The 72,089-nt window shown below is 38.2% G+C and overlaps 1 long non-coding RNA gene across 1 annotated transcript; it reads left to right on the top strand.

The window, feature by feature from the left end:
- Positions 1 to 26,008: 26,008 nt before the first annotated feature.
- Positions 26,009 to 41,596, top strand: LOC105483523 (uncharacterized). The gene is made up of 4 exons (XR_988364.3): positions 26,009 to 26,293; positions 26,870 to 26,949; positions 38,239 to 38,364; positions 39,573 to 41,596. It is a non-coding gene; the product is annotated as an uncharacterized lncRNA (long non-coding RNA).
- Positions 41,597 to 72,089: the final 30,493 nt, after the last annotated feature.

Raw genomic sequence — 72,089 nt, 5'->3', positions numbered from 1 at the left:
ATTAGACATTCAAAGAAGAATTGGTACCAATCTTACTGAAACTATTCTAAAAGATAGAAGAGAGGGAATCCTCCCCTATCATTCTTTGAAGCCAGTATCACTCCAATAGCAAAACCAGGAAAGGACATAATAAAAAAAGAAAACTACAGATCAATATCCCTGATGAACATAGATGCAAAAATCCTCAACAAAATACTAGTGAACTGAATCCAACAGCATATCAAAAAGATAATTCACCATGATCAAGTGAGTTTCATACCGTGGATGCAGGGATGGTTTAACAAATGCAAGACAATAAATGTGATGTCTTACATAAACAGAATTAAAAACAAAAATCACATGATCATCCCAATAGATGCAGAAAAAACATTTGACAAAATCTAGCATCCCTTTATGATTAAAACCCTCAGCAAAATCAGCATAGAAGGGACATACCTCAATGTAATAAAAGCCACCTATGACAGACTTACAGTCAACATTATACTGAATGAGGAAAAGTTGAAAGCATTTCTCCTGAGAACTGGAACAAGACAAGGATGCCCACTTTCACCACTTCTATTCAATATAGTACTGGAAGTCCTAGCCAGAGCAATCAGACAAGAGAGAGAAAGGGCATTCAAATTGGTAAACAGGAAGTCAAATTTTCACTGTTTGCTGATGATATGATCATCAACTTAGAAAACCCTAAAGCTTCATTCAAAAAGCTCCTAAAACTGGTAAATGAATTCAGCAAAGTTTCAGGATACAAAATCAATGTACACAAATCAGTACCTCTGCTATCCACCAACAGTGACCAAGCTGAAAATCAAATCAAGAACTCAACCCCCTTCACAATAGCTGCAAAACAATAAAATAAAATAAAATAAAATACTTAGGAATATACCTAACCAAGGAGGTGAAAAACCTCTACACGGAAAACTACAAACAGTGCTGAAAGAAATCATAGATGACACAAACAAATGAAAACACATCCCATGGTCATGGAAGGGTGGAAACAATATTGTGAAAATGACCATACTTCCAAAAGCAATCTACAAATTCAATGCAATTCCCATCAAAATGCCACCACCGTTCTTCACAGAAGTAGAAAAAAAAATCCTAAAATTCATATGAAACCAAAAAGAGCCTGCATAGCCAAAGCAAGACTAAGCAAAAAGAAAAAATCTGGGGACCTCACATTACCTGGCTTCAAACTATACTATAGCCATGAAAACAGCATGGTACTGATGTAAAAATGGGCACATATACCAATGGAACAGAATAGAGAACCCAGAAATGAAGCCAAATACTTACAGCCAATTGATTTTCAACAAAGCAAACAAAAACATGAAGTGGAGAAAGGACACCCTCTTCAACAATTGGAAAGCCATGTGTAGAAAAGTGAAACTGGATCCTCATCTCTCACCTTATATAAAAATCAACTTAACATGGATCAAAGACTTAAATACAAGACCTGAAACTGTGAAGATTCTAGAACATCAGAAAAACCTTTCTGGATATTGGCGTAGGCAAAGACTTCATGACCAAGAACTGAAAAGCAAATCAACAACAACAACAAAAAGATGAGACTTAATGAAACTAAAAAGCTTCTGCACACCAAAAGAGTTAATCAGCAGAATTAACAGACAAACCACTGATTGGGAGAGTATCTTCACAATCTATACATACAACAAAGGACTAATATCCAGAAGCTACAAAGAACTTAAACAAATCAGCAAGAAATAAAAACAAACAATCCCATCAAAAAGTGGGTTAAGGACATGAATAGAAAATTCTCAAAAGAAGATGTGCAAATGGCCAGCAAGCATATGGAAAAATGATCAACATCACTAATTGTCAAGGAAATGCAAACCAAAACCACAATTAGATACCATCTCACTCCCACAAGAATGGTCACAATTGAAAAAACAAAAAACAAAAAACAGATGTTGGTGTGGATGTGGTGCAAAGGGAACACTTTTACACTGTTGGTGGAAATGTAAACTAGTTCAACCACTATGGAAAACAGTGTGGAGATTCCTTAGAGAACTAAAAGTACATTCTACCGTTTGATCCAGCAATCCCACTACTAGGTATCCACCCAGAGGAAAAGAAGTTATTATATGAAAAAGATACTTGCACACCAATGTTTATAGCAGCACAATTTGCAGCTGCAAAAATATGGAACCAGCCCAAATGCCCATCAATCAATGAGTGGATAAAGAAAATATGGTGTATATGTATATGCCATGGAATACTACTCAGCCATAAAAAGGAATGAAATAATGGCATTCACAGCAACCTTGATGGAATTGGAGAATATTATTCTAAGTGAAATAACTCAGGAATGGGAAAACAAACATCATTATGTTCTCCCTCATATGTGGGAGCTAAGCTATGAGAATGCAAAGGCATAAGAATGATGCGTTGAACTTTGGGGACATGGCAGAAAGGGTGGGGTGTGGCAAGGGAAAAAAGACTACATATTGGGTACAGTGTACAGTGCTTGGGTGATGCGTGCACCAAAATCTCAGAAATCAACACTAAAGAACTTATTCCTGTAACCAAACACCACCTGTTCTCCCAAAACCTATTGAAATAAAAAAATGAAAAAAAGGTAATAATGATCATATTTACTGAGACAGTAAAAACACAAAAGGATGAAAAATAAAAGAAAAAATTAAGATTAGAGATTATAATAGTGTATTACTTGGGATAGGAGTAGATGCTCTAACATATAGACTCCTAAATATATAATTGTTCAAATGTGATCAAAGTGTATTTCTCAATCGTGTAAACCCCTAAGGAGAGATTCTTTATTAGTGGGCAAATCTCCTTCAGCTTCTTATTCGGTGTTTTAGGCTCCATCTATCTTGTAGGGTCACCATCCCTAACACTGCTCATCATGTGAAGCTAGTGAAAGAATAAAGGAGAGTAAAGAAGACGCAACCACTTCTTAACCACCTTGATCTGGTGTCTTGATCCGGATGACATCTATCCATTTCCATTAGTAAGAACAGGTCATATGACCCAACTTGAGTTTGGGAAGTGTGGTTCCCAACTGGGCTACAGTTTCCTGGTAAAAATTTCTACACAGGAAGGAAAAGCACACATTTTGGGGATGACGGCTATCTCAGTCACAGTTAATGTTCTTTGTTTGCAAGTAGCATAAACCTAACAAGAAAACGGAAACAACAAAGTTGCTTTAATGAGGTCATTTAGGGGTAGTTATAGATGCTGAGGGAGAACCTCAGGGATCGGACAACCCTGGGGAACTTCAGATACGAGACCTGGAGAGAGAGAGCCACCATGATTATCATTTGTCTCTGTTTTTCCTGCTTGTTAACTTTATCTTCTTCTGTTGCAGAAAAATGGCTTTGGAACATGGTGGGTTTGGGAGGGTGGCCAACTCCAGTCTTAAAGTTTCCAAGTTTAGTGACTCCACAGGAAAGTGAGAATGTGGTTTTTTGTTTGTTTGTTTGTTTCTCCATTTTGCTATATAAAAATCCCAGAGACAGACTCTGGCCAATTTGACTTATGTGTTCTGCCACTGGACCTATCATTGTGGCTACTCTAAGAAGTCCTCTAATTGCCTAATCCTTTGTTGTACATTCTCCACATCTTAGCTCTGCAGGCACTGATTGGCAGTTCTATACATGATGAGGTTAAGACCCAATGCTCCAAAGAAAGGTAGGAGCTGCTGTTATCAAAAGAATGAACACAGGTTTCCTGGGTCAGAAAAAAGGGTGGCGGGGGGGCAGCAAATATGTGTTGCAAAAATACTGTTTTTACAGATCAAGAATAATAAAGTGAGATCCTGATGTTCTTTAAATCTTTTATTCTAAATATCAATTTCCCTCATGTTTTTCTAATGTCTATAATAGTAACATGACTTTAATTTGATAGTCGCATGAAGAAAAACTTTCGTTTTCTCCATATGTGTGTGAGTTGCCAAGAGCCACATTTCATTTTATTTTGTTTCCCTGAAACTCTTCTAAGGAGTCATAATGTATGGATGAGACAGAAAATTCATTCTTCCAGTTGCACATGGGTCAGAATTAGAATAATTGTGTATTCTAGTTTGCTCAGGATAGTCCTGTTTTATACCTGATATCTCAGAATGTGAGAAATTTTACAAAAGTGTGTCAAGAAATACTTTTCATGATTTAATTAAATTATCACTATTTAACATTGTCTTTTGTCAATTGCTTTTCTTAAAATATAAATCCAAGTAGTTTGGAATAGCAAACTTCGGTGAGAGAGTTTCTGTGGTGAGAAAACAACATTTCCTTAGACTCTTAGACCTTATGCAGTGGTATCCACAGAACAGTTCATGAATTCCTACTCCTGGTACCTTTCGCACAAATGCAAGTGAAATGGCCACAGACAAGGTAATGGGAAATCCTAAATTTCTAGAAATTAAAACGATATTCTACATTAAATAACACATATGTATGTGTGTATATTCTTGACTAGATTCTAGTCTTTCATGTAAACTAACTCTATTCCTCCTTTGAGTCATATGAGAGGATGCTCAGATATTCTACCATATTTGAATGAGCATCTATCGTATAGCAAGTGCTATTTTCCAGTACTGGGAATATAGTCGTAAAAAGAATAGACAACATTCATGTCTTCCTGGAGTGAGAATTTAATGTTGGAGACATAAAAAGCAAATAAACAAGTAAACATAGTGCAATATCAAGTAGAGATAATAGTTATAAGGAAAAATAAACCTATGTCTTTATTATGAATTACCTCTTTTTAAAAGTTAATTGTAACAGATTTTTATTACTTGCAATGAAAAGGAGACTTAACAGTTACACATTCATCTAAAATACTTATCGTTTACCAATTGCCAATTATGTTTTGTGGCTTTCCACTTTACTAGCTGATCTATTCCAGGAGCTCTTAAAAATTTATAAATCACTGAAGGACAATTTCTGAATAGCAACTAGAAGTGAACAAAATAGCAAGAAACACTATATTCATAAAGTACCTTCCTATCACATTTTTCCCTCATCTTGGAAAAACATTTTTTCTCCCATTGCTAATCTAAGCATCTCTTTATAACCCATGCCATCTACTTTTTGGACTTATTTTCAGCTGGAAGACAGAAGCAAAGTATATCCATTAGGTTTCTGCAGCTTCTTCATCGTTGGTTTTATTCATATGACTCAATTAATATGTGGTCACCCACTTGGCTCTTAGGAAAGTATGACCTGGTTTAAGGCCACAATTCCTTCAGGAGAGAGATAGGTAGATTCTGATAATTGGAGGCTTGCTGTTGAATACTTTCCAGCCCTACAAACCAATACTTGTTGTTTATTGAAAATCTGAAATCTGAGATTATGGCAGTACCCCAAGAGACTGTCATTTTTTTTTACTGTTTTGGGGAAATAAGACCTCCAGAACTTCTCTCTCTTCATCAGTTCAGGATCTGGAAAATATACCATTGGAATATATACATGCACACACACATATTTATTTATAAAATTGTAATATATATCATAATATATCATTGGGATATAGATCTATATATAATATGTAGATATCATATGTGATATGTATGATAGAAGTTGTAGGCTCAGTCCACGCTTGACTTGGAACCTTATAATCTTATTTCAGAAAGCCCTAGGGTAAGCGGAAGAACATCATGACACATGTGGATACAACCTTGTGATGTAAACTAGATTAACAGGAGGTGTCAGTGGATTGGAGAAGAATACACAGTGTATAAGGAATACAGAAGCAGGTCAGCTCCTGCTGCTTCAGCTGAAGTCCAGTACCCACGCCACTCACTTGCTATTTAGCCCCAAGTTCTGAATCTCTGCCACCAACTTGACATTTTGCCCCTGGTAATATAAGCAATCCAAAAACCATGGTTTTGAACTCAGTTGCTGGTAATTTGGCTGGCTAGATTTCCTGAAAGCCTTCCAGGTTTTCACCTTCAATCACCTAAATATGCTGGATAAGAAACAAAATAAATCATTTTAAATCCACAGGTAAGCCAAGAAGAAAGTATGTGTCATCTTCAAAGTGCAAAAATGAAGCAGGGGCACCAATCCAGAGTTGAGCCTTTGCTGATACACACTGCGTGACTAGATTCTAGTTGTTTTTATAAACTAACCATATCCCCTCCTTTAAGTAATGTGAGAGGATGTTCAGATATTCTATAGTTTTTGAATGAGCATCTATTGCATAGCAGGTGCTGTTTTGTGTTATCGTATATGTACCTGTCACAATAACCTTAGGGAACAAAGTCAGGGGCCCAGGCAGGGTGAACAGGTGGATTGTAGATCCCTGAATCAAATTCAGACACCACAAATGGCTATTCCTCAGTAGAATTGTGGATGGGAATAAAATATGTCCTGAAAATAGACTTTTTTTTTTCTTGGTTTTGGATAGAGAAAAAAAAAATATCGTGGAACTGAAAGCAAGTCTTGCTGCACATAAACATGTTATTCTTCCTGTTGATGTCTTGAAAAAGAGCCTAATTTTTATTTCACTGAGAAAATAGTTTAACACAGTGGCTGGAGTTTTATCTGATGGATCACAGATTTCCTGGGGGATGGGAGTTCACACCCCAGATACCTTTATCTACCTCACTTCCTCCCCAGCATAATGTAAGTAAGATAATGCCTGGGAAATCCTTCAGGGACCCAGGCTGTCCAAAATATCATAGGTAATTGCAAATTTTGAATCCCTCAATGAAAACTGCTATTTAATTTTAAGTATAAAATATTTGAATGTTTGCATTTAAATCAGAAATAGGAAATCAGATATTGCATTAGACTGCTAGCCCACTAAGTTCCTGAAAAGCCTGGAGGTAGCACACTGTCCACCTATACATTTGGAGCCCTGGCAGTGAGGCAATGTTTCTGGGTCGCACAAGTCCCACTTGGACCCTTGCGCCATCTGCTTCCTGGGCTGCTTTCCAGTACGTGCCTCAACAGAAAGGCTGTCAGTGTGTTACAACCACTATTGGTTCCTGTTCCTCTCTTGACAGGTGTGAGAATGTCTCTATCCCTTCCAGAGCCCCACGGAGTCTTAACTTTTTCTGCTCCTATAACAGAATGCCACAGACTGGGTGATATTTTATAAATAAAATAGATTTGTTTGGTTCATGGTTCTGGAGGTTGGAAAGTCAAAGGTTGAGGGGTCACATATGGTGGAGTGCCTTCTTGCTGTGTTATAACATGGCATAAAGCATCAAATGGTGATGAGAGAGTGCATGAGAGGGTAAGAGCATGCAAGACAGAGAGAAAATGGGGTTAAACTTATCTTTTCATCAGAAGCCCATTCCCTTGATAACTAACCAACTCCCACAATAATGGCATTAATTTATTTTGGAGGGCACAGCCTTCGCAACCTAATCACCTCTTAAAAATCCCACCTATTAACACCATCACAATAGCAATGAAATTTGAACGTGAGTTTTGGAGGGACATTCAAACCCTAGCACATGGCTTCTGAGACCCATCTAGGACTTTTGAATAAAAGGGAAGTTGTCAGGATTAATTTACAAAGGAAGAAAAACAAATGTAAATGTTGAGTTACATTTTGCTTGGTTCTAAATGAGTCCAGTGGCCTTTTCTGGGACTTTTAGGTCAGTGATTTTTAATACTTTATATTATAATAAAAAGAAGGAATTATCTGGAAGAATAGCAGGGAAAAGACAGAAGAAATAGGGGATGGGGGAGGGGTCGAGTGGCAAAGCATCTGCTGCAGTACAAGAAATGGACTTGACATATCTGGGACCTAAGAAAGTGTCTTGACTTCCTTGGCACCTCACTAAGGGTTGCTCTTCCAGAACTTCTCTCTCCTCACCAGGTCAGAGTCTGGAAAAAGTTCTCTCACTTCATTTGTCCTTCACATGACTGATTCTCACTTACTTTTCCTTAATCCGAGAAAAAAATGAAAATGCTTCTAAGAATTGGAATAAGGACTCTTCAAGGGAGAACGACACTGACACATAGATTTTTTAAAATTAGAAAACTATGAAGTCAGTGTTTTTCAATCTTCTTTTCATCTCTCCATTTTTTGTCCTCCACAAGACCCATGTTAGACATTTTCTTCCATGTCACTCCTTCCCCATAAGACGTTTTAATACCACAGGTGTTCTGTACATCTGTTTAAGTTCAATGGCCCAAGAAACCATTGTAATATCTACATTTTTGATCACCCCCCTAGATATAATTTATCCCATGAAGGCATATTGCCTCAGCCAGACTGCATGAGTTAAGTGAATATCTCTGCTTTCAATACCTCATTATTAATGTGAAATAGTAAAGAGAACACTCAATTTATAGTCACTCAATTGATAGAACACTCAATTTACAATCCTGTGGAGGATTAGAGTACCAACTCTATTCTGTACTCTGTTATTTTAGAAAAATTAATTTACTTGAATGTCATTTTTTTTTCACATATAAAATGCGGTTAACCTTAAGGTAATAAGCAAACAAACAAAAGAGATCTTATCTGCTTCCATCACAGAGTTGTGCTGAGAGTGAGGTGATTGGTTCTGAGATAAGTCACCTTATCAAGTCCAAACTCACTACAAACGCCTCTAAGCTCTTTCTTCACAAGACTAGAGTCTTTGTATTATTAACATAGAAAGAACCTCAAGTGTTTGCACAGTAGAAAAAAGAATGTGGCAATGAGCTTTGCAGGTAAGCAAATGACCAGATAAGTTTCTTTAGTGGAGACTTTGTCTAAGCGTAAAGAACTCACACTTTATGGAGCAAAAGGTCACAAAAGGAAATCTTGGAACATTTTCTTCTTAGAAACTCTAAAAACAATATCAAGCATTGCTTGACTTCAGTGAATTATTTGCAGTCAAGGACTGGATGAGGTGATGGAAAATCATTTCTCTAACATTTAATTCATTGCTTTTCTATAAAGAATCTAATTATTAATAGGTAATCCAAGACTTCAATGTAAATGTTGTCAACCTAAAGTAGGAAACTGAAACAAAATTCATATAGAGAGTTTATTTGGTCCAAGGTTGAGTACTGCAGCCCAGGAAACACTAGGAAGTGCTCTGGAGAGCAAAGGAGAGGCTTGAGTTTTTAAAGAAAAAAAGGACGAATCAGGAGGGGAGCAAATTACAAAAGCTGTTTGCCAGGAATTCCCATCGCTTTACAGAAATAACATTGATTGGTGATTGGCTATACATTGTTGAATGATAAGGTGTCAGTTATGGTTTCCAGCATGGGGCATTGTTAGGTTAATGTACAGCTATGGGTGGCGACACTCTGTTTAGAGTCCATATAGGAGGCAGCTTTGAAATGATTACTTAGCTCCAAAGGGGGTGGGACATGAATCACATTTCAATTTCTCTTTGGGCTTGATAATTTAAAGGAGCCTCATCTTCCTCAGGTAAGTTTCTTTTCTTTCTCAATTTTTATTTCTAACCCTAGCTTGTTAAGTCCAACATCTATATGTTAGTTTTATAATTAAATTAAATGCATTTATTTTTCAATCCTTCACAACTCCTAAAATACACAGTTGGTTGAAAAATAATAATATATCTAACATTGATTAAGCACATGGTATATGCCAGGACATTGGCTAGTGTTACAGTCATGGTTTCCAATCCCTCTGGCAACCTGCAGCGTTAATATTACACACCCTATCAGTTACCCATTGAACAACAATCATTTTATTTCCTTTCAATTCTGTGGGTCAGCAATTTGTTCTGAGCTTAGCTGGGCAGTTCTTCTGCTGATCTGGGTTGGGGTTGCTCATGTGACCTCAGTTCATGATTGGGTTGCTTAGGGGCTAGTTTGATCTAGGAGGCCTTTTTTCTGCTCCACATGGTCTCTCTTTCTCCAGTGCATCAGCCTGGGCTGGTTCTGTCAGCTGCAGCATTTCAAGAGGTCAAGCATAGAAGTGGCATTGTAACCAATGCCTGGCCACTTGTTGCCTGAAAACCAAAATTTCAAGGAGCAAGCTTTGGTGAAAGGAAAGTTAGTTTTATTCGAGAAGCCAGCAACTCAGGGGAGCAGTGAGCTAGCAGCGTTCAAACACCGGCTGTCCAACTTTTGCCTCTCAATCGGGGTTTTTTAAAGAAAATTAGGAGAAATGATGATGAAAATATTCTTGGGAAATGTGCGCAGTCTCAGGTGAGCAATTAATCATTGCGTTCTTGGTCAATTTTTGTGGCCTTCTGAAGGTGCTGTCAGCTTGCTCTGATCTGCCCAGTCAGCCCAGTCCCAGAGTTGTTGGTTGGCATATTTTCTTTGATCTCTGTTGAAGGTTCTATTTTCCTGAGGTAGTTTTTAGTGAATATTCAACAAACTCAAGTAAAACAATACTTACATTCAAGTAAGCAAGCTTTCATCTAACATGAAGTTATTACGGTTATATAGCACAACTTCCTGAGACCTAGACTCAGAAATCATGCATCACTTCCACAGCCTTCTACTGGCCAACACACATGGTGAGGCCAGCCCAGATTCGGGGAGTGTGGAAATAGAGTCCACCTCTTCATAGGAGGAGCTGCCAAGAATTTGTGGCCATTTAAAAACTACTACCTACACTATCACTGATGAGCAACCTGGGACTCAGGGATGATGTAAGATGTTCAAGATCTCATAGTCAGCAAAGCAGTAGCAGGGGTGAGCTGGGAACTGAAGATATTTCTGATTCCAAAGTCCACACTGTTTTAACTACATAACATTGCATTCAATTTTACTTTATTTATTTATTTTTTTTTGAGACGGAGTCTCGCTCTGCCGCCCAGGCTGGAGTGCAGTGGCCGGATCTCAGCTCACTGCAAGCTCCGCCTCCCGGGTTCACGCCATTCTCCTGCCTCCGCCTCCCGAGTAGCTGGGACTACAGGCGCCCGCCACCGCGCCCGGCTAGTTTTTTGTATTTTTTAGTAGAGACGGGGTTTCACCGTCTTAGCCAGGATGGTCTCGATCTCCTGACCTCGTGATCCGCCCGTCTCGGCCTCCCAAAGTGCTGGGATTACAGGCTTGAGCCACCGCGCCCGGCCTCAATTTTACTTTATACACATCCGAAGTTCTCAATGCCCTTGTTAGGGGCTGAATTGTGTCCCAACTGTGCTTCCCCTTCCCCAGCCAAACCCATGTGTTGAAATCCAAACCCTCAGTACCTCAGAATGTGACTACCTCTGGAGATAGGGCCTTCAAAGAGGTGATTAAGTGAAAATGAACCATCCGGGTGGGCTCTAATCCAGTATGACCAGCATCCTTGTAAGAAGAGGAGGTTGGGACACAGACAACATGCAGAGGCATGTGAAGACAAAGGGAGAAGATGGCCATCTACAAGCCAAGGAGAGAGGCTTCAGAAGAAACCAACCCTGGAGACACCTTGATCTCAAATTTCTAGGATCTGCAACTGTGAGAAAATAAATTTCAGTTGTTTCAGTCATCAGTGGGTGGTCCTTTGTTTTGGCAGCTCTGGCAAACTAATATGGCCCTACTATTTACCTTGGCTTATTTGATATTCATAATAACTTTACAAGGCTGGTACCATTAATCTTATAAGGCCACAATAGTACTTAACCTTTATAAGTACAAGTTTTATTTCCTTACCCTACATCTTTATTGTGCTGAGTTGAAGACATTGAATGTAAAAAAAAAAAATTAATAGGAGATTTCTCAAAATCTTTATAAGGTTAGGTACTATTGTTGTTTTTTAAATATGATTTGACACACTGAAGAATCTATGTACCTTGCTCAGTAGGGTTGGTTAATGGCGGGGCCCCTTTAGAAACAAGGTCTTGTGACTCTTGACATAATGTCTTCTCTACTAAAACAAGACTTATAGCTCACTTTTAACCTCTAAGCCTTGTCTTAAGGATGTACTTGTTATTTCTGTTTTCTGCAAAAAACTGATAATTTGATAATCGGAACACACACCAACCTGTTTTTTTTTTTTTTTCATTAAAAGTGTCAAGACTGTGCTATTTATTATTATTATTTTTTTACATTCAATATCTTCAACTTAGCACAATCAAAGCATAGGGTAAGGAAATAAAACTAGTACCAATTTTATACACTCAGTAACCCACACAGAAGAAAAAATTCTTACTGCTGAAATTTAAATGAGCTTTTAGTTTTAGAGATAAGTCAGACAATTTTATTTGGGGTGTCAACACTTCTTCCAAGGATGGAACTTCTTCCAAGTGTTGCTTGTATTGAATTATTTTACCATGGAGCAGTAAATAAGGCTAGCTCCAAAGAATAGTGAAACTTTAGGCAGTACTTGGCTCTCTGGTTCTACTCTGAGCTGAGGCTGGGTGGTGGGCCCACTCACGAATGGAAACTGCTGGGGGCGGGGCTGTCACAGAGCCTGCAGCTTTGGTACAGTCATCTCACCTCTTGCAAGCTGTAAAGAGATGCTCTATCTGCAAATTTGAACAGTAGGATGGGGAGTAGTTTCTGAAAAGAGCTTGGTGCTACAGGATTTTTTACTTTGTAGAAGGAGAAGGCAATTGAGCACAGTGAACTTTAGACTTGCACAGACCTGTTATGCTCTCTGTTCTATCACTTCAAAAGTTTTCTACCTTTGAGACTTTGGGCAAATTAATCTCTCTAGTTCTCAGTTGCCTCATCTTCTATAAGGAATACATAATTCATAGAGAATTGTTGTGAGTACTAAATAATTAATTTAACTACCATGTACAGTCCATGGCATTGAGTAGATGCTTATTACACAGTAATTATGAGTAGAAGTAAATTCAGTTGAATTTTACTTTCCATAGGTAGCTTATGTTGCCCTGTGGAGCCAACCGTGATGTTATGTGTTCATTTATTCAACAAATATTCGTGGTTCCACATCTATTTGCTTTCTACTATGCTAGGTGCTGGGAATGAGGGAATACAGCAGACCGGGTATGTGGTTTCGGGAAATGTGAAGTCTATTTCCTAACTACTCAAGATATAGTCTGAGGATCAGCAGCATTGACATCACCAAGAAGCTTGTTAAAAAGTCAGAATCTCAGATTCCGCCCCAGACCTACTGAATTTGATCTGCATTTTAGCAAGTTCCTCCAGGTGATTTGTGAGCATATTGGTGTTTGAGAAGTGTTGCTATACTGAACCTGAAGTCTGTGACATTTTACTTGATTTGGCACCTAAAGGTTTCTTGAAATAGTCTTTCCTTATAGAGGGTTTCAGATCTGAAACATAGAACTGAAAATGTAGAAATAACAAGCTAGAAAGGAAATAGTTTGGTTTTAAGCACCTTAATCTAGCAGAAGGAAATCAAGGAAGACCTATAGGCCAAAGTATTAAAGAGAAAAATTTTAAAAGGGCATACATATTCTAGGGACCATAGTCTCTCTTGTCCCTTGTTTGCTCACTTGTGGAGGATATGGTGCAAGCTTTGACATTACCAACCCCATTTTATCCCCACCATTGCCAGACTTAATGTATTTGTGCGATTTTTGCTGAATGAATGATATAGTTAGAATACTTTTCATGCTGGACATAGGAGGATTGTTTGCTTATTGAATGTGCCCATGCTTAGGTCCTTTTACAAGATTATTTTCAATATGTGAATTAAGTCATAGGAAGAAGGCTCTCATATTTACCAAGAACACAAATCTGAGAGGGTGTGGCAGAGACAACTAGTTGTCCCTTAGTACCTATTTTTGACCTCTTAATTAAAAATGGAATTATTCTTTTTAACAGGACACATAGCTGCCTAGAAGTGAGATTACAATTTCCAGCTTCCTTTGTTTCTGGGTGTGGCCATGTGGCTAAGCTTTAACTCACAGTCTTGAGAAAGGTCACCTTAAATGGACTGCAGATGGCCTTGTTGGCTTTTTCTGGCTTCCTGTTGGCTAGAAAATGAATGTGACAGGTGGAGCTCTGGCCTTCATCTTGGACTATGAGGTGGAAGAGGTGTTTAGGATGATGGAACCTACTCAAAGCAACCAGTGTACCTGATGATAACAGTCGTCACTCTAGTCCTAAAGTACTTTCCTGTGGTCTTCGTCCACATATGATAGAAATACATTTCTATTTTGTTTAAGTCATGGTATTTAAGTGTTGTATCAACCCTAATCCTAGCTAATCCATGCTTGCTTATATATTAAATAATGAAATCAAGATTTAAAATTCTTAATGGGCTGCAATAATGGTCCAAACTGTTGTGAAATAAAATGGAACAAAATGTGGATATCAACATTTTTGTTTAAAAATATTACCCAATAGATTGGGCACAGTGGCTTATGCCTATAATCCCAGCACTTTGGGAGGCCGAGGTGGGCAGATCACCTGAGGTCAGGAGTTCGAGACCAGCCTGGCCAACATGGAGAAACCCAATCTCTACTGAAAATACAAAAAATTTAGCTGGGCGTGGTGGTGGTTGCCTGTAATCCCAGCTACTCTGGAAGCTGAGGGAGGAGAATCATTTGAACCTGGGCAGTGGACGTAGAAGTGAGTCAAGATCACACCACTGCACTTCAGCCTGGGTGACAGAGCAAGACTCCATCTCAAAAAAAAAAAAAAAAAGAAAAGAAAAAAGAATAAAAGAAAAACAAATTACCAAATATAGAATTGAGGAAAACTGGCTAAATAGTGCTTTATACATAAAAGACACACCTGTTGTGGTGGGGCGGGTGTAGGGAGGGAAGGGTTGGCCGACAAATGTCATGTAGTTAAACAGTGTAATGAGGCTGTTTAAAACAAATACTATGTGAGCCTGAGTTGAATTTCCTGAGAGAGGCGAAGACTTTCAGTTCTCTGCATTGGCACAGCACATCTGGAATAGTGTGTTCCTTTCTGAGCTCCAGATTGTTCAGAGGGATAGTGACAAAATAGAGAGTGTCTGAAAAGCAAACAAGATAGCTAAGGGTCTCATATGGTTTGGATATTTGCCCCCCAAATCACTTTTGAAATGTAATCCCCAGTGTTGGAGGTGGGGCCTGCCTGGAGGGGTCTGGGTCATGAGGGCAGATCTCTCATGAATGGCTTGGTGCTGTCCTCACAATAGTGAGTGAGTTCTTGCAGGATCTGGTTGCTTAAAATGTATGGCACCTCCCTTGACCTCAATTCTCACTCTCACTGTATGAGATGCCTGCTTTCCTTTTGCCTTCTGCCAGCAGCTGAGCAGATGCCGGTGTCATGCTTCCTGTACAGCCTGCAGAACTGTGAGCCAATTAAACGTCTTTTCTTTATAACTTACCCAGTGTCAGGTATTCCCTTAGAGCAATGCAAGAATGGCCTACCACAGGGTCTAACAAGCATATCACAGTCAATAGAAGGGACCTTAGAGTATTAGCCTGGAAAGGGGATGATACATTGGAGACATAGTAGTTACCTTAAAATATTCAAAGCATTGTCACATGGAAGATGGAGTAATTGCTTTTTTGCCTTTCAGAGGGCATACTTAAGGACCAAAGGTCCTAGAGACAAAATTCTGCTCTATATAAGAAATAATTTTTCAATAGCTAAAGCTGTCTCCAATGAAAATGTGTGGCTTTGATAAGTTCGATCGTCATCAAATCATCACAAGTGCTCACCTGTATTTGGTGCATTCTATGGGGCAACTGCTTTGATGTGTTACCTCATTTAATCCTCAAACCGTGAGGTAGTCTCTATTTTTATCTCTGTTTTACAAATTTGGAAGTTGAGGCTTGGAAGCATCGAATAGCCTTTTCAACACCATCTGGCTGATGAAAGCCAGAGCCAGGCTTTGATCCTGCTCTGCTTCCCCATGTTGCCCACCCATGGCCATGGTTTGGCGCAGGCTGGATACAAGGGGTTGGGGGTCAGCTTGTAGGCTATAAAACAGATTCCTGAATTAAGTCACATATAGTAAAGTCTTGATTTTTTTATTTTGAAAGCATTGCCTTAACTGTAGTAACAGTAAGGAGACTGTGTGAAACAACAAGGAAAAAAAAACCCACGAGGCTTGTCTAGGACCTGGAGGTAAGAAGGGAAAAGCATGAAACAAGTGGGGAAATGGGTCAGAACACCTACGTTCGAATCTTGACTCTTTTGCTTCCTAACTGTATAGTTTGGAACAGGACATGTAGTCTGTGTGAACCTCAATTTCTTCATGAATAAAATCAACATAACCATACCCAACTTGCAAGATTATTGTGACAGTAAAAGTAAAGTGACTAATTCAGGGTCTGTTCCATGAAAGATGCCCAAAACTGGTAGTTAATTATCACTAACAATTTACTAAGGTATGAGCTGAGGCAGGTATTAGTTGCAGTTTTTGGTTAGAAAAATTCAGATACTGGCATTCCTCCAGCATTTAAGAGAGAGATTGAAGCTCATGCAGGCTGCACAATTTTTATAATGCCTTATATCAGTACTTGTCTGGAAATCTAGAACTTCATTCTTTTGGATGAGACATATATTGTAGGGAATGGGAAATGAAAACCTCCACTTCCCAGGCTCACCCCAAATTACACTTCTAGATGTAATTTAGATTTTGCCTATCAGATGCGCTCATGCAAGACTTGAATTAGTGAAAAAAATAAGGGAGGACAGAGATGTAGAGGCAGTGACATGCAAGCGTTGGGAAAATACAATTAAAAACAAAATCTCCTGCCAACCCAGAAAACCTCTCCTCAAAGGTGGAAGAGAAAGAAAATGATTTTATTACTGAACAAGCATAAACCAGAATGCTATGTGCATTACAGGAAAACCGCTAAAGAGATTGCAAAGACAGAAAGACATCTCATCCTCTCATATCACCAAACAGATACAACCCATTCTAGACATGTTCTCCAGATAAATAATAACTTGTGCTCAAGTGAGAGGACTTGCCAGCAACATTTATCGCAGAGTTGATCATAAATCCACCTGGCAGTTGGAGTAGCCACCTGTGTTTGCTCATTGCCTTTATCAAAAGGAAAAAATAATTTTTTTACATCTTACGACATCTCAGTTTGCAATTTGGAGACAAGTGTCAGCTGAAGATAGGCTCCTAACCTCCTACAGACTGAGAGATAGAGGCACTGTCTTCCTTGAGGATGACATTTCGGAGTTGATTTCCAGGTCCTTGAGGATTTGTTATTGGATTATAAAATTCACAAGAGGCTTGTTTAGCTTTGAGGCAAATGCATTTCAAAGAGGCAAAGAAATTTCAAGTTTTGTAAATGCCCTAAGAAGAGAGAAAAGGAGAAGTTACTTCCCTTGTTCTTGCTCCTCAACTTTTCCAGTGTGTTTGTCTTCACTTAATGCATTGTACTAAATCTCTGTCTTCCTAAGTACCTGGAGTGGTTTCTGTGCTCTGCAACTGAACTGTGTCTAATACAAAATCAAATAAAAATGATTCGCCTAATGAACCATGACTTTATTTTGGACAAAATTTCTTTGTTAGTATAAGCAAAACTTGGTCCTCTAAATGATTTTGCTAGTGAAATGAATATTCTAACAGGCATAGATAGGCATAGATACTTTTTAACTTCTTCTTTGTTTGTTTGTTTTTTTTTTTTTGGAGAGGGAGTCTTGCTCTGTCACCCAGGCTGGAGTGCAATGGTATGATCTTGGCTCACTTCAACTTCTGCCTCCTGGGTTCAAGTGATTCTCCTGCCTCAGCCTCCCGAGTAGCTGAGATTACAGGCGCCTGCCACCACGACTGCCTAATTTTTGTATTTTAGTAGAGATGGGGTTTCACCATGTTGGCCAGGCTGGTCTCGAACTCCTGACCTCAAAAGATCTGCCCACCTCGACCTCCCAAAGTTCTGGGATTACAGGTGTGAGCCACCATGCCTGGCCCATTTTTAAACTTCTGATTGTTTTATGGACCAAATGAAATAGATGAGACTTAAGTGTATTTTTAATTAGTTGGAGAAACTTAAAAAGCAGATATCCTTGGCAGATATTTCTCTTTTTATTCTGTTTTTTTCTTCTTCATTTAATAAAAGAAATGTAATTTTTAAGTAAGTTAATTCAAAACAAATAAAAATTTAAAAAAGAAGCGATGTGGTTTATCTGGGATGATCCCATCCCCAAGTGTTAAGAAACAATACTGTTTTATAAAGTCATATTCAGTTCCTCTCATCCTTATAGGCAGATGCTGGTCCTCTCATCAAGAGGTGAAGGCCAATTCTCTTCCCCATGGATCTATGCTAGCCTTGTTACTTTCATTAATCAACAGAATGTGGCAGAAGCGACTCTGTGCCAGTTGTGTCCTAGCCTTAGGAGACCTAACAAATCACTGCTTTGTAAGTCAGCCACTGCTAAAAAAAAAAAAAAGAAAAAAAAAAGTCTATCTTGCTGAAGAGGTAGGCCACTTAGAAAGAGCCCCAGGGATGTGAGACTATGATAGCAGCAGAGAGGTAGACCAGCCATCCACTAGCCATTCTAGCCACCCTGTGAGGTGCAAGATATTGCTAGGTATTTGCAACTGCTGGCCATTCCCTGAAAAACTGTTTACTGTCTCTCTTCCTAGATAACTTTTCCTTATCCTTCAGGCCTCACCTCAAGCATTATTAACGGTAATATTTCTCAGAGAAGATAGGAGATGTGATCATTATTGCCCAAATCATCTAGGGATCCTAACCTGGAATTGGAGTGGAGAGATGGGAGATTAAAACCATTGTCCATATTTACACAGCACTTTTGCCCCCAAGTCCGTTGCATTTGCCATCTGTTTGCTCTGGCTGCAGTCTCTGCCTCTTGTAGGTGACTGTAGAATTCCAGTCTCTCAGTGGTCCCTTGACATGTCCATTCTCCACTGCCCATAAACTACGATGCTCCTGAATTCCCTTAGACCATCTAGTTCCACAGAGTTCCCATAGTCAAGCATTTTTCAGATTTGTATAAATTTAAGGGGTATGAGTGCAATTTTGTTACATGGCTAGATTGTACAGGGGAGAAATCTGGGCTTTTAGTGTGTCTGTCACTAGAATAACGTACATTGTACCCATGAAGGAATTTCTTATCACTCACCCTTCTTTCACCCTCCTACCCTTGTGAGGATTCAGTGTTTGTCATTCTACACTCTATGTCCATGTGTACACATTATTTAGCTCCCACTTGTAAGTGAGAACGTGTGGTATTTGACTTTCTGTTTCTGAGTTATTTCATTTAAAGTAATGACCTCCAGTCCCATCTATGTTGCTGAAAGACATGATTTCATTCTTTTTAATGGCTGAATAGTATTCCATTGTGTACATATAACACATTTTCTTTATGCAATCATCCATTGATAGACATTTAGGTTGATTTCATATCTTTGCTATTATGAATAGTGCTGTGATAAACATACGAGTGCAGGTATCTTTTTGATATAATAATTTGTTTTCCTTTGGGTAGATACCCAGTAGTGGGATTGCTGAGTCAAATGGTAGTTCCATTTTTAGTTCTTTGACAAATCTCCATACTGTTTTCTCCAGGGGTTGTACTAATTTATATTCCCACTAACAGTATATCAGCACTCCCTGTTCTCCATATCCATGCCAACATCTGTTGTCTTTTGACTTTTTAGTAATAGCCATTCTGACTGGTATAAGATCATATCTCATTGTGGTTTTAATTTGCATTTCTCTGATGATTTGTGATTTGCAACATTTTTTCATATGCGTGGTAGACATTTGTATGTCTTCTTTTGATAAATGTCTGTTCACATCCCTTGCCCACTTTTTTTTTTTTTTTTTTTTTGAGACAGAGTTTTGCTCTTTGTTGTCCAGGCTGGAATGCAGTGGTGTGATCTTGGCTCACTGCAACCTCCACCTCCCGGGTTCAAGCAAGTCTCCTATCTCAGCCTCCCGAGTAGCTGGGATTACAGGGGCCTGACACCACGCCCAGCTACTTTTTTTTTTTTTTTTTTTGTATTTTTAGTGGAGACAGGGTTTCACTATGTTGGCCAGGCTGGTCTTGAACTCCTGAGCTCAGGTGATCCGCCTACCTGGGCCTCCCAAAGTGCTGCCTTGCCCACTTTTTAATGGAGTTATTTGTTTTTATTGTTGCTGCTGAGTTATCTGAGTTCCTTGTAAATTCTGGATATTAGTCCCCTGTTGGTTGCATACTTTGCAAATACTTTCTCCCATTCTGTAGGTTGTCTCTTCACTCTTTGATTATTTCTTTTACTGTTCAGAGGAGTTTTAGTTTAATTAAGTCCCATTTGTTATTTTTGTTTTTGTTGCTTGTGCTTTTGAAGTTTTAGTCATGAATTATTTTCTAGAACAACATCCAGAAGAAATTTCCCTACATTTTCTTTTAGTATTTTTATAGTTCCAGGTTTTACATTCAAGTCTTTCATCCATCTTGAGTTGATTTTTGTATATGATGAGAGACAGGAGTCCAGTTTTATTCTTTGGCATATGGCATATAAAATTTTCCCAGCACCATTTATTGAAAAATATGTCCTTTCTCTATTGTATGTTTTTTGTCAACTTTGTCAAAGATCAGTTGGCTGTAGATATATGAGAGCCAAGCTTTTAATAGAGTTCTTTTCATTTACCATAATCACATTCTTCTAAGGGAGCACAGTCATTCAGTGGGAGAATATGAAAACCAAGCAAAACAAGGACCTATCTCCCTTACCTTAGGAAACCATGCATTCGCCAAATATTTGCTGAGCACTTATCATGTGCCAGCCGTTGTGTTAAGCACTGAGGTTACAGAAGTGAACAAAACAGATGCTGAACAATTAGAACAGTGTTGAGTGTTACAACAGAAGAAATACAGAGTTGGATAAACAATGGCTCAACTTTAGCAAATACATTTTATGGAAAGATGAACTAGCACAAAGAAAACACAGAGAACATATGATTTGCAACTTAATGCTTGGTTTAGTAAATATTAATAGAAACAATTAATACTAATCAGTCTACATTAACACAAAGATAAAACAACGGCAAATCTTAAACTTTTAACATATTATCATCCCTAAATAGGCATAAAATCCCGTTAGTGGCAACCAAAGATAGGACAGTGAGAGTGATCTATTCTGGGTACAGTCAACCAAAGGTGGTTTGTTTTTTTTTTTCCTGTAGAGAATTTAAAAACAATAATAAAATAGGCTAGGTGGTCTGCTTTTGATTATTACCACATGCAGGCAATTTAAACCATGTTAGTGATAAAATATCCTTCCCTGTGAAAAAGATCTTTTGTTGGTCTGGATTCTAAACAATTGTTTTTGTGGTTACTATTGAATTTTAAGTATATATGTAAGCTTCAAATTAGCATATTTTATATTTTTTATAATTTATCCTTTCACAAACATTAAATTCTATATAGGAGCTATTTGAAGAACTCCTCAGTTACACACTTAGTCTCCTATGCACATGAAGAGTCAAATGTATGTTTTCATTTTGAGTGGAATGTTGAAATGTTTTGAGCTTCTTTTGGTGCAGTTCATCTCTTTATAGATTCTTGAGTCTAAATAATGAACGATGGTATGATTTTTATTTTTGTGTGTGTGACTAGAATCAAGGGAATGCAAATTGCACCTATAAAGAGACAACACTAAATCCCATCAGAATACCAAGAATTTAAAATAACTGATAATGCCAAGTGTTGACAAGGATGCAGACCGCTATTTGTGATTCACAGTCTCTTTGGGAAAACTGTTCTGCATCTATAAAATTTGAACAAGTTCATACTCTATGACCCAGCAATTACATTCCTAAGCAAATATCCAACATAAATTTATATGTATGCTGAAAGACATTCAAGAATGTTCAGGGCAATATCATTTGTAACAGCTTCTAACTGGAAACATTTTAAACTGTAAAGAATTGAGTGAATAAACAAATTGTAGTGTATTTATACAATGGAATAACACACAACAATGAGGACGACACCTCTATACTCAACAATCAGGATGAACATAATGTTGAGCCATATAACTCACATACAGAATATTACATGGTTTATAATTTCATTTATATAGAATTCAAAAACCAAAAAAATTATTCTGTGGTGTTAAAATTCAGGGCAGTTAATATTTTTTGAGGATGGAGAGGATACGGCTTGGGAGAGACATGATGTTGTTTTCTGGTGTTTCCTAGTTTGGGGGTATTTTGTTTATTGTTTTTTGCTTTGAGACAGGGTCTCACTCTTTCTCCAAGGTTGCATTGCCGTGGCAAAATCACAGATCACTGCAGCCTTGACTGTCCAGGCCCAGAGGATTGTCCCACTTCAGCCTCCTGAATAGCTGGAACTACAGGTGTGTGCCACCACGCCCAGCTAATTTTTGTAGAGATGGGGTTTTGCCATGTTGCTCAGGCTGGTCTTGAACTCCTGGGCTCAAGCAATCTGACTACTTCTGCCTTCTAACGTGCTAGGATTACAGGCATGAGCCACCACACCCAGTCTGGTGTTTTCTAGCGATGTTTAATTTCTTAACTTAGTGGGTATTTATATGGATGTGTTCCCTTTGTGATAATCCAGTGAAATGTACTTTTATGATTTGTATACTTTTCTGAGTGTATAATTCAATAAACATGTTTATTGGAAAAAATAGCTAAAACCAGTAAGGTATGAACAAAAGATATTACAGACATTGTATTTTGGGGGTATTATTGTATAATCTGGTATGGGTGGGCTCACAAGTTTAGTTGTAACACATACAGATAGAATTTTCTTTAAGAAAACCGAAAATGAAGAAATCCACATTTACAAAACAAGTAAACCAAGAGGAGTGTTATTTATGTAATACTGAATACGTCTTTTAAGGAGTTCTTCTCTTTCTTCATGCGCTAACATATATTTTTCAATTATTTTATTCCAATACTCGGGAGGAAATAAATTATGTAATTTTTTTCTTTTTTTTGAGACAGGGTGTCACTCCCATTGCCTAGGCTGGAGTGCAGTAGTGCAATCATGACTGACTGCAGCCTTGACTTCCTGGATTCAGGTGATTCTCCCACCTCAGCATCCTGGGTAGCTGGGATTACAGGCACATGCTGGCTGGCTAATTTTTTTCAGTAGATGTAAGGTTTCACTATGTTGTCCAGGCTGGTCTCAAACTAAGCTGGGATTACAGGCACATGCTGGCTGGCTAATTCTTTGTTTTTTTTTTTTTTTTTTTTTATTAGAGGCAGGCAGGGTTTCACCGTGTTGTCCAGGCTGGTCTCAAACTCCTGGGGTCAAGAGATCTGCCCTCCTCCATCTCCCAAAGTGTTAGGATTACAGATGTGAGCCACCACACGCAACTTCTATTGTGTAATTTTAAAAAGCGAATTAAGTATTGCACCTTCCATTTCACCTCTGTATCTTTTCCCTGAATGTTATTCTTATGAGACTCAAATGGCACTATCATCACTGTCTTTAGTACCATCATTATTCCATTTACTGGTTGTACAAGTCTCAGAGGTAAAGAAGGCAGTTATCAGTCTCACATTCTGCATAAGCAAACAAACTCAAAGTGGCCAAGAGATTTTCCTAATACTCCATTGCTCATAGGAGGTGAAGCTGTGCCCTAGTCCAGCATTGTCTCTTCAGTAGCCCTTGAATATGTCAGATTACTTGGTTGCAAGCTACAGAGACCAACTTGGGTCATCCTAAGACAAGTAAAGAAAGAGAGAGAGAGAGAAAGAAAGAGAGAGGGACAGAAATCAAGAAAGAAACAAGGAAAGAAAAAGAAAAGAGGCCAAGCGCGGTGACTCACGCCTGTAATCCCAGCACTTTGGGAGGCCGAGGCGGGCGGATCACAAGGTCAGGAGATCGAGACCACGGTGAAACCCCGTCTCTACTAAAAATACAAAAAATTAGCCGGGCACGGTGGCGGGTGCCTGTAGTCCCAGCTACTCAGGAGGCTGAAGCGGAGAACGGAGTGAACCCGGGAGGCGGAACTTGCAGTGAGCCGGGATCGCGCAACTGCACTCCAGCCTGGGGACAGAGTGAGACTCCGTCTGAAAAAAAAAAAAAAAAAAAAAAAAGAAAAAGAAATGAAAGAAAGGAAAAGAAAGAAGAGAAACAGAGAAAAAGAGGGAGGATAGGAGAGAGGAAGGGAGGAAGCAGGGGGGGAAGTGGGAGTATGTTGGAAACATACCAGGGGCTAAAGTATTAACAAGATGCTGAAGCGCATGTCTTGGAATAGTGGCAGTTACCAGGCAGCTGCAGAGGCTTGGCATCAGAAATGATGATGCAGAAGCCATCTGGTCTTTGTGTAGCTGCTGGGATGAGTCTGAAATCCAAAAACTATGTTTTCCTTGTTCAGGATTCAAATTTTCAGGAAGGAGGTCTGACAGGCTGACTCCCTGGCTATACTAAAAGGCCAGGTAGGATTTAGGTCCCTTCATTCCTGGGAGGAGGCAGTCAGGATTAGAGAACATCTCAAATGGAATTTTATAGTGAAAGACTTCCCTCAAAGGAAAATTAGGGTGCTCATTGTAGTCAGTTGTTGGATGCCAGAGAGCTGAAAAACATGGCAAATCTCTTCTATGATACTCGTCCATGCACTGGAGAAAAAGCCAAACAGGTGATCATGTTAGCAGCTGGAATCATGATCAATGTGAAAGTCTGAGATTCTGAAGACATTCAGGGTTGAGCCAATCTGTTAGCTCCTGCTGCCTTTGCAGCCCTTGTGGTAGAATGGAGTCGTGTTACTTTAAACCAGGCCCAACACTTGGTTTCCAGACTGAGTTGATTCTCAACCTTAACTAGTAAGACTCAAAATAAGACATGCCAATTATTCTAAAGACTCAACAGGGTGAAAAAACGAACAACAACAGAAAAGCTAAAGGGCATCTAAGAGGATATGCAATAGCAATCACCAACACAATAGCAAGCAGAGAAGTGAAGGCTGCGGCCCAGTGTAGCAGCTGGAATAGTTAGAAAAACAGGTAGAATTTTAAGGGAGTGCATTAGTTACTAGGGCTGCCATAACAAAGGGCCATACACTGATTGGCTTACAAAGATCTTTATTGTCTTGCAATTCTGGAGGCTGAATTCGAAGATCAAGGTGTCAGCAGGGCTGGGCCCTGCTGAGGGCTCTGAGGGAGGGTCTGCTCCATGCCTCTCTCCTGGCTTTTGGTGGTTTGCTGGCAATCTTTGGTGTTCCTTGGCCTGTAGGTGCATCACCCCAATCTCTGCCTTCATGCTCACATGATGTCCTCCCTGCCCGTGTCTCTGGGTTCAGGTTTCCCTTTTGTATAAGTATACCAGTCATACTGGATTAAGGCCCAATCCTAACGACCTCATTTTAATTTAATTACCTTTAAAGACCCTATTAGCAGGTAAGGTCACATTCTAAGGTACTGTTAGGCTTTAAACATATCCATTTGGAGGACACAATTCGAACTACAAAAGGGAGGATGCTTCTTATTGGTCAAGAGTCATACCTTTTAGTTTCCCTTTGTCTGGGGACCAATAGGCACGTTCAACACTGCAACATATGTAGGAGCAATTCAGTTTGTGAGAAGGTCAGTGAGTTTACGATGCCCAAATGACAATGCCAAGACTGCAGATACAATGTCCTGAAGTCTGACCTTTATTAACTCTGCTAAGGTCCTAGTTTTCATGTTTACTACAAAGTATAAAGTCTTTTTCTAGGAAAGTGTTGACTGTGACATGTTGTTCCACACACTTACTTTATTTAGAGGTTTAATTTCTTTCATTTCAATCTTAATTTTCCAAAACTTACTGAGAATTTTGCTTTTATTAATAATTTCTATACCTTTTAAGTATGATATCACTGGTAAAGAGGTATTATTAGAATTATAGAATAGGTATTATGATTTAATAAAACTCTTAATATTTATTAAACAATTGTGTGCCAGGAACATAAAAAGCTCTTCATATAGATTATCCCATTTAATTCTTGAATGATTCTTATTTTACTCATGAGAAAGCTGAGGCTATGGAAGGTTCCGTGAATTTCTCAAGGTGTCTTACAATGAGGGGAAAATTTGGACTCAGGCTGATTCTAGAGTCTGGGTGTCATCACTATACAGTACAGTTTTGAAATAGTTTCCATAATTTGAGATGATCCAAAAATTTGCCTTTTGACTCCTCACAAACCAGGATCTTTTTTATTCCTAACTAAAAACTATCTGAAATATTTGCTGTGTGGTAACAGCAATATTGTGATCAACTGTTCTGCAGTTCTGGAGCTGTCTGTGGGAGGAAGAGTGGAGGAGGAGGCAGGGGAAGAAGGAAGGAGGAAGGGCTGTACTAGGTCACCGGTGAACGTTCTCAGCGCACACAGAACTGCAGGGCTGCCCTCCTTCCCAGCTCCTCCCAGAAACAGACAGGTGGGACAGAAGAAATCCTCAGTGTTGGAAGCTGACCACTAAAACCTGGCTAGAGAGAGCCAGGGTACTCAGGACTTGGGGAAGAGTTGAAGTATAATGTTGGAGAAAGACCTTATGGGGAGCCTCACTTGACTAGAAGAAGAATTAATTTTTCCTTGGACCCAGGTAAGCACTCTTTTGGGTTATGTGATGCAAGACATTCATGCTAAGAGATGAATTTGTCTCCACCTGGCATGCACTGCATGGCATTAGATTTCCATTGATTTAAAGGGGAAGACACAGCTGCCTCAAATAACAAACATTCATATTCTGCAGCTGGTAGTGGATGAAAAAAACCTGCATGTTTTTCTTTTCAATGTCTGGAGAGAGTCAGGGGAGGGAAGGCGGGATATATTATCCTTTGGTGAGCTTTATCTTCTGAGTGCCTCAGGCCTTACCCTGGAAATACTCCACAATGCACAGGGGTGCAGAAGAATTAATGTTGCCATCAGTAACACTTTGTTTTTGGAAACTCTCTATGTCAAAAAGCGTCAGCTTCCAAGAGTTTTGGCTACTTTCTTAATTATCTTTGCATCTGAGCAAATGTTTTCCCTCCTCTTCTAAAGGGAAGGTAATTTGCTCTTTTTCTCTCTTTTTCCCTGAATGTTTGCAAATACTAAGGCCTTTAGCAGGTTTTGGATAGACTTGAGAGCTATAAAACCAAATCCATTGCAATCTTATAATCTTATTTGTTTCTTCCAGGAATCTGCTGAGGTGTTCACAGCCGCCTGCGCCTGCCATGTCAGATAGTAAAAGTGGTGTGATGATGACCAAGTTGGACGGTGAGTGGAAGATTCTCGACACCAGGTACTGCCCAGCCAGCAAGACATAGGCTTCTCTCACGGCAGCAGAAAGTTGTTCTGTAGGCCAATAGCGAGGCTGAGAAATGGCCTGATGCAAAAGAAGCCAGTCTTGACTGCACTCCAGCTCTGCCTACCAAGTCAGGGCCAGGAGGCCCACGAACACTCCCTCACTGCTGACACCACAGAGCTGAGCTTCACAAAGCACTCCCTGTTGGCTCTGCTTTTAGACCTCCCACAACTACAGATAAAACAGAGGGAGATTAACATGCCTTAGAAACTAAGCACATAACTTAAGGGATAATATTTAAACATGCTCATATATCTAGATCTTGATCTTCCTTTATTCAATTTCATGGTAATGCAAATATAACAGCTTGAGATATTTTTAGTCCTGTGCAGTGTATGCTAAAATAGTGTCTGGCTTTTCTAGATTTCAAGGTCTGAATCTTATTTAGCTATCAATTCAATTAGCTATCAATTCAATTAGCAGAATCTTATTTAGCTATCAATTCAATTGCCAAATAACTTACATGTGGAGAGGGTGTGGGGGGGGGGAACGCCACAGCTACACTGATTTGGGAGGGCATTATATGGTTAAGTGTTCATAAACTAAAACCACATTTTCTTCCTCCACTCAAGGGTTCCTTGGTGATCTTATGTAAGTCCAAAGAGGGGAGTTTCATCATACTGAAAACAAGAGATAGTGTGAGACTTAATGAGTATTTCTTGCGAATCGTCAACCTTACATTTTAAATTGGAAATGCCTCTGTATTCTATTAGGCTAACAGAAAAGTGTCAAACATTTATGTTATGATATTCAAAAGGAAGCACTTTCAAGTTATTAGATAGGAGGTGTTAGGTACTTAGAGTATCACCAATTTTCCAATAGATTCTTTTATTATCTTTACACGATGACATTATTTCAGAAAAAAAGAAAAAAGGGAAAAAACAAGACTCCAGATATTTGAATTACTTTTATGCTGACCTCTGAACTGAAACTATTGAAGTGATTTCCATTCTGGAAACCAGTTAAATGGAAATAATTTCAAAATATTATACGTTCAGACCAGGTGGCGGTGGCTCATGCCTGTAATCCCAGCACTTTGGGAGGCCAGTGCGGGTGGATCACCTGATGAGTGATGAATTTGAGACCAACCTGGCCAACATGGCGAAACTCTGTCTCTACTAAAAATACAAAATTACCTGGGTGTGGTGGCGCACCCCTGTAATCCCAGCTACTTGGGAGACTGAGGCAAGAGAATTGCTTGAACCTGGGAGGTGGAGTTTGCAGTGAGCCGAGATCACGCCATTGCACTCCAGCCTGGGAGACAGCATGAGACTCTGTCTCAAAAAAAAAAAAAAAAAAAAAAAGATTATACATTCAGAAAATGCCATTCCTAAACTCTGGAAAATGAGAGCGCTTTGAACAGCTACAAGGGTGGGTCTTTTCCTGCTCCTTTTTCTCCCTACTTGGTTTATGTTCAAGTTGAGGAACCACATGACTCCACAAAGGGTGATACAGAAATGAAAAAACAAAACACCACACACAAAGAAATACTGGGACAGAGAAATGCTCAATAGTGAACTATGAGGGGGTACACGTTGGTAACGTGCTATTTGTTCTCTCTGCCCTGTCTCCTAACCCTCCCCTAACTCCTGCTCACTGGTAGAAGGCACTCTCTTTCTCTGCTTTCTAAATGTTTCCTTCTGCTGCATGAAAAGGCTTCTTTCTTAACAGTTTACATGTCATCTCAAAAACAACCATTTCTAAGTTCCCAGCATTTTGATCCTTTCATTCCCTAAGCAAAAGTTCCCAATAATGTTACTAGTTTTGAGACCCACTGCACGGAGGTATTAACTATTGGGAAATTCCCTGTAGAGTGCATATAAATTCTTAAAGAGAAATCTCACAGCCACAGCCTTTGGTACACATTACTTAATACCCTTTGCCTTGGGCATGTTAGGGACAGGGATATTGATGGCAGATTGGGAAATACTGCACAGATGCAATAAGGACCAATGTGCTTTCTCTGGGAGTCCCTATTTCTAGACTACAGAGGGTAATTCAGTGCCTAATTAAAAGGCTGAAAAGACACAAAGGAAACAGACTTCAGAGACTTTTCAGAGAACAATTCCTTAGAAGCTCCTAGAAGACTAGCTACCAAATTTATAATGGTGTCATCAAAACATTTGATCTCTGGCACTGTATCTTTCAGAAATGCAGCTGCCTTAACAGAGAGCTGGCTGGGCACTTGGCAGCTATTTTTTTATGTGCTGCCAAAGGTAAGAGTTTGCCATTGCTAGTAATTATAAATTATAAACCGGCAGCCAAATGGGAGCAATTATGAAAAGTGACCTATGAGCCAGTTTTTATAAAGTCATCAAAATAAGTAAGGAAAATTATTTTTCGAATAAATAAAACAAGTTTAATCTTATATGTGTGTCATTAAGAAAGTCAGTGATGGAATATATGAAGAACAAAGGAGTCAGGCAGCAAACCATAAGCACTCAATCACATACAGTATGACTCAACTCCAATGTTTCACTTCCTGGTTTAGGGAGATCGGGTTTCTTGAAGGAAGTGTAAAGGCCAGATATATCGAAGGTAAGATGCAGTCATTTAGGGGGACAATTTCTATAGGAAGGGAGGTTGATATCATGATTATTTAGCATCTGCTGTTCATCAAGCACTAGATATTTCTAGCATTTTCCATCTCTGATCTCAGGTACTGGTCTCAGTAACTCTATGAAGGTGGTGTAATTATCCTCATATTTCAGATGCTCATTGGGCAGGTAAAGTAAATGTTACAATGTCTCGCAGACTGTAAGTTGACTTCAGAGAGTCCCTTCTGAAGTTTGATCCCAGTTCCAAAGCCCACGCGTCTCTCTGTTGCTTCTCATCTAGGTGACCTTCAAGGTCACCCAATAAAGAGGAAATGACATCCAAAAGGGCTGCCCACCCAAACTGTAAATGAATGGAAGGAAAAATCCCACTGCCGGCTACGAGAAGGAGTATATTAATTCCACCCTCCTACCTTTAACTCAACCAAATCCCCTGCAACAATCTCCTGACCGTTCTGAGTGTTTGCTCACCCAATCTGTGGAATTCAACTGACAAATCCAGTTTCATCCTCTTCTCTGACCTTATTTAGTGACCTTATTAGACTGACCTTATTAGACTCGGAGTCACTGCCTAATGCCTCCTCACCTTCCTAGCTCCTTCTGGCCACACCTCTCTAGTTTCTCCTCTGTGTGCTGCCTTTGACAGGATTCTGCGATTCTGATTCTTGTGTTTTAGCTTTTGTCTTCTACTTGTACCTGTGGAACCTGTGGGCCAAGCCCGCTCACCACAGAGACCTCTCATGGGAAGGACACTACATTAAGCTCAGAGAAGTACGTTTAATCATTAGTAACTATATTGGGACATTTTTCTTAACATTGTTAAGTCATTGCTTTTAAGGCGGTTAAAACCATTTTAATGTTTTTGGGTTTTTTTGGTAAATCAGTAAATTTCATTCTTGGCCATTTCGATCACTTGGTGAATTACTTGTTTTCTTCATTTCCTAACTGGAAACTAGGAGTAATTACTGGACAAGGCTCAACTCAGCAGTTGGCTTTCTTTTCTGGAACTTTGTTCTACTTCCTAGAAATAGAGGTGGAAGTCCTGAGAGTCAGACCCTAGAGGGGTCTCATGGCTTTCATCAGGCATGAAAGTCATTCTGTTTTGGTGGCTGGTGAGATGTGGGTAGAACTTCCTATAATCAAGCAGCATCTGGACAGTTTTGGTTGGAACGAGGTCCTCCTGTTATTTTAGCCTGGAATGGTGCTTGCAGTTCATCTCTCTCCAACTGGTGCAGGAAGAACAAAGGAGAGGCATTTTAAATCATGGATTTTCCTTCCCTTACAAAGGTCTTGGATTACTCTGATAAGAATGAACAGTTTTAAAAAGATGGCTTAACAAGTTTTAGAAAAATGTCTATAATAGTTATGATGATTAAACATATTCTTCTGAACATAGTTTTCTGAACAATAGTTAGCATGTCAAATGAAAAATTTTCAGTTTATACTGATTTTTGTTTCAAAATAATAAACATAATTTTCAGTTTGTTAACACTTAGGGTCTAAATTTTAGTACTTTCCAGACTTCTAACTAGCTTTTTAATATTTCCTTTACAATTTTACATTGATTCTGAGTATATATCAAATTATTTTGATGTACAAGACATTTCATCCATTAAACTATTCCCTTCTAAACATCCTTGCTTCCTTTCCACTGATTTGAGCAGGGTTGTATTTTTAAGTCGAAATTTTCTGCACACTGCTACCCATCTTTCTGTTTATGAATTTGTTAGAAACCAAAATGCCGGGATTTTGTCTTTGATTAGGACCCCTGGTTAATTGTGATTTATATCGTATGCTCTTTAAATTTAAATTTTTAATTTAATAAACATTCAATTTAATTTTAATTGAAATTTGAATCATCTGTATATTAACATTTAAATTAGTTAAATTAGAAATCTCTTGCTAAAAATGTAAATTAAGGCTGCTATGCCATTTGAAGAATTGGTGAAATAATACTAAATGTGCTCTTGCTCTCATGACCCCTACAGCGGGATGCCTTGAACTAGACTTCAGCGTATGCTGAATGTTTACGTTTTGGAAAAAATAATTTCATTATAACACCACGAAACACCGTCTCTACTAAAAATACAAAAAATTAGCCGAGTATGGTGGCTCGCGCCTGTGGTCCCAGCTATTCAGGAGACTGAGGCAAGAGAATCGCTTGAACCTGGGAAGCAGAGGTTGCAGTGAGCAGAGATCATGCCACTGCACTCCAGCCTGGGTGACAGAGTGAGACTTTGTCTCATAAATAAATAAATGAATAAATAAAGCACTTGAAAAAATCAGTAGTCACATAATGAATGCCAAAATTTTGGATGGAAAAAGTGGTTCAGAGTGACATTTTCAGTAAATATAGGATTTCTCACCATTTTAACATTCTATTAGGAATATTTTATCAAGGTAGCCAATTAAGTTTAGTTTAGCTAATATACAAAATAATGTATTTGATTACATGTTATCAAAACTAAAATATGTTTATAGAAACTGCTGAAAATGGCAGTTTGTAAATTTTGGTTATTCTGTAAGTTGATTATTTCAAGAATTGATTTTTAGTGAATTGGCCTTCCTCCCTCTAGGAAACTTTGCAGCTAAAAATAAACAAGGCCAGGCATGGTGGCTCATGCCTATAATCCCAGCACTTTGAGAGGCCGAGGCAGGCAGATCACCTGAGGTCAGGAGTTTGAGACCAGCCTGGCCAACATGGTGAAACCTCATCTCTACTAGAAATACAAAAAATCAGCCAGGAGTGGTGGCGCGAACCTGTAGTTCCAGCTACTTGGGAGGCTGAGGCAGGAGAATTGCTTGAGTCCAGGAGGTGGAGGTTGCAATGAGCCAGGATGGAGCCACTGCACTCCAGCCTGGGCAATAGAGTGAATGAGACTGTGTCTCTAAATAAATAAATAAATAAGAACATCAATAATAATGGCGACACTCATTCTAAGTAGATGATGAGCTAGCACATGCGTTAGATACTCTGTAGTAGTTGTCTTCATTTAATCCACACAACAACTTTTTGAATTAGATATTATCATTTTACAGAGGAAATATCTGAGGTTCAAAGAAGTTAATAATATAAGTTGCCCAAGGGAAGCAGAGTCAAGACTGCTTGTCTCAAAGGCCAGGCTGTCTGGTAAAGTTTCCAAGCTGTGAAATATAAGATGGAAATTACTTTCTTTGTCGTAGATCAATAAAAATTAAGATCAGCATTTTTTGCTACCTAAATGGAAAGAGCTCAGCATGTCCATATATGGCAGCATCTGTGACAAAAGCACGTGGGCTGGAACCATTTCCAGTCTACAGCTCAGAGCGTAGGAGTGGCTATAGAGACTATGCAGGTGGTGGGTCAGGTTCAGGCATCCTGCCTGCAGGAGGGTGAGACACTGGTAACTACCGGTTGTGGTTCCAGCTCTACATTCAGCACAGTTAGCTGCCTGCTCGTCCCTGGCTGCTCAGCACTGTTCTCCATTTTTTCCCTGCAAGACCCATAGGTCTATTAGATACAAAGAAAAACAGCCTAGAACTAGTTACTTTATGGCATAATGTCAATCAGGCCTTAATAGCTGAGAGGAGAGTGAGAGGGTCTCTTGTAACCTCAAAATATAGAACTCAAGAGCGTATGCTGGCCGGGTGCTGTGACTCAAGCCTGTAATCCCAGCATTTTGGGAGGCCGAGGCAGGTGGATCACCTGAGGTCAGGAGTTTAAGACTAGCCTGGCCAACATGGCAAAACCCTGTCTCTACTAAAAAATACAAAAAATTAACCAGGCATGGTGGTGGGCACCTGTAATCCCAGTGATTTGGGGGGCCGAGGCAGGAGAATCACTTCAACCCAGCAGGCAGAGGTTGCAGTGAGCCAAGATTGTGCCACTGCACTCCAGCCTGGGTGACAGAGAGAGAGACTCCATCTCAAAACACAAAGAATGTATGATGAAGTCTAGTTCAAGGCATCCCGCTGTAGGGGTCATGAGAGCAAGACCATATGGAGTGGTTTTGTCTGACTTCTGGCAAAATTTTGTTTGGGTAGACTGGGATGAAATGTCTATGGGACGATATGTTGTATGAGCCTTAGATCTTTATTAATACCAGGTAGCAAATACCTCCCCTCTTCCCTTTCCTCTTGCTTTCTATAACTGTCATGACCAGCCTGGAGTGACAGATCTGGGTGTAATATACTGTTATTAGATACAGTTTGCTATATACTTGATCACACTTGCCTCTCATATACTGCTTTCCATTTCCCACTGCAGCCTCAGAAAGAATAGGGCTTCAGAAGGAAGGGAAAGGCAACTGGGAAGATTTCTTTTTCCTTTTGCTTCAGATGACATGGTACCATATCTATCAGATTATTTTTCTCTTTCAATCCCATATCTCACGCCCATCTTAGATTGAATGTCTCTAACTAGTGAGATGGCAATTTTTTTTTTTCTTTAGAGACAGGGTCTTGCTCTGTTGCCCAGGCTGCGGGGGCAGTGGTACAATCATAGCTCACACAGCCTAGAATTCCTGGGTCGAAGTGGCAATCCTACTGAGTGGCTGGGACTATAGGTTCATGCCACCATGCCTGGCTAATTTTTTAATTTTTTATAGAGATGGAGTCTTACTTTGTTACAGCTCAGGCTGGCCTTGAACTCCTGGGCTCATGTGATCTTCTCGCCTTAGCCATGCAAAGTTCTGGGATTACAGGCATGAGCCATTACACTCAGCCACAGGTTTTTAAATATATATATTTTTAGTTTAAAGTTTACAGCTCAGGGTTTTCAATATATTCACAAAATTGTACAACCATCACCACTATCTGATAATAGAACACTATCACAATCCTGAAAAGAAACCCTGTTCCCATTAGCAGTCATCTCCTTTTCCCTCTTCCCAGGTTTCTGGCAACCTACTTGCAGTCTCTACTTGTGTCTTTAGATATCTACTTTTTGTCTTGAATGTACTTTCTGTCTCTATAGGTTTGCCTATTCTGGACATTTCATAAAAATTAAATCACAAAATGTGTTTGTGTCTGGCTCTTTTTTACTTAGCATAATGTTTTTAATGTTCACCCATGTTGTTTCCAGTATCAGTACTTGGTTCTTTTGTATAGCTGAATAATACTCCATTATATGAATATACCATGTTTGTTTATCCATTCATCATTTGATGGACATTTCTACTTTTTTGGTTATTCTAAATAATGCTGCTATACACATTCATGTGTGGGTTTATATGGACATATATTTTCATGTCTCTTGGATAATACTTAGAAGTGAATTGTTGGGTCATATGGTAACTCTATGTTTAACTCCCTGAGAAACTGCAAAATTGTTTTCCGAAGTGACTGCCCTATTTTACATTCCCCTAGCTCTGTTTGAGGGTTCCAATGACTCACATCCTTTCTAATACTTGTTATTGTCCCTATTTTTTACTTTTGCCACCCTAGTTGATATGAAGTCATTTGTACTTGATTTCCCTAATAACAAATGATGTTGAGCATCTTTTCATATGCCCACTAGCCATTTGTATATCTTCCTTGGGGAAATACCTATTAAAATCTTTGCCCATGTTTAAATTGTGTTATTTTTCTTTTTATTGTTGATTTGCAGGAGTCCTTAAATATTTTAGATACATACGCCTGTTGAAATCAAAATAAAAATACAGAGAAGAAGTTCTAAATTTGGCATTTTATTTGGGATACAAGAATTCCATGAGGGACATACATACAGATAGGATGGTCTTCAGTGTATCTGAAGAACAAAGAGAAGATTGGGAGTTTATAAAAAAGATAAATGTTATGTATTGTTTTCCAGAAAGTTCTTTGGCATTAGTCAAGTTTTGGGGAGCTGGCAAGCTCTCATTGGTGAGTGATGGCAGTAAAACCAGTCTTGGAGTTGCAGCAGGTTGTTTCAGCAGTCATGAGATAAAACTGGTTTCAGGTTACAGCAGGCGATTTCAGCATCCAGGCTTGCAGAGAATTACATTCTCAGAGTGCTGTTGCATTCCCTGAGTGCTTCTCCCGGTGGCTTCTTGACTCTGTTTTAGTTGGGTGTAACAAGAATGACCTAATTCACATCACTTATTGGATATATGATTTGCAAATATCTTTTCCTATTGTGTAGGCTGTCTTTTCACTTTAACGAAGGGAACTCTTCATGTAGAAGGTGACATGTGGGGTAGCTCCTGAAATGAATGGCAAAAATAGAATAAAGCTAAAAACTACTAAAATAAGAATATGCATTATAATATGCATGATAAACAGATTGTGTAATTAGGACTATGGCTCTACTGTCTGTGCTGTGTATTTTTGTTTGTAGATCTATGATAGCTTTCTGTGTTTCAAGTGTCACTACTTAAGCTACTCCAAATCAAAGAAGAACAAATTAAAGAGGCAAATTAAAAAAGAACAGCAACCTCTTTCTTGCTTCCTATATTGATCAGTTCCCCTGATGAATGGTTTGCCAATTATCCACAAATACATTGGTAGGTATTTAAGGATAAGCAGAATAGAAACTGCATTTTCTAGGGCTTATTGGGCATAACATTCAGATAAGTCAATGTAATGTGGAAAATTTACAAAACTTGCTTTCCTCTGTAAAACTTGGAATGCATATGCATAGAATGCACTTTTCTGTCTTAAAAGTGAAAAAGAAGACCATAAAGTTCTTTACAGAAACATGAACACACCCAGACACATTGACTAACACAGCAAAGACATACTGGAATTCCTAGTGATTTCACTGTGATTCCTAATGATTGTGTATGGCACACAGTGAACTGAGATCATAAATTAATGCCAAGTTAGGCAAGTAAGTTTTTGACACTGGAAATGGACAATGTCATTACTGTATAAGATAAAAATGAAAAAAAAAAACTATAATTAGGGACTGCCAGGCAATAAATGAGATGCAGTTACCCGAAAGGGGAAATAAGAAAACATCTTGCTTCACTGTATGCCAGTGAACAAAGTGTGATTTATACAAACAACACTAAGTTAGGAAGGTGCCTTCCACGTGCACGACGGAAAAACTAGGGGAATAAAGGATATCCTAAAATATTCATGGAGGCTTCTTTTCTCTGTCAACCTGAGAGAGAATGATAGGAGGTTATGAGGAAGAGAGCTTTTCAATTATTGTGGACTGTTTTTATTTTTCTCAAAATCCCTTAGGTGAACAAAGGAAATCAATATAAACAGTGGAAATCTCTGAGACATTTAGGAAATGGAAAACAATGACCAACAGTAAGACTTGGACAGATCCAAATTGATACAGAAGTGGTGGAAAATTCCATCACCTTTGAATATTTACCCCCTTTGAAAATACAGCAGAACGTCTGCTAACATTGGCAGTAAGACATTGAATTGGAATGATTTAATCGATGAAATATATCAGTCAAATTTTTACTCTCCATATCCAGGAGAAGCAGTTTCTCACAGGTGTTTTATTGATATGTAGGATCACCAGGAAAAGAGACATTATCCGAGGTAATCATGGAAAAGTCTTGATTAGAATCACTTATGGATATTTTGGTAGTTCTGGGTTATTAGGCTTAGCTACTAGGCTGCTCTGTGTAAAGTCCTCAGAAGCTAATATGAAGTAAAATAGAAAGTCAAACCTATAATGATCTGGAACAGGATTATATCCCCAATTAAGAACACAGGATTGGTTTGTGGATGACAGAGTTGAGCTGCTGGCTCTCAACCCTGCAGTTTAGGAACATACTAGAATTCTTTCTAGCCATTTTCAGAGCTCGTTTTTGGATGTGTCACACATGACTTTACATATACTTTTTACAGAATTTCATTTACATTTTGACTTGCCAGTGATATTTGTTGAGACTGGGTTTTACTACATATCACAGAGTTCTAGAATATCAATGACTTAAATAAGATGGAATTTTATTGCTTTCTTGTAAAGTCTAGAGGTGGGCAAGGCAGAGTGGAGATGGCAGGACTGATCCATGGTGGACCCAGGGACTCAGCCTTGTCTCACATTGGCAGGCTACCTTAACACATGTGTACCCTTATCCACATGGTATAGCCATCACATCTGTGTTCCAGGCAGAAAGAAGGAGGAAGAGACACAGAGTGGCCACAGGCTGCCAGAGGAAATTTCCATGCACATCTCATTGGCCAGAACATAATCACATGAGCACACCAAGCAGCAAGGAAGATGGGGAAATGCAGATCTGATTTACAAAACTAAAAAAAAAAGAGATTCAATTACTTTGAAATAAAGGGAGAACAAATATTGGGAGACAGACTATGGTATTCACAATACCACAACTTGGAAGCAAAGTATTAGACTGAATTTTGTAACACAATTCTGCCTTTTAGTTACTCTACATTTACCTGTTTTGAACTTCATCACTGCCTTGTATTTCTAATGTAACTGGTTTGATATTGATCAAGAAGTAACTAAAAGATGCTTGAGATCTCTGACTGTGGAAATGAGAACTACGTGGGGGTACACTTAATGGGGTTTAATGAGGTGGTTTCCTTTTAATGTTACACTCTTATTACAGAATAGTTGTGTTCACTCCTTTTGTACTCATCCTGTGATTAGCTACTTTAGTTATTTTACTTTTAACAAATTATCAAATGTAACCACTCAGCAAACATTCTTTTCAAGTTGACTCTTAGACTTTTTTGTCTGTGTTTACATGACAGTGTCTCCATATGGCTGTGAACACTGTGGATGCCCTCCGCTGCACCTTCTGAAGCGTGAATGTTTCTTCTTTGGCAAATGTAGAATTGAGTAAATAAACCTTGCCTCAATGGAGAGAGACATTTTAGGTAATGAAAACTAATCGATGGTTTGACCTAACTATGGATCATCAACAGGATATATGCTTCATGCCAAAGAGATGGAAATGGATAATGTCATTGAAAATGTGGGAATATAATTATAGGAAGAAGAGATTATGAAACATTATAAATGTTGAAGAGAAATCTTGCTTCAGATGCCACTTAAAGGAGGCCAGTAGGTTAAGGAAGAATGTAAATAAACACATATGGTCTATTTAAACCATATAAACATTAGAAAGATATTTTAGTAGCAAAATTAATCTTGAAAATTATCCATCCAAATATTTTTATTTTATAGAAGAGTTTACTGAAATACAGGAAAGTGAGCAGGAACTGTTATAAAATTAGTCATAAACCTCTTGGGAAAATAATTTCTATTGTTGCCATTATTGAATAATAGTCAACTAGATACAAAAGATTTTTGTAAGATTCTTACATAAGAGCTGCAACTGTTAATAATTTTTCTCATAATCAATTATTTACACTATTTTTAAGTTAAATCTTGGGACAAATCCTTAAACTCCTAAAATGAGGGGAAAGAATCATCTCCTCATAAAAATGATGTGATGTGGACAGTAAAATTGACATTTGAATACCATGTCTTACTCCTGCAAGCAAAAGCCAGTTGATACTTTAATATATGTGTCTAACTGCTTAAATATAAACACAAAAAATCCAAAACAACTCAAGCTTGGAAACACAGAAGTAGCTATGAAAACTCTGCTACCCACTGTTCATCTGCTGCTGCTTGTTTACCAAGAGCAAAGGTGAGTGGTCGTATGTTAGATATGAGAACTAACATCAAACCAGTTGAAAAAGTTATTTACTTCCTATACTCTCAGCTTTTCACAGCTTGGTGGGCAAGAATTAAAATTATTTCAGTGAAGTCTAAAGAGGAAAGCCATTAATCTGGCAATCAGGGCGACGGCAGGGGATTTATAAGCTACCAATTTACATGTTGTATTTAGTCCTGCATGTTTCTCCATTAGCTTCTTCTTTTCAATATATTCTTCCAAAAAAGGGTTTTGGGAATATTTCATCTGTCTCTGTTGATTAAGGAGCATTTGTTTTTCATGCTTTAATTGGATAATGAAGAAAACAAGCACTATAATCTACTTAACAAGAAAGACCATGGAAAACTTAACCACAAAGCTAACAGAATTGCTGACCTTTTGTCATTTCTGCATCTCCCACAGAATGACCTTCTGTCTGAAAAGTTCATCCAGAGAGTCATCACTTTGTACCCCTGATCAGCGTGCTAAGCAAAGAGCAGCTGTGACTCAGCCTGGTGCACTGAAGAGATGGTTCCTGGTTCTTCTAAAGGGCACTTGTGTCCATTTTGCTGCTGTGGACATCCATCTTTCCTTAACATTCCTAAATTAAAATTGAAGGCTTTAGGAAGAGTCGTTATTATTATGAAGTTATATTAAGAAATAATAGCCTTTAAAATATATTAACACATTCTTAACAAATGTTATTGGGACAGGAAAATAAAGCAAACAAAAAGATACGAACAGAAGGGATTCTGTAGGATTTGTAGTTGATTCATTCATTCTCTTTCTTTCAGACCATTTCTTTCTGCTCTTTTTCTTCATCTCTTCCTTCCCTATCCTTCTCTCCCCTCCCTTCCCCTCCCATTTCCTTTTCTCTTCTCTCCAACACTGGTTACTGAAAATGCTTTATTTAATGATTTTGTAATGTCAGGACATGCTCTGGCAACCTCTCAAATACTTGGAAGGATTAATATGAAGGAACAGGCTGGCAGCTTGCTGAATTCATTTAAACAACAAATGCTATGGAACGAACAATTTTAAAAATGAGTGCCAGCTGGTTTTTTAAAGTAACTTTTCTTACTTAACTGAAGACTGATATCAATTGAACTAATTCAATGCAGAAGGGCCATCTTCATGCTGTTAAGTCCAAAGAAATGTTGAGTTATTGGTTTTTGCAATAGTGGTGTACACAGCCTATTTCACTCTATCTTGATATCCGTTTTCATAAAACCATCACAAGAACCCAGATATAATTCAAATTCAGTCTGTCCATTACATACAGATTAAAATCTCAGACATAAAACCAAATGTCTGTTTTTTAAAAATGAAAAACAATTTTAATTGACAAGTAAAAATGATCTTTACTGATCACATACAACACATCCTTTTGGAATATGTATACATTGTAAAATGGCTAAATTGAGCTAATTAACTTACTTATTTTTTAGGGAGTGAGAATACTTAACATTTCTTAGCAATTTTCAAGACTATAATATATTGGTATTAACTATAGCCACCATGTTTTACGATAGATCTATTGAACTTATTCCTCCTATCTAACTTAAACTTTGTGTCCTTTGACCAACATCTCAACTCCCTCCTCGACTACAGTTCCCTGGTAACTACCATTTTACTCCTTACTTGTATGAGTTCAAAGTTTTTAGATTCCAAGTATAGGTGAGAACATGCAGTATTTTTCTGTACCTGGTTTATTTCACTTAATATCTCCTAGATTTATCTATGTTGTCACAAGTGACAACATTTTTGGTTTTTTTCAGGGTTAAGTAGTACTCCATTGTGCATATATACCATATTTTCTTTATCCATTCCTATGCTGATGGATACTTAGTTTGAGTACATATCTTGGCTATTGTGAATAATGCTGTAATGAACAGGGGAGTGTAGCTATTTCTTTGACACACTGATTTCATTTCCTTTGTACATGTACCCAGAAGTAGGATTGCTGGATCATATGGTGGTTCTATTTTTACTTTTTTGAGGAACCTTTTTACTATTTCCCAGAATTACAGCACTAATTGACATTCACACTAACAATGTACAAGAATTCCCTTTTTTCCACATCCTCACCAAAATTTATCTTTTGTCTTTTTGATAATAGTTATTCTAACAGGTGTGAGGTGATATCTCATTGTGGTTTTAATTTGCTTTCTCTGATGATTAGTGACATTGGGCATTTTTCATATGCCTGTTGGCCATTTGTGTGACTTCTTTTGAGAAATGTTTGTTCAGATGTGTTTCCTATTTTTAAATTGGGTTATTTGTTTTCTAACTATTGAGTTGTTTGCGTTCCTTACAGATTTTGAACCCTCATCAGATGTATGGTTTGCAAATGTTTTCTCCCATCCCATAGGTCGTCTCTCTACTGTGTTGATTGTTTCCTTGACTGTGTCCATTACAGACAAATTAAAATCACAGTAATGAAACCACATCTCTGTTATTAGCTGGATTTCGTGGGGGCATGTTTCATTGTAAGCATTTCAGGTTCAGAGCTTTTCTGGTTACTTTGGGTAAAGGCCCCTAAGCTGCAGGATACTTCTCCAGGATTCCTTGGTTTCTGATCTCTGAACTAGCTATGCTCTTCAGCTGCTTTTCAAACAAAAATGAAGAACTTGCTGACTCACTGACTTTACACACAAAAATATAAGAAACAACATTCTCGGCAGATGGGTTCATTTAATGTTCTCTAAACTTGTACTTGTTCTCCTTTGTGACCCTGTTCTAACAGCTGTTTTTTATCTTTATGATTTATTAATAGGGTTACGGCGCACCGTAGATTTTTGAACCTCTCTCTCTCTCTGGAGCTACTAAAAATACAAAAAATTAGCTGGGTGTGGTGGCAGGCGCCTGGAGTCTCAGCTACTCGGGAGGCTGAGGCAGGAGAATGGCGTGAACCAGGGAGGCGGAGCTGGCAGTGAGCTGAGATTGCGCCACTGTACTCCAGCCTGGGTGACAGAGCGAGACTCTGTCTCAAAAAATAAATAAATAAATAAACAAATAATAAGAAAAAGGAATTGCAAAGCATTAAAATTATGAATTGTAAATGTAAAAGAGAGCATGGCTCTGCTTAAAGATAGCAGACTGAGGACACGAATTTACAGTTAAAAAGACAGAGTTAAGAATACTCACCAATGTGAGACATAAAGAAATTTTAAAGAAATAGGAAGTAGATGGAATATGAAAACTGATGAAGTGGGAGAGAAGCAGGACTGTGTAACATGCACTAAGAAGAAACAGTCGAAGAGGTTGCTGATCAGCCCCACAGATCTCTGGACTGTCCCGGGATTTGGACATACCATGTGCATTACTACCACTCCAGCCCAAAAGTAAAGATATCAGTGCCCCCCAGATAAAGCCAATTCCATTCAGACATTTAGGCATCTCCAGTGAAATGACTGACTTGCAACGTCGTCTCAGAAGTAAATCTGGTAATTGACAAATTCCGTCCTCATATCCAGGTATCTCAATCAGCTTTCCGTTGCCTCAGTCTTAAAAGTGACCATTAAAAACAAATGATACAGGGAATAGAAAAACATTTTAAAAACCTCTCACTGGGGCTGGGCGCGGTGGCTCACGCCTGTAATCCCAGCACTTTGGAAGGCCGAGACGGGCGGATCACGAGGTCAGGAGATTGAGACCATCCTGGCTAACACGGTGAAACCCCATCTCTACTAAAAATACAAAGATTAGCCAGGGGTGGTGGCGGTTGCCTGTAGTCCCAGCTACTCGGGAGGCTGAGGCAGGAGAATGGTGTGAACCCAGGAGGTGGAGCTTGCAGTGAGCCGAGATTGCCCCACTGCACTCCAGCCTGGGCAACAGAGTGAGACTCTGTCTCAAAACAAACAAACAAATAAACAAAAACCTCTGGTATCCTTATACAGTTTCATTAAAAATTTCCATCCAGTAAAAGAAGATAGTATACTAAGTAATAATCAGGAAATAAGAAAGGCTTCTCTGAAAATTTTTTTCACACACAAAAATAAACAAATAAGTTAGACTTCAAATTAAAGAAATGTCCTTGAAAATGTTACAAAGGATGAAGAGTTGTAGAATACAGGAGTAAAATTCAGAGATAGGAAATTATCAATATGTGAGACCCAACATATAACTAATGGGATTCCATAAAAAGAGAATAGTAAAATTGGAAAGGAGGAATTATCAAAGAACTGGAACAGCAGTTCTCAAGGTACGATCCGAGGACCTCTGAGGGCCTCCCTTTTCTTTATCGTAACCAAAAGACATATCTCAATAGATTGAATGCAGAAGCAAATACAAGAATCAGTTGTCTTCTCGTAAGATATTATAGAGATTGTCAAACACAATGCTATTTTTAACCTTAATCCTTTTGTTTTGGAAAGTATATTTTCATAAAAATGTGTATTATCAATGTTAACTTGCAATTTTTTTATTAAAATAGTTTGAAATAATACATTTTTTTACATTTTTGAATTTAAATTTCTAGTATATTAAATATTGATAGATGCAGTAAACAAAATATCTTTAGTGTCTCCAATGTTTTTTAAGAGTGTAAAGAAGATCTAGGATAAAAAAGTTTGAAGGTTGGTATTTTAGAGAATACCTCAAACTGAAGGACAGTAGCCTACAAATGAAACAAACAAACACAAACTCAAAACCAAAAAAATAAAAAACCTAGTAAGCTCCCAGCACAATGAAAACTAGACATAACTATGAAATTTTTGAACACAAGGGATACATGAAATATTCTAAAAAGTTTCTGGTGAAAGAAAGTAGGCTATTAAGGAAACAGAATCAGACTAAAAAACACTAGAATAAAGCCTTTAAAATTTGAAGGGGAAAATAATTTCCATCTAGAATTGTTTATACAGTCAAATTAGCAATCAACTACAAGGGTATGATAAAGTTATTTTTAGAAGTGCAAACACTTGAAACTTTTTTTTTTTTTTGACAGAGTCTTGCTCTGTCGCCTAGGCTGGAGTGCAGTGGTGCGATCTTGGCTCACTGCAAGCTCTGCCTCCTGGGTTCATGCCATTCTCCTGCCTCAGCCTCCCAAGTAGCAGGGACTGCAGGCGCCTGCCACCACACCCGGCTAATTTTTTGTATTTTTAGTAGAGACGGGGTTTCACCATGTTAGTTAGGATGGTCTCCATCTCCTGACCTCGTGATCTACCCGCCTCGGTCTCCCAAAGTGTTGGGATTACAGGCGTGAGCCACTGCGCCTGGCCAACACTTGGAACTTTTATCCTTTCCTGAGAAGTTACTTGAGTATGTGCTCCAGCAAAAAGAATGAGGGGATGAAGAGAGAGGAAGATATAGCCTATGGCAGAGTAAAATGTAATTTAGAAAGTTAGTAAAGGAAAGTACAATGATGATGGCTCTACAGTTGATCTAGAGAACCTGTCTACAGGTCAGAATGAAGCCAGAGTTAAGAGGATCTGGGATGGAGATCACAAGGAAATCAAAGGGACCTGAGATATTTGATATTATTCTTAAAATGACTTAAGGAGATGACATAAACAAATAATGCATAGAAATAAGAAAGCATTTTCGAACTAAAAAAACCACAGGAAATAAATGTAATCATGATATTCAACTGGGTAGTAAACAATATTTACATAATTATAAAGATGTAAATAAACACTTTATTGATTTTTAACTTTTAGAATCATGCCATGTGAAAGCATCAAATAGCATGTTTATAGGATGGCATATAAATGGTATTACCTTTGAAATATTATAGTACAAGTACACATGTCAGAGGCTAGAAGGTGGAAAGGAGTAGTAAAGGGGCTAACATCCTTATAAAGTGGAGAGAACAACAATGAAGGCGAGCTACATTATCTAAAATTAAAAAGGTAATCAACAGAGAAGTACAAATATTGACATAGCTACACTGGGGAGAAGTGAAAGTTGTCGTTAATGTGTTAAATAATTTCTTACTAGAGCAGAACATCTATAAATAATAAGAAAACTGGGAAATCTAGAACTAGCTGCCTAAGATTATTATCTAGCAGTAACAGCCTTTTAAAGAAGTAACTACCAGAAGAAACAAATACCTAAAGGGATTGTCTGTGGAGATGGGAATGGGCACAGAAGAAATTCATCAAGACCCTTTACTTTCTTTAAAGTGCAATTATTTTGATATCTAACCGGATGTCTCAGTTAACAGAAAAGTCACGTCTAGGAAGGATGTTTGAAATGTTACATTAGGAGGCTGACAGCTGTTCCTTCCTGAGGTTTGGAGGTGAGAATTATTGACATAACCCCAGTATCATGGAGCACTCCTCTCTGCAAGCGTAAAGTGCTGTGTGTTTTTTGAAGAACACTGCATGTGCTACCTTCCTCAGTACTAATCTGGTAAGTAACTTAAATCATCACTAAATATTCTAGCTCTTCTATCTTCCTTTCCTCATTATCCTTCTCTTCAGTTTCTTATTCCATTGTCTCCTTTATAGCTCCCATTTACAAACTGGTTGAAGTTTTTGTTAAAGAATTTTAAGTTCTTGTGGAAACACTGGAGTAATTTATATTAAATCATACTTTTGGAATCTCTTGTCCTCGTTTGGACAGAAATATGTGGGGAAATCCAGGGGCTTCTTCAGAACAGCAAAGCTCTTTCGGGTAAATCCTCTCCTCTGAAAGGGCCTTTCTGTCATTAAGTGATAGACACTGTGGAATGATGAAAGTAGAATAGAGACACTGGAGACCCGTATGCCCCCATATGCCCATGTGGCTCCATTTTTGCTGGAACAATGGATGTCAGCCAGCACCTTATATCTAAGTCAGTTTGGACTGCCATAATAAAAATGCCATACACTGTGAGACTTAACCAGCAGAAATTTATTCCTCACAGTCCTGGAGGTCAGGAAGTCCAAGATCAAGGTGCCGGCACATCCAGTGTCTGGTGAGGGCACACTTCCTGCTTTGCAGATGAATGCCTTTTGTATCTTCATATGATGGAGCAGAGGGAGAGAGGAAGCTCTCTCCTTCTTCTTATAAGTGCACTAATTCCTTTTGTGAGGGCCCCATATTCATAAGCTGCCACAGGCCCCAACTCCAAATACCATCATATTGGGCATTAGTCTTCAACATATGAATCTTAGGGGAGACACCAACATTTAGTTCATAGCAGCTTGATGCATTCTGAATGCCATTAAGTTTAGAAAAAAGGAGACCTAAGTTTATTTTGCAGATCGGTATGATGATTGTAATAGGACCAACCATCCTAGTATTGAAAGCCCTGTGTCCTGAGGAATCCCCCAGTCCCAGAAAAACCAGAACACTTGGTCACCATATGGTTAGGATGACTGGTATGAAGCCAACTGCTCTGAATAAGATCCCAGATCCACCACTTACTAGCTATGTGAATTTGTCAAAATAATTTCATCTCACTTTTTCTCATAAAAATGAGAATAGTGTAAGTACTTTTTTTTTTTTTTGAGACGGAGTCTCGCTCTGCCTCCCAGGCTGGAGTGCAGTGGCCGAATCTCAGCTCACTGCAAGCTCCGCCTCCCGGGTTTACGCCATTCTCCTGCCTCAGCCTCCCAAGTACCTGGGACAACAGGCGACCGCCACCTCTCCCGGCTAGTTTTTTGTATTTTTTAGTGGAGAACGGGGTTTCACTGTGTTAGCCAGGATGGTCTCGATCTCCTGACCTCGTGATCCGCCCATCTCAGCCTCCCAAAGTGCTGGGATTATAGGCTTGAGCCACCGCGCCCGGCCTAGTGTAAGTACTTCACTAGTAAGGTTATAATAATAAATGACATAAGACATGTAAAGAACTCAAAATGGTGCCTAGCACATGTCAAGCACTAAATAAATATTACCTAATAACAAAAATAATAATGTTACTATTTTTAAGTGGATGTGTAAATGATACAATTTTGTTTTGGAGGTTGATTATGTGAAATGGGACCCATGGGTGCTTTAAGATGTCAGCTGAGTGAAAATCAAATATTTAAATGGTTAATTCTATAAACTCTGCAGAAAGAGCTGTCAGGGAAAGCTACACCCCATATTTATCAGTGTTGTAGACAAAGCTTGCATAAATAGGTGCTGTTAACACAATCCAGTAAACAAAGCTATTTTCGTATCTGATTTTAAAATATGAGGTCATGTTCACATAGATGAAATTGAAATGAACGTCAGGTATTTACCATTGACAAAATAGGTCATAAAATGTGGAATGTGGAGAAGTAGAGACAGGGGTTACTGAGTTTGAATTGTTCCAGTACTTATTATTTTTATGATATTAGGAAATACCTAGTCTTCCTGAAATTGAGGATTGTAAAAACATACAGTGGATATCTGCTTCTTTTTGTTTGTTTCTTTGCTATACAACTTCTGAACATCCTTCCTGCCTTTTAGTAATCTCCTAGCAAGTGGGCATTGGTCCCACTATGGAACTGAAGTGGCCAAATACTGCTTCCTCCAGCCTCGCTGTGGTTACAACAGTAGTCACGAAACCTTAGCATAAATCAAAATCACACGGAAAACTTTTTAAAACATAGATTGCTGAGCCCTATCCCCAGGGGGTTTGAGAATTTGTGTTTCTAACAAATTCCCAGGTGATCTTGATGCTGCCGGTTGGGGACTATACCATAAGAACTACTGAGCTAGAATGTGGGGACATGATTTAAGTCAATCAAAGAGATGAAGCTATCTGGGATTTGAGATAAGGATGCAAACATAAGGTTAGCTGAGACATTATGTGTGGATAGAATAAGTATGACAGTAATCCAACTCCAGCAACGCCAAGTGTTCAACGACTAGTATCAAAGCAGGTAGCTTTTAGATTGTTGCCGTGAATGACCTTGGCTGTCTAGGCTTCCTTGCTTTTTGACAGTTTCCTGGAGACTAACTCCATCACCTTCTGTCAGTCTATGAGCCACGCTATGTCCTTTCAGTAAATTACCTGTCTGGGTAATTTCACCACTGTCAGTTTCTGTTGCGTGCATCTAGGAACTCTGACTAAAGGAGCAGTGTTATCAATGAGTAAGCTGGGACTTGAACAGTTGTCAGCCAGGGGTGTCAATAACTCAGTTTTGACAATAACTGAGTAAGTGATAGAGGAATGCTCTCAGCACTATATGAGCACAGAGGAGAGGGTTTAATCCAAGTGATCGGCGATTGAAGGATAGGAAATGGGGGAAGAGTATGTTTGAAGAGGGTGTTAAAGGCACATAATAGCAGGATAAAATGAGAGCTGTAACTAGGAACAAATTTAGGGAGAACCTTGTGTGCCTGGCAAGGGAATTTAGATGATCATCTATCTTCAGATCCACATTTCCTAGGCTCCTCTGATCAGAGGAATCACTCTGGAGATTCTAAGGTAGGACCCCATAATCTAAATTTTTAAATAATCTTATGATCAAGCACACTTGAAAATACTGTCACAGGTATCAAGAAACATTCAGGGATCTTACGTTTGGGAGGGCATGTCTTCCTAGAATACTCTCTGACAGTTTGACGAGGACAGAGTTGAGGGGTGAAAGATGAGAAGCAGGCAGGCCAACTAGGATGTTGCTGTAATTATTGGGGCAAGAAATGGTATATGCCTCAATAAATGCAGTCACTGGAAGGAAAATGATTCAAAATATATTATAAATAACAGATTCCCAGGTGATCTTGATGCTGCTGGTTGGGGACTATACCAAAAGAACTACTATTGATCAACTAGTAATCAAGAGATGATGGGATTTAGGGTGAGGAAGAGGGGGAGGAATCTACAAGGACATCTCCCAGAACTTGGAACTTGGGTGATGGATGGACACATGTTCCTTTTCAAAAAGTCTGGAGGGAAAACTAAGGTGAAGACAGAGCAGAGGATAGAAGCAGGGTCCAGGAAAGTGGTACAATTTTTTTCTGATAATAGTGGTATAGAGAAGCTTGAAATGGCTTATAGAAGGGGAGAATGCTGAGATCCTCAGCACACTCTAAATATTGTTGCATAGACTTCTGCCAGAGAAGAAGAATTTGAATTATTATTTATTATTGTTCTATTCACATGATATCTCCTTCTCAGGCTGGGATGCTGGTCTCACACATAAAAGGAATGCTATAGCAAGAGAGTACCACATTGTGTTTGCGTGTGTGTGTGTGTGTGTGTGTGTGTGTGTGTATGTGGTGTATGTGTGTGTGTTGTGTATGTTTCATGTGTGTGATGTGGGATACATTTTCTAATGTTACTTCACAGCACTATCTAAAGTTTCTATATGTATCCATTAACACAGTCTCAGACGAGGGCATAAAGGGGCTCAGAGAGTCTGTCTTTTGTTATAGCAATGCAGTCAGGAGAGGGAAGTGACAGATGAGGTAGCCAAGAAAAACTCAGATAGGGGAAGGAGATGCTGTTGTACGAAGCAACACAGAACAGTGGGGCTTATGTTGCTGAGAGCCCCTTAAAGTCACTGGCCGGAACATGTGATCCCACTGCAAACCGAGTTCTCCCTATGTGACTCACTGCGCGACACAGTGTGAGCTATTTGACTTCCGGTTTCCTGCCCCATTTAACAGGAACAAAAAAGCAGATAGAGGTTTTATTGTAGCAAATAACAAATTAACATAAAAGATGTTGCATGCATAATAAAATATTCTTGTTAAAAGGTGACAAATTTAACATTAAAAATAGTATCCTGTTGCATCAGTGTTTATACAGGAATTTCAGACCTCATTTCTAAACACTGTTTTCATTCATATAGTTTCATTCACTGATTTGCTGCTGTGGCATGTTAATTATTTTTTCTCAGAAGTCTTTCTAGTTTGAGAGATTCACAGTTCTTTCTAAAATTCAAACCAGAAAAGTAAATAATTAATGCTAGTATACTTAATCCTCCTATGTCTTTAAAAGTGAAGAAACACAAGCATATCTTTATGGGATCATGTCGCCTTTGATCTTCACAGTCTTTCATAGCAGATTGTTTCCTTTAAACACAGAATAATTGATAACAATATAGCTAAATGTGTTAAACACTAAAATATAAACACTGACAGTATGTAGTGTTTATATTTAAACAAAATAACAAGCAAATGCTTGTTTAATGCTCATAAATTCCCTCTGAAGTTAGTACTATGATTATTCCAATATCACAAATGAGAACACTGTGACTTGGTGAATTTAAGCAACGGGGCCAAAGCCAAACAGCTAAGTCTTTTTTTATTCCATTATTCTATTTATTTATTTATTTATTTATTTATTTATTTATTTATCTTTCCAACTTTTATTTAAGTTCAGGGGGGTACATGTGCGAGCTATTTCATGGGTATGTTGTGTATTGCAAGAGTTTGGCATACAGATTATTTCAATATCACAACGAGAATACTGTGACTTGATGAATTCAAGCAACTGGGCCAAGGCCAAACAGTGACTAAGCCTTTTTTTTTATTCCATTATTATCATTATTTATTTATTTATCTTTCCAACTTTTATTTAATTTTAGGGTGGTACATATGCAAGCCATTTCATGGGTAAATTGTGTGTTGCAAGAGTTTGGCATACAGATTATTTCATCACCCAGGTAATAACCATAGTATCCAATAGGTAGTTTTTCAATCCTCACTCCCCTCCCACCCTCCACCCTCTTGCAAGCACCAGTGTCTGCTGTTTCCTTCTTTGTGTCCATGTGTACCCAGTGTTTAGCTCCCACTTATAAGTGAGGACATTCAGTATTTGGTTTTCTGTTCATGCGTTAATTCGTTTAGGATAATGGCCTCCAGTTGCATCCATGTTGCTGCATAGGACACGACCTCATTCTATTTTATGGATGCATAGTACCGCATAGTGTATATGTACTACATTTCCTTTATCCAGTCCACCATTGATGGACGTTTAGATTGATACCATATCTTTGCTCTTGTGAATAGTGCTGCTATGAACATATGCATGCATGTGTCTTTATGGTAGAATGCTTTACATTCCTTTGGGTATATACCCAGTAATAGAATTGCTGGGTTGAATGGTAGTTCTCTTTTGAGTTCTTTGAGAAATCCCCAAACTGCTTTCCACAGTTACATTTCCACCTAATGTAAATTAGGTTGAACTAATTTACATTTCTTCTAGCGACAGCGTATAAGTACTCACTTTTCTCTGCAATGGCACCAGCATCTGTTATTTTTTGAAGTAATAGCCATTCTGACTGGTATGAGACGATAGCTCACTGTGGTCTTTATTTGCTTTTCTCTAATGATTAGTGATATTGAGCATTTTTTCATGTACTTGTTGGTTGTGTGTACGCCCTTCTTTTGAGAAGTGTCTGTTCATGTCTTTTGAGTATTTTTTAACGGAGTTGGTTTTGCTTGTTTATCTAAGTTCCTCATAAATTCTGAATATGAGACCTTTGTCACATACATAATTTGCAAATATTTTCTCTCATTCTTTAGGTTGTCTGTTTACTCTGTTGATAGTTTCTTTTGCTGTGCAGAAACTCTTTAGTTTAATGAGGTCCCATTTGTCAATTTTTGCTTTTGCTGCAATTGTTTTTGGGGGTCTTCGTCATGAAATCTTTGCCAGGGGCCTATGTACAGAATGGTATTTCCTAGGTTTTCTTCTAGAGTTTTTGTAGTTTCAGGTTTTACATAAATCTTTAATTCATCTTGAGTTGATTTTTGTATATGGCCTAAGGAAGGGGTCCAGTTTCGATGTTCTGCATATGGCTAGCCAATTATTCCAGCAACATTGATTGAATAGGGAGTCCTTTCCCCATTGCTTGTTTTTGTCACCTTTGCAGTGACTAAGTCTTGTAACTTGCTTTCAAATTTCTGTCTGATCCTTTCTCAGAGACAGAAGGAAAAACAGTAATCTGAGAAGCTTTGCTTTTGTTTCCTTTACCAGTTTTTCCTTGCTTAGCTCACACCAGCTGCCTGTGTTCAGAGACACTTTATAACCCAGCTGTTACATCAATGCATTTAAAGAAAATTTACTCCTTTCCATCCATTCACATATTTCTACCAGAGGTTTTTTACCCTCAAAATGAGAATTTGGTCATATTATGCTTGTCTTTGAAAATATCCAGCAGCAATTATTGCTTAAAGGATAGTTTAAACTCTGTAACATGGCATGATACTGATAAACATATTAAATGAGAAACATTTACAATAATTGTTCCATATCTTAGTTTTTATTAAAACACTCCTATGAGAAAGGTAGGTGTCAAATATTCTCCCCAAATTGTAAACTGATGAAACACAGCTGAATTACTTTCCAAAGATATCCAGGAATTAGACAATGGAGCCAAGAACAAATTATATTTCAGAGTCTCCTAGTTTACTCTATAACAATTTTAAAGAATCTTTTATCTTTATATCAGCTTTGACACATATAATAGGCACTCTGACATGTACCACACATTCCCACATGCATACTAATAACTTATCCTATTGCTGATTCTTTACAAAGTATCTCTTTTCTATACCACTCATGACATCATATTAGACTATGCTTGTGACTGAGGGGTAATGTAGTATCAAGGATATGAATGCTTGCAATAGCCCAGCTGTGGAATCAACCTGTGTCCATCAACAGATGAATGGGTAAAGAAATGCGGTATATATTCAAAATGAAATACCATTCCTCCTTAAAAAAGTAGAAAATTCTGTCCTTTGTAACAGACAACATGAATGAACCTAGAAGACATTATGCTAAATGAAATAAGACAGGCACAAAAAGATGAATACCACATGTTCTCACCTATATGTGGAATCCAAAGCGATGGAACTCAGAAGCAGAGACTGGAATGGTGTAGGAGGAGGTTGGTCAGACGGTACAAAGTTGCAGTTGGAAGAAATAAATAATAGTTATTTAAGGTGATGGATATGCTAATTAGCTTGCTTTAATCATTCCACACTGTATATATGTATCATAACATCACTGTGTACCCTATAATTATATACTATTAGAATTTGTCAAAAAAAAAAAAAAAAAGGATAAGAGTGCATGTTTTAAATATATATAGATAGGAATTTGGGTCTACGTTCTGATACCTATATGGCTGTAAGACTCTGGGACAAATTGCGTAACCCTTCATCACCACTTTTTTGTTTTGTTTTGTTTTCTTTTCTTTTTTGAGATAAGGTCTTACTCTGTTTCCCAGGCTGGAGCGCAGTGGTGCAATCATGGTTTACTGAAGCCTGTGCCTTCCAGGCTCAAGTGATCCTCGTACTTCAGTCTCATGCGTAGCTGGGACTAGTGGATGCACCAACATACCTGGCTAATTAAAAAAAAAATTGTATAGACAGAATCTCACTATGTTACCCAGGCTGGTCTCAAACTCTCCTGGGCTCAACTTGTTGTCCCATGTTGGCCTTCCAAAGTGCTGGCTTTACTAGCAGGAGCCACCGTGCTTGGCCTTTGAACCTCTTTAAGTCCCAATTTTCTTATCTGTAAAAAGGCAAGAATAAAATATAATAAAATATAGATCTTAGAGATTTTATGAGAATGGAATAAGATATTTGTAAAGCGCTTAGCACTTTTGACATATAAAAATTGTCCAAAATATGCTTGTTTTAAAATTGTTCTGCTCTAATTTGTTTAGAAATTTATTGTTTAGGGGTTTGAACTCTATTAACGTATTCCTTGCAACACAATCTCCTAATGGATCATGACACAGCAGTGTGTGACGATACCACATTCCAGACAATACATCTTTAAAGTGGTTAACTAGTTGGGGGCACTGTCAGAAATCTCCCATGCAGTCTGACCTCCTCCAGATTTGGGCAAGCCTGAAAAGCAGGTACAGAGCACAGAGAGCAAGTGACATAGCCTCTCTATCACAGCATCCCCACACTGTTACCAAGTGGAACTGCAGAACAGAATTTGAGGGCAGATTGCTGCAGTCAGTGGTTTATCTTCTATAAGGCTTTTGAAAAGAACATTCTCTTGTATTAGGACACCTTTTGGGGCTAATAAATATTATACAAGCATTAAAAACATTTTTGCAATTGCTTATATACTAATTGAAATATTGCCAATTCTACGATTAATAAGAGCAGTACTCAAAGCTGCTAAAAGCCAAATCTTTGCCGTCATCTGGAGCCCATTCAAGTCACTGCTCCTTCTCTTACCAGCTTTATGTTCTTGAGTAACTTACTTGGCATCCCTGAGTCTCTTTACACAGCTGTACAATGGGAATAATAATGGGACCTACTTCATAGATAAGTTGGTTGAAGATTAAATGAAGCAATAGATATAAATCCTTACTACAGTACCTGGCTCATCTTAAGGACTCAAACAATATTAACACTCGTTTTTCTCATATGAAATATTTAACTGGTTTCTTATTTTATTTAATTTGAAATATTCTTATTTTTATATCTAAGTTTATCCTCCCTTCCCTCTCCATACCACACACAGTTTTTCTCATCTCTGGGATTCTAAGAAATTGTGTCTACAGCAAAGAAACCTCACCTGGGATGAAATGGAGCTGGATGACAGAGGACCTAGTGTTTGAGTTTCTCGGAAGAGCGTTAACTGGGACGTTGGTCAGGAAATGTTACCAATGCTATTTGTCATGCTAAAAGGAGATGTGACCAAATAGAAAGGACTATGGGGACCATGAAAGGAGAGTAAATAGGTTCTGGCTGGTTCTGAATTCTGGGATCTCATTAACAGTCATCAGGAGCAGACAAGCTGGTCGTGTTCTGGGGCCTTCCAATTGGTGCCAGAGAAAGGTTCTCAGAGAAAAGTGCCACTTAAGCCTTCCTGTCGTGCCTGGGAGTGTCAGAAAGTTGTTTGGTATGACTCAAAGCCTGATTATAGTTTGGCTTGTATAACCACCATCTGCCTGCATGATTTATCTCAGCCTTTTTAACAGTATGGTTTTAGTTATAACATTGGGATGTTTTTAGGTGTGATAAATGGTAAGAGTAAATTACCCCTTTAGATTAAGAAACATATGTTATGAAGATTAGCATTATCAAGGAGTTTATAATGTATTTTGTTCTTAAGGGAAAATTTTATGGAAATTTTAATCATCAATTACAATTAATTTGAAGTACCACCAAGAGTTGCTTCACTCCCCCATCTTTCTAAATTAATTAGTGCTGTCCTCATTTTCAATAGAACTGAGTGGCTGCCTTTTGTTCAGCTTGCCTAACAATGCAATTGCAGACCAAACTAGTGCCTGGAAGAATTCACATAGCTGCTTGAAAGTTCAGTAACGTTGCAGGACATTGGACAGAAAACCCATGATGTCTGGGACCTTCAGGAAAGTTGTCAAAAAATATAACAGAAAATTACGGCCTAAACAGCAGCCTGTTTTTCTTAGCATGGTGCCTCTTCAACATCTCCTAATATATTCATCTTTTCCTTTCACTTATACCTCTCCAACTGCCTCAGAGAAACACACTTATGTATATATACAGGTGCTTTAATATTCATACATCTAACATATTCATCCCTTCTTAAGTCTTCCTCTTTTATATAAAAAAAGAGGAACAAACTTTAGGCATCAGATGACTATAATGTTAAGTTTTTCTAATGATTTTAAACCCATTACTTGACAATTATGCATTCATTAGTAGTTCAGAAAACTAGCAATTTCACATATAAGAAGTTAATTTCTTAGGTTAACAAAGATTATACAAGGCACAGGGAATGCAAAGAAGCTAAATAAACATTTGTTTCTTTATTGTTGTTGTTGGTTATAATTCAGTCTAAGCTATAAGCCCTATGAAGATGGGAATTGTGTCTGTTTTTTCCACCATTATATTGTCAACACTTAGAACAATGTCCAGTGTATAGAAAGTGTGTGAAGTGAATGATCTCATTGAACACTTACTATATGTTATGTGCTCAGTTCAGTTCGGAAAAGATGAAGCTTCAGTACTGAATGTGTTTGCAGTCTACAAAATGCTGTGGGAATACAGATGAGGAGCAGTGAACTCTCCTGATGAGGCGATACTGGAAGACACAGGAAATCACATGAAGAGGAACTGAATTTCAAGCTGGGCTTGGACCAGTAAGTAGGAGTTCAGCAGATAAGATAGGAGAGAGGGGAGAATATTCTGAACAAAGAGAATAGGATTTAAAAAAGGGATGGAGGTTTGATGGTCCATTTGAGAACCATAAATGAAAAATGTGGCTAGAGTTTAGGTTGTGTGTGAAGGTGTGAGGCAAACAGGGCTTGAAAGGTAGCCAGAGAGTTTGAATTTCATCCAGTAGAGGGAGTCATTTAGGATTACAGTATTGTTATATACTGCCATAGAACAATAACTGAACTCAAAGTGCATAAATGCATGAGAGGTGGGAACCTGGAGCAAGGGCATCCTGTTTGGTAGGTATTGTAAAGGTGCATGAGGGAGAATAGGGGATATGAATTGAGAGACAGCAGACAGGATAGGATGGAGGGGATAGTGGTGGGATAGTTGGGTAGAGCTAATAGGATTTAGCTGCTGAACTAATTGAATGATAAAGGATAGGAGGGAGTTAATTCCATTACTCTCTGGAGTGATGGTTTCTCTCTGGAGTGATGTGTGTACTCAGATGACATTTGTGAAGACAGTAAATGGGAGAGTCGGAATATATTTTGGGAAAATGATGAATTTGATTTGAAAGATATTTATCAATGTTACCAGTTATGATAGTTTTATAGTGATGAACAGGAAGCAATTGGAAAATGGTTTAAGAGCTCAGAAGAAATGTCAGTGCTAGAGACAAAGTCAAGAATGATTTGCTTTAGAAGGGATAGTGGAAGCCTTGGATGAGATCATCAAGGTAAAGCATGCCAGATAAAAGAACAAGAAGACTAAAGCCTGAATCTTGGAAATGTCTGTAGTTGAGGAGGGGTGGAGAAAGGAATAAAGAGGGCACTGTTAAGAAAGAAGCCATGATGTAGTAAAACAAACCAAGGGAGAAAAAATTCACAAAGCAGGAAAAATTAACACTGTCAAATGCTGAAGAAGCCTGGTGACTCACTAGAATTTGTTTGATATTTAAAAATCCACTGGTGTCTTTGGAAACTGTAATTAATTAATGACTGTGGAATTCAAATGACAGGGCCAGGGAGTTAAGAAGCGACTATGAGGAGAGGAATGAAAGCAGTGAGCATTTTACCTACTCTATGACAATGTTAATAATGAAGGGAAAGGAAGACCCGCTGGGAACTTGGTGAAGTAGCCATGTCTGGGAAGGTTTTTATCAAGACAAAGAAAAAATGGTCTAGGAAAAATAGTCATGGGAAAAGAAAGGATTGAAGGTCACAGAGAGAAAACATTACTCACGGACCAATCCAGAAAAATGGAAGTAGAAAATGGGGTCTTTTACTTAGGCTTTAAAATGATTAAATTCATTCTCTCGCTGTTGTCAGATGATGGAAATTGTGAGTTCTCTGAGGTCTAGAAACAATAAAGCTTTCCCAGAGAATATTTATTAGCTGTACTTATTAAATAATATTAAGGTATGTTATTAAGAATATTTATTTTTATTTATTTATTTGAGATGGGTCTCACTCTGTTGCCCAGGCTGGAGTGCAGCAGTGTAATCATAGCTCATTTTAATCTTGAACTCCTTGGCTTAAGTGATCCTCCCGCATCAGCCTCCCGAGTAGCTGGGACTACAGGCGTGTGCCACCATACCCAGCTAATTTCTTTGTTTTTTTGTAGAGACAAGGTCTCATGATGTTGTCAGGCAAGTTTTGAAGGAATATTTGTTAAGCCTCACACCATTTTGAGGATTTTCTTTTTTAGGGCTGAAACCCCAGGATACATGGAAATACAAAGTGAGTCTGGCCTGAACTGAGAAGTGGTCAGCCAGGACTCTGCCCTGCATGTCTGCAGAATGGGCACCACTGCTTTGGCTGCCTTTCCTTAGCCTTCAGCATAACCATTCCATTAGTTAAATTAAGGAAAGCAATTATTTGTAATACAGTATATTTAACTTGGATGTACGTTAGAAGAAAGCTCATTTCTGGTTATAATGTGGTTGTAAAAACTTTACTCATGTGCAGTGGGCAATCTGTGGGCTGAAATATTAAAACCCTGAATGTATTTCTTCTGGTTCTGTGTGCTGTGCTTGACATGGTAACCCTGCAGCATGAATGAAGACTGCAGTCGAACAGTTAGCCACTGAACCAATAAATACACGCATTCAGCATGCAGGCAATGGTGAAGCACAGAGTATTGTCCCGTCCATCATTCTTCCTGGAAAAAGCAAGCAAACGTAAGTGGAAGACATTTGCATTCGGTGAATGTGTTTGGTTGTAGAGGACCTGTGAGCTCAAGATGCTAATGGTTTTGGCAATACGCAGATAAGGAATGTGTTTAGACAGAATTATCTGCTGAGCTGTTACATGACCTTCATATTGGATTAAGCTTTGTTTTTCAGAGCAACCATCGATTTCTCATGAAGTAGAAGTATATTTCATGATTGTTCTTTAAATAGGCTCTTTATAAAAGTAATGACTATGAGTAATTAAAATATCTGGTGAATATCAAAACCATCAGGGCAGTAGCTTGTTCAAACAAAAGAGAGAAACCTAAAAAAGTACAATTTTTTTTTTCACTTTTAAGCCAAAGGGAGAGTTTCAGATTTACAAAGTGAACTCTTTGGCTGTTGGAACAAATTTGGTATTGCCTAAGTTGCTAAGTGAAGACTATCCTGAAGCAGAAGAGGAAGGAAATAATGGTTTGCTAAGATATTTTGAATTTATTTAAAACAAAAGTGCGCAATATTTCTGAAAGTAACCCAAGGAGAAAATCAGTAAGATATAAAATCAATAATATAGGGTTCTCAGTTGTTTTTCTCAGCATACCTTCTGCGGGGCTGGGATCTCATTTCTGACTCTGTTAGACATGGCTTGTTAGCTACAGCAGTACAGGGCATACTGGGAAAGAATTTTGTCCTAAAACTAGGACATCTTTGGAGATGGACAGAACTGTTTGTAATGAACCTAAGATCTAAGCCGAAAGACAAAACAGGGTATTAGAACAATAAGTCCTGGATATCTGAAGGCTGTGTCCTCTTGCTCTTTTCGTCCCCAAGATATTGCATAATTCCCAGCATATGGAATTCACTCAAAAATTATTTGTTGACAAAATGAAGACCAGGTAAAGAATGATTCTACAGAAAAATACACTGTAATAATGGGGGCATCCAGGGATAGAAGTGTTCAGACATTCAGGCAATTGGCACTAGGGAAAAGTCTGTTAGGAGACAATGAGACTAGGGCTAGTCCTTTAGGTGCTGATAATGTAGGAAAGTTGCCAAAGCAAAATCCAAGTCTAAAGGATAAGACAAAATGTCATTTATCGAGCCTGCATGACTAAATCATTCATCTGTTCATTTATTCATTCAACAGTTTATTATTGAGTGTCTTCCCTGTGCCAGGTGCACTACTAGATGCTAGGAATAAAACAAAAAGAGACAAAGATTCCTGTTCTCATGTGGCTAATAGTAAGAAGAGACAGAAAATCAAGAAAAAAAAAGGAATTAAAATACAGAGTTTCTAGATGACATTAAATACTTTAAAGAAAAATAAAGCAAGAAAAGGAAATAGTAAGTATTGGACATTATCACTAAGGTGACATTTGAATAAAAACAAACAAAAAAAGATAATGGAGTGATCCCCAGAGATATTTCAGGGAGGAGTAGCTTAGAAGAAGGAGGCAGATGGAATGGCAGGTGCAAAGGCCCTGGGGCTCTGAGGCTGGAGTGGATCAGAAATTTTCCAGAAAGCAGGGGGCCTTGTGTAGCTTGTAGAAAGTTATCAAGTAGGCAAGTAACAGGAGATGAAATCAGAGAGGCAAGGGGAGGAGCAGAATACAGGCAGATCCTGTAGGACTTTGTGGGATTGGACTAGACGTGCTGAAATCTGGCCTGTCTACAATCAGAACTGTTTTTCAAGATCCAGGTCAGGCAAAGCCGACTGGGATGGGTTTGATAAAAAGCACTTCTTGTGAACTGTGAAGAGGTTGAGAATCACGTGGGTGCTCTCAGCTAATCCTCAGAAAAAAAAATGCTCAGGAAGCAAAATGTGTCATCAGCACCCTCAGCTTCTTCTGGGGACGTTTCCCATTTCACTGTGCCCAATCCTTAGAGGAACACACTTATGTCCTATTTCCATAGAATTTAATTTTCAGTGAAAAACTAAAGTATTAGCATTTCTGGCTTAATATCAACCAAGGGTTATTTAAATTATAATTTGGCCAGACTACAAAGTCCTCAATATCTAACATAACATAATGATGGAATGAGAAACATTGAGTGGACATGCTCTGGCGTGGAACTGGTTATCTTTAGCTGGTTTTCCACTGGCAACTCCTTGTATGCACAGTAGCTGATGTCTAAACACAGTTCCTGTTTTTATAGTTACTCCCTCTGTATATGTAGATGTATGTAGTTTGTTACATACATAGTTAACTATGTGTGTTGAAGTAAAATTCTTAGTGTAATTTAGCCTTTAAGTAAGTATAATAAAACAAAATAAAATCTGAATTTAAGAAATATAAATGAGGCCAGGCACGATGGCTCACACCTGTAATCCCAGCACTTTGGGAGGCCCAGGCGGGAGATCACTTGAGGTCAGGAGACCAGCCTGGCCAACGTGATGAAACCCCATCACCACTAAAGATAACAAAAATCAGCTGGGTGTGGTGGCACACGACTGTAATCCCAGCTACTCAGGAGGCTGAAGCAGGAGAATCACTTGAACCAAGGAGGCAGAGGTGGCAGTGAGCCGAGATCATGCCACTGCACTCCAGCTGGGGTGACAGAGCCAGATTCTGTCAAAAAAAAAAAAAAAAAAAAAAAAAGAAAAAAGAAAAGAAAAGAAAGAAAGAAATGTAAGTGTCCTCCAACATTCTAATTCTGGGTCATCCGTTCCTCTCCATTATCCGTTTATTAAACCAGTTGCCCAGCAATATCTGACCCGTATGTAACTGCTAGGGAAAGGACAAAGGGAATTTACAGAAACAGAGACCCAGTGGAGACATTTATGGACTAACTTCTATTTGCATAAAATTACTGGATTTGTTCATTTTTAATTATTTTAAAAAGCTGAGAGGCCGCTATTCCAGCAGGGATGGATGCCTGGTTCTTCAGATACATTAAGTAGCAAGGGAGTGATAAAAAGAATGCATATTGTTTTATCCTTTTTTTTTTCCCCCTGGGAAACAGGACCTCTTGAGTCGAGGGGACTCAGAACTCTCTAGGAATTTCGTTCTATTCTACTTCATATTCATCATAAGCCAAACCTATGCGTCCATGAGTGTAAAATCGGTTGTTCAGCCACTGCTTAGCACAGCTAGTTTATCAAACAGGGTATTGTGGAGTCTAAATAGAAACAAAAAGCTTATTGATTTGGACAATTCTCTTGAGAGCTCATTGAATTTACTGTGATTTTTTTTTTTTTTTAATGCAGAAAAGAACCAGATTAGTACCTGATAACAGTTCAGCACATTTGTAAATGCTGAATGCTGAGTTGTAGGCAACATGTGATTGAAGGCAGAATTCCTAATTATTTTGCTTTATTGTGTTTGCTGCAAGACCAGGGACGGGGAGTGAGGTTCTGATCTCTTCTGCAGGGGCCTAGCATAGCTATCGGAGAGGCAGAGATGGGCCAAACCCTGAGGGGCACTCCAGACCCAAACAAGGCTGATTTCAGCGGTTGCTGAGAAGCTGTGCACGACAGGTGTCAGAGCTAAATGTGTACACTCAGAGAAGAAGGCGGAGGATGGAGGGCACAGGTGCTCTGGCGAGTAAACTGTACTTGAGATGACAGGTGTCCCTATTACCCCTGGGGCAAGATTTTAATTCCAGGGTGGAGGGGAGGTAGTGGGGAAGATTAATCCATACTTGGGGAGGAAAGGGTTGCTGTGGCGATTATTCAGGAGGTAAGCGTCAAGGCAACTATTTCCCTGAATTATCAGGTTGAAAATAAGGAAAACTTAAGTGATAATGAGATTAAGATCTAGTCCCTCAGAGGCAAGAGATTTGTTTCCTTGGAGGTGAGTTGTACCAACCAGGTGTGTAAAGCGATACTTTTTGTTTGCTATAAAGACAAAACAAGACACACACACACACACACACACACACTTTATTGATGCATGATGTATACACAGAAAAGTGCATATGTCATAAGCATACAGTGTGAGGAATATTTACAAACAGAGTCACTTGTATAACCGGTACTCAGACCAAGAAACAATATTATCAACCAAACACCTCATAGCATCTATTAGTTTTACCTGCTTTGGTATTTTATGTAAACAGCATCATGCAGTATGTAATCTTTCATGCTTGGCGCCTTTCACTCAATGTTACCTTTGTAGGATCTATTCATATTTTTGCATGTTGTTATTATTTCTATAGAGTATCCCATTGTATGAATATCACCATTTTTATATCCCTTCTACTCTTTATGGACATATGGGTGTTTTCTAATCTTTAATTACCCTAAATAGCGTTCCCACGAGCATTCTTTTGGTGCATATGCTTACACATTTCTGTTGGGTATAAGCCCAGAAGTGGAGATGCTAGCTCGTGAGGGATATGATCTTCAGCTTTGGTAGATGCTGCCAGTTTTCCAAAGTGTGGTTGTACCAATTTTTGTATGCCCCTAATTTTTATTTAAATGTGAGTGGCACAAAAATTTTCACTTTGCTCTCGCCTGAAGTACTTCCTTACTTCCTTCTTGTCTCAAAGTGTCTTGTCTGAAAGTTTTGGGTAACAACAAGGCTTTCTGCCAAGTCTCAAGAAGTTTAAGCAATAGAATTTTTAAAAAGGGGGAAATTAGGGGATAAGTCAGAGCAATAAAAATACAATTACAGGAGGTTATTATGCAAGACTGGGCCCCCAAGTATCTTTAGCTCTTATTTTCTTCCCCAAGTATCAGCCCTTTATTTAACTCTTGGGGCCCACTCGAGAATTTGACTATAGTCCTTGTTTTTGTGAAAATTCCCACTATCCTCGGGTTCCCGCACAAAGTCAGGTTGTAGAAGATGGATCTCAGAGTTCCCAGTACATTGGGATTTGTATTAGTCTGTTCTCACACTGCTCTAAAGAACTACCTGAGACTGGGTAATTTATGAAGCAAAGAGGTTTAATTGACTCAGTTCCACAGGCTCAACAGGAAGCAGATGTTTTCATAAACAGATTCTCACTGTCAGCTTTTCAGTCAACATTTTGCTATTTCCCATAAATTTCAAGGCCCCAGGGGGAAATTAATTTATATTTTTTGTTAACTGTAACTCTGTTTATGTGAGATTTACTTTCTTCTTAAAACAAAAACAAAAACAAAACATAACTGCTAGAATCAATGGTTAAAATATGCTCTTAAAGATAAGCCATGGAACTTTCACTGTCCTTTATATGTTAAGGACTTGAATTAAGAAAAGAATCACAGATAGAATATTTTACCTTAGGGAGTTTATATCTAGCTGGTGTATGGTTTTCTTCAGAATTCTTCAGTTTCATTGATGGAAACCTGATTAAAACAGACTTAAAGAAACTAGAAAATTGATCATTCAGTTCCTGCTGACATCTCGGCTCCTAACATTTCCACATTCCATTCCCACTGGCCTGACTGCTTATTTTCAGCACCCTTTTGGCCCGTAAGCTCTTTCTGGCCTTACGTAGGGGAGACAGGTTGGAAGTGCTCTAGAATTAACAATCAGGAGTGCCCATCTACCAGCGACAGGGGTTGGTGAACAAATACCCAGCTTCCTTGTCTCTCAGGCAGGATGATAATGGAAGTATGTGCTCTGTACCAGGTCCTAGAGTTTCCTATTGAGATTAAGCTCAAGTTACCCAACATGATACTTTACTTGGTAATACACACTTTATTGGCTTTTTTCTTTTCTTTACCTTACTTCTCTACTGCCCTAATAGTATTTTATGACATCAATACCTAAATAAACTACTTGCACTATAAGCCTCGTCTCAAGAACTACTTCTGGTGATAAAAAAATCAGGTGCCACATGCAGGCTTAGAAAACAAAACAAAACAAAACAAAAACCCAACTACTTCTCAGTGAACTCACATTAAAACAATTGGCTTTTCTAAGAGAAAGAAGTGCAAAGTAAATTTCAGTCACCCGTAAATCCAGGGGCTTAAGTGATGTCATTGAGAGTGCATTTCCTTTGTTTGTCTCTTCAGTTTTTTATCTTAGAGTTATTATCACACATTGGCTTCTATTAAGATTGCCACTGGCCCAGTGGCCCAAGATGATTGCCATGGCCCAGCTGTAGACCATATTCTCTCAGCATCACCACCTCCAAAAGAGCTATTCTTCTCTGGTTTTTCTGATGGAAAGGGCTATGACTTCACTGGTCTGAATTTAGTTCATGTCTAGCTTTAATCCAATCAATATGAAAAGAGGGATGGAATATACTGACTGAAATATACCTGGGTCAAATATCTAATCCTGGAACTAGGGTTGGGCTAAGCCCATCCACATCACATCTCTGCAAATAAAGGACAGTGGCCTTTTCCAAGGGATATTTAGGTTGCTGCTTACAGAAAAAAAGGGTGCTAGAAAGATAAACACTCTAAAGAAGCAAGATAAAATTTATGTTCAAGATATTTACCTACAGCGTTGCAAGGCAAGTGTGGGTATCAAATAAGTGATGAAAGCATTTGTGATATAGGCAGAATTATCCAGGAATTAAGAATGGCACCAGGAAGAGAAAAAGGAGAAAATGTTAATTCTTAATTCATCAATGGTCTCCATCTGTGAAACATGACTAATGTTATTCTAAAACATGTAACTACCGTCAGTTGAAGTTAGGCATAGGAAAACTCCACCAAAGTGGCCAGTAGCTTGCTGTAGTCCTCTGATAGGATGGCTATTAATATACATTTTGTAGCATAAGACAGAGTACAGGGACCAATTAGTATAGTAAAAAGAAATGGATAAAGAGCACTTTTATGGTCTTCTCTAGTACCATTTAGTACCATTTTATTCATAGTGATCATTTTTATTTGAAGCATAGAATAGCTACGAACAGAAGATTATAAAATATCAAATTGTAGTACAGAGTGTTCATATTTTCTACCAATATTCCTGTATAGCCTCTGTGTGTGCAGTGAAGACACAGGTATATTGAAAGAGGAAAGAATTTGGAGTTGGACAGACTTGGGTTCAAATCATGGCTTTGTGATTTACAAACAGAATTTGCAACATTCTTCAGATCTCTCAACATCAGTTTCCTCACTTGTAAGAATGAAATGATTTTATAATACCTCTCTCATGAACTTGTGGGGATTAAATAAGATAATAAGTAAATGAACTGGCCCTTAGTATAATGTGATTATAATGATGGATAATGATAATTTTTAGAGAGAAAAATGTTGGCCAAAGGAGAATAACAGGTAAAAAATAGTAATTAAATAACACAGTTTCAACAGATTCCATAAAAATTTGGCTGTTATCTTCAAAAATATTTTTAAGCAAGGAGAGACCATAGAAGCCTAATTCAGTTCAGGGCGTTGGTATATCCCACCAGTCCAAATCAGTTTGACAATTCATTTTCTACTTTGCAGTAAGTAAAAGGAAAAAGAATTATTAACTTTTGTTCAAGAAGAAACAAAACATGTTCTCACTTACATGTCAGAGTTAAAAAATTTGATCATGGACAACCATGAAAAGAACTTCCCCCATATATCTTTGTGGGAAAATCAAGTAATCCTTTGCTTCTCTGTCCCTCTTGGGCATAGGAAATATGCTTTTGGTGGCACTGGGCCATTTTACTTTATTGCTTATAAGGAAGAAAACAGATGGAAATTTTCTCAGGAATTCTGATTGTCCTTTTTGTAGTTAAAACATGGTTGTGGTCTATTTTTTCTCAAATATCTTTTACATATATTAAGTAAGTTCATCGTTTTAAGAATAGATAGTCAAAGTCATTCAGAAAGACTGACAATAAGAGGAAGAGCAAAGGCAACCTATATAAATGCAAACAAAAAGAAAGCAAGAATCATCCTTTTTTGGTGTTTGATTTTATCTTTTTAAAAATTTGTACAAATTTCTGGGTACATGTGAAATTTCATTACGTATGTATAATTCATAGTGATGAAGTCAGAGTATTCAGGGTGTCCATTAACCAAGTACAATACATTTTTGTTTAACTATAGTCACCCTACTCTGCTGTCAGACAACGAGTTTATTCCTTCTGTTTGTATGTTTGTATACCCTTTAACCCACTGCTCTTCATCCTTCTTCTCCACTATTCACCCTTCCTAGTCTCTGTTATCTACCTTTCCACTCTCCACCCCTATATGATCAAATTTTTTAACTCTGACATGTAAGTGAGAATATATGATATGTCTTTTCATGCCTGGCTTCTTTCACTTAAGATAATGATCTTCCATTCATGTTGCTTTAAATGACATGATTTCGTTCTTTTTTATGACTGAATAAAGTATTTCGTTGTGTATATATGCATTTTCTTTATCCAATCATCTCTTGATGGATATTTAGGTTGATTTTGCAACTTTGCTATTGTGAATAATTTGGCAATAAACATGTGAGTGCAGGTATCCCTTTGATACATTGATTTTGTAGATACAAGTAGTGAGATTGCTGGATCAAATGGTAATTCTACCTTTAGTTTTTTAAGAAATCTTCATAGTGTTAACTACAGGGGATGACTAGTTACATTCCCACCAACAGTGTATAAAGTTCCCTTTTCTGTGCATCCTTGCCAAGATATGTTATTTTTTAATCTTTTTAATGATAGCCATTCTGACTGGGGTAAGATGGCATCCCACTGTGGTTTTGATTTGCATTTTTCTGATGACAAGAAATGTTGAGTATTTTTTTAATGTACCTGTTGGCTATTTATATGTCTTATTGTGAGAAATGTCTATTCATTTCCTTTGCCCACTTTTTAATGGGATTTGTTGTTGTTGTTGTCGAGGTGTTTGCATTCCTTGTATATTCTGAACATTAGTCCCTTGCTGGATGAATAGTTTGCAAATAGTCCGTTCCATTCAACAGGTTGTCTCTTTACTCTGTTGATTATTTCTTTTGCTGGTGAAAACTTTTTAGTTTAATTAAGTCCTATTTGCCTTTTTTGTTGTTGTTGCCTGTGCTTTTGAGGTCTTAGTCATAAATTGTTTGCCTAGACCAATGTCCAGGAGAGATTTCTTCAGATTTTCCTCTAGTATTTTTATATTTTCATGTCTTACATTTAAGTCTATAGCTCATTTTGAGTTTATTCTTGTTTATGGTAAGAGATAGGGGTCTAGTTTCATTCTTTGGAATGTGGCTATCCAATTTTCCTAGCATCATTTTTTTGAAAATTTGGTCCTTTTCCAAATGTAAGTTCTTGTGGGCTTTGTCAAAAAGCAGTTGGCTATAAATAAGTGGATTTATTATTTTATTATTTATTTCTGTATTCTGTATTCTGTTCCATTGGTTTATGTGTCTGTTTTTATGCTGTTTTGGTTACTACAGCCTTGCAATACATTTTGAAGTCAAATAATATGATGCCTCCAGCTTTGTTCTTTTTGTTCAGTATTGCTTTGGCGATACAGGCTCTTTTTTGGTTCCATATGAATTTTAGGATTGTTTTTCTAATTCTGGGAATAATTATGTTGGTATTTTGACAAGCATTGAATTAAATCTGTAGATTGCTTTGTGCAATATGATCATTTTAATGACATTGATTCTTGATCCATAGCATGGGATATTTTTCCATTTGTTTGTGTTTCTCTCATCAGTGTTTTTAAGTTTTCCTTGTAGAGGTCTTTCACCTCCTTGGTTAAATTTATTCCTAGGTGTTTTTTTTTTTTTATAGCTATTGTAATGGACTTTTCTTCTCGTTTTCTTTCTCAGCTAAATCATTATTGGTGTAAAAAATACTACTGATTTCTGGTAGGTTGATTTCGTATCCTGCAACTTTACTGAATTTGTTTATCAATTCTAAGAGTTTTTTGGTAGAGTCTTTAGGTTTTTCTAAGTACAAGATTGTATCATCAGCAAAGTGGGACAATCAAACTACCACTTTTCCAATTTGAATGCTCTTTATTTCTTTCTGCTGCTTGATTGCTCTGGCTAGGACTTCCAGTACTATGTAAACTAGGAGTGGTAAAAGTGGGTATCATCATCTTGTTTCAGTTATTACAGGAAATGCTTTCAACTTTTTCTCATTCAGTACAATGTTAGCTATGGGTTTTCCATATATACCTGCTATTAATTTGAGTTATGTCCCTTCCATGCCTAGTTTATTGAAGGCTTTTATCTTGAAGGGATATTTAATTTTATCAAATGCCTATTTGCTTCTATTGAGGTGAGCATATGGTTTTCATCCTTCATTCTGTTGATGTAATGTATCATGTTTATTGATTTGCATATGTTGAAACATCCTTGCGTCCCTGGCATAAGTCCCATTTGATTGTGGTATATTATGTTTTTGATGTGCTGTTGGATTCGGTTTGCTAGTATTTTGCTGAGGATTTTTGTACATCAGGCTCTAGGTTTTCCAGTTGGTCAGTGTATAGTTGTCCATAGTAGTCTCTCGCAACTTTTGTACTTTCATGGTATCAGTTGTAACGTCTCCTTTTTCACTTCTGACTTTCTTTATTTGGCTCTTCTCTCTTCTTTTCTTGGTTAAGCTATCTAGTGGTATATCAGTTTTGTTTATCTTTCTGAAGAAGCAATATTTTGTTTCATTGTTCTTTTGTATTGTTTGTAGTCTTTATTTCACTTAGTTCTGCCTTGATCTTTATTATTTGCATTCTTCTGCTAAATTGGATTTCATTTGTTCCTGCTTTTCTAGTTCCTTGAGGTGAACTATTAGATTGTTCATTTGTAATCTTTCTACTTTTTTCGATGTAGGCATTTAATACTACAAACATCCCTCTTAGTATTACTTTTGCTGTATCCCACAGACTTTGGTATAGTATTTCTCTTTTCATTTGTTTCAAAAAATTTTTTGATTTCCATCTTCATTTCTTCATTGACCCATGCTTCATTCAGGAGCATGTTGTTTAATTTCTATGTATTTGTATAGTTTCCAAAGTTCTTGGTATTAGTTTTTAGTTTTATTCAATTATGGTCTGAGAAGATACTTGATATGATTTTGATTTCTAAAAATTTGTTGGGGCTTCTTTTGCAGCCTAACATATAGTCAATCGAGGGAAATGTTCTATATCCTGATGAAAAGAAAGTATATACTGCAGTTGTTGGATAGAATTTCTGTAAATGTCTGTTATGTACATTTGATCTGAAGTCCAGTTTAAATCCAATGTTTCTTTGTTGATTTTCCTTCTAGTTGATCTGTCTAATGCTGAGAGTAGGATGTTGAAGTCCCCCACTATTAATGTGTTTTGGTCTATCTCTGTCTTTAGATCCATATAAATCTGAGTACTCCAGTGTTGGGTGCATATTTATTTACAACTGTTATGTCCTCTTGCTGGATTGATCCCTTTATCATTATATAATGACCTTCTTGTCTTTTTAATTGTTATTGACTTAGTCTTTTTTGATCTTGAGCTACTCCTGCTCGCTTTTGGTTTCCATTGGCATAGATTGTCTTTTTCCATCCCTTTACTTTCAGTCTATATATGTCTTTACTGGGAAGTGAATTGTTTTGTAAGCAATCTATTGTTGGATCACTTTTTAAAAATTCATTTAGCCATTCTGTATCTTTTAAGCAGGGAGAATTTAATTCTTCACATTTAAAGTTATAATTGATATGTGAGGCTAACAATGATCACATTGTTAATTATTTTCTGGTTGTGTTTTATATTCTCTATTTCTTTCTTTTTCTCTTATTGTTAGTCTTTATGATTTGGTAGATTTCTGTGGTGGTATCATTTGAATCTGTTATCTTCCTCCTTTGTGTGATTGCTTTACCAATGAGTTTTATACTATCATGTGTCTTCATGATGGTAAATGTCATCCTTGCATTTCCAGGTTTAGAACTCCCATGAGCATTTCTTGTAGGCCAGTCTAGTGGTAACAGATTCCCTCAGTATTTCTCCTTCATTTAAGAAGAATAATTTTTCTAGACACAGTATTCTTTGTTGATGGGGTACTTTTTTCCAGCACTTTGAATATGTATATTATCCCATTCTCTTCCAGCCTGTTAGGTTTCTGCTGAGAAATCCACATTAATCTGTTAAGGTTTCTTTATATGTGCCTAGACACTTTTAATACTTTTAGGACTAACTCTTTATCTTTGACTTCATACAATCTGACTATAATGTACCGTGAAGAAGACCTTTTTGCATTGTATCTTTCTGGGAAGTACTGAGCCTCTTACATCTGTATATCTAAATCTCCTGCTAGACTTGGGAGTTTTCATCTATTATTTCATTAAATAAATATTCTAACCCTTTCATTCTCTCTTTTTTTCTCAGGGATACCACTAATTTGACTATTTGGCTGCTTTATGTTGTTCCTAGGGTCACAAAAGTTTTGCTCATTCTTTAGAATTTTTTTTCCCTTTATTTTTGCCTGACACGATTATTTCAAAATATTCAAGTTCCAAGATTCTTTTTTCTGCTTGATCTAGTCTATTGTTCAAGCTTTCAAATGTATTTTGTATTTCATTAAATGGATTCTTCAGTTCCAGAATTCCTGATTGTTCTTTTACAAAATATCTATCTTTTTGATAAATTTCTCATTAACACCCTGAATTGTTTTTCTGATTTCTTTGTATTGGTTTGCAGAATTCTCTCGTATTGCACTAAACTTTAAAATCAGTATTTTGAATTCCTTAACTGGAATTTCATTTTGATTGGGATCTCTTGCAGGAGAATTATTGTGTTCCCTTGATATAATCATAAAAGTTTTCTATGTTTTTACATTGATATCTGCACATCTGGTGTAACAGTTGCTTCTTTTAATTTTTTGAAATTGCTTTTATAGTAGAAGACCTTTTCCTGAAGATATGTGTATGTGTATATATATATAAACAAAGTTGGTGGATACAGAACTTTGGCTCTGATTTTGGGTGCCTGCAGTAGTGTGATCTTCAGCTGTAAACAGATTTAGTAGTATTTGTGATTTCCTCTTTGGCTTAGGGTATGGCTATGAGTAGAGGCTGTGGTGAAGTTTTGCTGGGGACTAGAATGCCAGATGGACTAGTCTTTTGGCCCCAGTGGTGGAGATAGTGGACTGAGCATGCCTGTTTGGGGACCCGAGAGACACTGGCACCAGTGTTAGTGAGGTGGGTCTAGAAGGTCAAATTTTTGGGTCCCCAGGTGGCTTGCTTAGATACTAGTAGTGGCAGCAGTGGACTGGGCATGTGGGTGTGTTCTTGGGCCCCTGAGCAACTGGGGTGATGGCAGTAGTTATGGTAGAGAAACCTATTGGAACCCAAGTAGTCCATGCTGGTGTTGGTAGTTGCTACAACAGATTGAGCTGACCAGTATTCTGGCTCACTGGTGGTACATGTGGATGAGTTCCAGCTGTGGTGGTATAGTTAGGTTGGGCCAGCCTGACCTGAGACTCCAGCAGGAGTAATCAGGTGCCAATGATGGCAGACTGGACTGAGATGGGTAATTCCCTGAATGGCATGCTCTAGTACTGAGGAGATGGAACTGGGCTGGTAGTCTGGTTGTCAGGCCCCCTGAGAGTACATTCAGGCACTGACTGTGGTAGGCAGAGGTGAGGCTACTGGCAGAATCCTCAGATCCGGGCACTGGTGGCTGCACTGCAGTTCTGCCCCCAAGGAGGACAGTGCCCCTCTCAGCTGAAGCAGTGTGGGTAGGTAGCTATGGGGAGCTTGTCTTGATTCCACAGCAGCCCACAGCAGCAGCAGTGGGATTTGTCCTTAAGGTATGTGGCAGTGCCTGACCTCTCCTCTCCCTTTTTGGCTTGGTAGCAATAGTGGCAATGTCAGCCTGCCCCCAGGTAGGATTCAGACCTTCAGAACTTAGATCCTCAGAACGGCACCAAGCTGCAACTACTCTGGGCTTGGATGCTTGTGGGACTCCATGTAAGTTTCTTCTCTGGAGCAGTGTCTCCATGTAGTCTCTAGGCAGCTCCCTATGTTAGTCTCGA

Source organism: Macaca nemestrina, chromosome 8 (genome assembly GCF_043159975.1).
Source record: "Macaca nemestrina isolate mMacNem1 chromosome 8, mMacNem.hap1, whole genome shotgun sequence".
Taxonomy (NCBI): domain Eukaryota; kingdom Metazoa; phylum Chordata; class Mammalia; order Primates; family Cercopithecidae; genus Macaca; species Macaca nemestrina.
The sequence above is the reverse complement of the archived record's forward strand: the minus strand, read 5'-3'. Positions and strand labels throughout refer to the sequence as shown.